Source organism: Aquarana catesbeiana, linkage group LG12, assembly GCF_042186555.1.
Source record: "Aquarana catesbeiana isolate 2022-GZ linkage group LG12, ASM4218655v1, whole genome shotgun sequence".
NCBI lineage: Eukaryota > Metazoa > Chordata > Amphibia > Anura > Ranidae > Aquarana > Aquarana catesbeiana.
Window position 1 is genome coordinate 140,268,215 of NC_133335.1, and position 72,089 is coordinate 140,340,303.

The following is a 72,089-nucleotide window of genomic DNA, read 5'->3' on the forward strand; positions in this document are numbered from 1 at the left end:
TTATGAGAATATGTGGATATAAAGTATCTCCCCTCACATTTTTGTAAATATTTTATTATATCTTTTCATGTGACAACACTGAAGAAATGACACTTTGCTACAATGTAAATTAGTGAGGGTACAGCTTGTATAATAGGGCGTACACACGGTCGGACTTTGTTCGGACATTCCGACAACAAAATCCTAGGATTTTTTCCGACGGATGTTGGCTCAAACTTGTTTTGCCTACACACGGTCGCACAAAGTTGTCGAAATTTCCGATCGAAAACCACGCGGTCACGTACATCACGTACGACGAGACTAGAAAAGGCCGGTTCAGAACCAAGCGCGGCACCCTTTGGGCTCCTTTTGCTAATCTCGTGTTAGTAAAAGTTTGGTGAAAGACGATTCGCGCTTTTTCAGACTCGTGGCTTTCAGATCGTTTTCTGCCGTTCAGTTTGTGCTTGTGGGTTTGTATCTGCTCTTCAGTGCGTGCAGTCAGTTCGTATCGGAGTTTTCTGTGTGATCTTGCCTGCTCGTTGCTGCTTTTCAGGTCGCTCTTCACAGGCCTTGCTGTTCTTCAGTGCGTTCTGTTACTTCGTTCTGAGCAGCCGACCGTTTTCTAGCCATGTTTCGTATGCGTACTCCTCGTAGAGTTCGTGCTGTGCGGGGGGCTTGGTGTTGGGGTCCTGACCTTGACACAAGTCCAGTCCATGAACAGGGTGGGGAGGAGTTCATGGACCAAGAATTGGTTGCTTCAGCGTGACCAGTTCTGTCATATGCCTTTGCTCTGTGAGATCCGTGAGAATAATCCTGAAGATTTCAGGAACTTTCTCAGGATGACGGACCCCGTGTTTCACAGTTTGTTGGCTTCGCTGACCCCCTATATCAGCAGGCAGGATACCTGCATGAGGCAAGCCATCACTCCGGAGCAGAGGTTGGTCGCTACCTTGCGGTATTTGGCCACAGGGAGAAGCCTGCAGGACCTCAAGTTCTCGACAGGCATCTCCCCCCTGGCTCTTCTTTGTGGACATTTACTGCTTGTGTTTGTTTGAGCTGACCCTGACAGAAATGTGTGGAGTGCAGAAAATGTTGTGATTGTGTAACCTTATACAAAGCACCGTTGGCTGTTATTTACTAAATGCAAAGACACTTTTCACTACAAGTGCACTTGCAACTGCACTGAAACTGCACTTGTAGTGCAAAGTGGATTTGCCCTTAGGAAATTACCCCCATTTTCTCATAAAACAACAATTACATCACCACAAAAGTGTTGTAGCGTTGAGACAATAATCCACACATTCTTGATGAACAATCTTTTTAATACCTGCACAATCACATGTGCATTTACCAAAGGTTTTTCTGACAAACCAACATGTTTGTTGTATAACAATTTTTGTGGTGTCATTATCCAAAATCAAAATGTGCATTTTATAGAAAACAGGCCTGTGTAAAACCAACAAGAAAGACACAAATCTTGATCTTACAAAGTTCACATTTGGTAGAACTGGAAGGCTATATCAGACATGAGTATTTAGGAACTGTGTTTGATATTGCGTTCAGATGGGGGGAAATCACCCCAGGAAAAGCCAAATTTGGAAGATGCACACCAATTTCCCAATGTCAACATGTGCTATTTGCCATCAGGGGGGATCAAGGGATGTGTTTTGGGGGAGAAAGCCCTTCCTCACCGCTACTTTATTATTGAGAAAGGGGTTGCACCCCAAAAACGCGTCCATTGATCTCCCGTGATGGCAGATAGCACATGTTGACACACTGTGTGCATCCTCCAAATTTGGCTTTGGGAAAAATCACAAAAACATTTAGCACAATGTAGCACACAAAAGAAGAAAGTGATTTGGAGGGCTTTAAACTCGCCCCAAAACATCAATGATGTTTTTATATTTTGGAATAACATCATTGATGTTTTGCTTGATGTTTTCCAATTGTAAATTACACCCCATGATCTCCCCGATCAGGATCTGGGCACTTTCGGATGTGAAAGGATCTTCATCCACAACCTCACGATCACCTACAAAGAGAGGAAACCCAAAATAAATTAGGTTTAAAAAAAATGCCGCCATCCATCTCTTATCTGAGCCTGTGGTTGCAGACACTCACCTGTTGTGGTGACTATTTCCACCACGTCTTCTTCCTCCTGCTCATCTTGTGTTGGGGGGATTTCCCCTTCTTCCAGAGGGGGGGGGGGGGGCTCTGGTCTCCTCGGATGAGGGGTGTCCTCCGAGTCTTTTCTCCCCTATGTAAAACAAAAATGGTATAATTAGCACACAGATATTTAATGTCAGAACTATAAAGATGAAACATTGCTTGGAAGTGGGGTACAATGATCTATTTTAGCAGAGTTCCAACATGTAGCTTTTTTAGTGTCCTTTGTCAAGCTGCAATACTTTACCTGTTTTGTACAAGCTTCACAGATGTATCCCCCCCTATAGTATACACTGGAGCACCTGTGTGACCCCCCTAATAAAAATGGTGTTCTTGGGTCCCACACTAGTGCTCCAGTGTCCAGATGTGAAAACAGCTGCTGAGTGTCCTCTCCTTACACAGAATCTAGTTTGCATTTCATTCTATTAACAAAGCCATCTACACAACCCAATTCTTTGAAGACAAGTGTAGGGCGTCAAAATGGTGGCCAAATGCATATGGCCTAAACAATGGTATTTTATCGTCCGAAATAAAAATGTGTGATCCGAACGAATAATTTGCCCATGAACATGAAAGTTGCCATTTTAAACTGTACAACAGTTCCTAAAAGCACATGGAGCAGCACGAACGTAATAAACACAAAAAGAATAGGAACACAGCACAAATACTTACTTTTTTGCAGCACTCTCCGGATCTTTCTGTACTGCTCATGTTCTCGTAATTTCAGGTCCGACCCGCTTCCTGAGCTGATCTTTCGATCGTCGTACCCCGAATTTCCGGTGCAGACTCCTGACCACTTTCGCCATGATCTTGGCCTTTCGTATATTGGGGTTGGGGTAAGGCCCATACTTTCCATCATAGTCGGCCTTCTTCAAGATGTCCACCATCTCCAACATCTCCCCAAAGGACATATTTGAGTCCTTTAATCTCCTTCTGGATCGGGACGTTTCAGGCTCCGGCCTTTTCTCCTCCTCCTCCTCCTCGTTGCTGTAATTAGCACGATCCTGCTGTCTATCCGCCATGTGCTCTTCCTCCACTGCGCCGAACGAAAAGGGGCGGGGAATAGAATAGAAAGAACGTCAGGGGCGGGCGGAGTTATACGCATGCGCAGTGTGTATAAATCGTAACGCGCGCGTCTTACGTACGATCTGTGAGCGGAGGAAGGAGCATCGGAGACGCCGATCGTGCTAACGAAGGTAGGATCTAAACTTGGGCCTATACTGCTTCGAAATGGAAGCCTATATTGTAACAAGATTAGGGGAGTTTGGCCTGACATTAGGGTTTGTCTTGTGTTGTGTCTTGCATAGAAAATGGATGGGTTCAACGACCACAATTTCCTGCCCCTGTTCATTGACAAGTACAGGGAGCTGCCCTGTCTGTGGCAGGTGAGACACCCCCACTATAACCATAAACAGAAGAGGCAGGCAGCGCTGGAGAAACTGCTGTAGTTGGTGAAGCTGGTGGTCCCCACAGCAACCATCCCCTATTTAAAAGCAAAAATTGGTGGCCTGAGGAGCACATATCTGAGGGAGCGCAAGAAGGTCACAGATTCCCAGAGGTCCGGAGCTGCAGCAGATGACGTTTATGTCCCCAGGCTGTGGTACTACGAGAGACTGCGATTTCTGTCAGACCACACTGAAGTCAGGGAATCCCTCTCTACTCTTCCTTCCACACTTCCTTCCATACCAGCTGAGGCTTCCGATGTCCAACCTGGGCCTTCCAGCCAGGAAGAAGTGGAGGAGCCCAGCTGGAGTCAGGTATAGAATTCTTCTACAGATTTCTGGGCAATAAAGAAATGATGTTTACTAGATGTTAGTATTGATCACTAATTGCTGATTAAAAAAAGTGTTTTACATATCAATAGACAGTAGTGGGCACCCAAAATTGGGACTAGAATGCAAAATGCTGAGCTCAGAATGATAGTCAGTTATATTTGTTAACATTCAATTTGCAGCAGTCAGGAGGTGAAAATTGTGTGTGATTGATGAAAACAATACTAAAACTATGTCCCTTTTTCATACACAGGAAGACCTCAGCCAGGAGGAGGCTGTGGAATGTGGCAGTCAGGAGGAGGCGGGGATTAGTGTCAGCTAGGAGGAGGCGGGGATTAGTGGCAGCCAGGAGGAGGTGGGGCTAAGTGGCAGCCAAGAGAAGCCTGGGACAAGTCGCAGCCTGACTGAGTCTCAGGTTCCTCCCCTCCGCCTGCCACATAAACGAGCCAGGAAGATGACTCCCAGTCCTGTGCAGGATTCAGCATACAGGCTGATCCAGGAGGCTTCGGCGTCCCTCACAGCCTTCCCCAGTCCTGAAGAGGCCTTTGCCTGCATGGCTGCCACCAAATTGCAGGGCATGCAGGAGGGCCAACGCAAGATCTCTGAGGACCTGATTTATAAAGTCCTACGTAAGGGGGAGAGTGGGGAACTGACACACAAGACAGATGTCATTGAGATCGACGATCCTCCTCCTCCTCCTGCTGCCACAACTCCACCACCACAGCCAAAGGCTGGAAGGAAGCGTGGAAGGAAGACCAAAGAGTGATGACCCTGGGTTCAGTCTGGTCTGACAGAAGATGCAGTCTCTCGTATGACCACAGCCTGGGGACATAGATGTCACCTGCTGCTTTCCGGATCTCTGGGACTTCTGGACCAGACTGCCCTCCCTTAGATAAGGACTCCTCAGGCCACCAATTTTGCTTTTAAATAATTGATGTCTGCCCTGGGGGTCCAAGGCTTCGCCCACTTCTGCAGTTTCTCCAGCGTTGCCTCCCTCTTTGTTTATAGTTGTGACCCCTTAATAAAATTTTTTTAGGTAAATTCTACTCTCCTGTGTGTGTTTTCATCCAAAAAGGACAGTTTGTTGGTGAGGATTCAGGTACATTTCTAAAGTACAATGTGAAATTAACAAGGGACAACAACACCAAACAATCTCCTACAGATTAAATAGAACAACATATCAATGGTGTTGTGGGAACTTGTCACAAAAAACACACAAACATTTTCGGGAGTACTAATCAAAATCACCAAAAAACAAAATTAAAAAAGAGAAACATGAAAAAAGAATCTACATTAAAGTCAAAAAAAAAAAATATGTTGTCAGATGTGAGAAATCAAAATATATTGAGGGAATCCCGATAAATAGTAACGAAAGAAGTTTGTGAGAAGTGTGTGTGAATATGAGCATCAAAACTACTTAATTCTTGTCACATTATAAAGAAGAAGAGAGTGCGCTGTATTAAACCATTTTGAACATTGCAGCGTGACGAAAGTGCTGTATCCATTGCGAACGCTAAGTTTACCAAAATGAGCTGTCCCGTGTCGGAATTTCTTCTGAGCATGCGTGGCACTTTGTGCGTCTGAACAGGCCACACACACGGTCGGAATTGACGCGATCGGATTTTGTTGTCGGAAAATTTTATCTCCTGCTGTCCAACTTTGTGTGTCGGAAAATCCGATGGAAAATGTCCGATGGAGCCCACACACGGTCGGAATTTCAGACAACACGCTCCGATCGGACATTGTCCATCGGAAAATCCGACCGTGTGTACGGGGCATAACAGTGTAAATTTGCTGTCCCCTCAAAATAACTCAACACACAGCGAATAATGTCTAAACCGCTGGCTACAAAAGTGAGTACACCCCTAAGTGAAAATGTCAGAATTGGGCCCAAAGTGTCAATATTTTGTGTGGCCACCATTATTTTCCAGCACTGCCTTAGGCATGGAGTTCACCAGAGCTTCACAGGTTGCCACTGAAGTCCTCTTCCACTCCTCCATGATGACATCACAGAGCTGGTGGATGTTAGAGACCTTGCACTCCTCCACCTTCTGTTTGAGAATGCCCCACAGATGCTTAGTGGAGACATACTTGGCCAGTCCACACACACTTGACACCATCTGAAACAAATACGTTTATCTTGGTCTCATCAGACCACAGGACATGGTTCCTGTAATCCATGTCCCTAGTCTGCTTGTCTTCAGCAAACTGCAGGTTTACTTGTGCATCATCTTTAGATTCATGATGCCCTGGAGCGGAGGGCGGCTGGATGAAGTATTGGGTGTATACCATTGTCACAGGAGCACTGTGGAGTTTGCATATTCTATCCAGCTGACCACTTTATGTGAACGCAATCATATCCATCTGCTGGAGACCAGAGCATCGCCATCCATCCATTGTTGCTTCGGATGAGGCCATTGAAGTGCATCTCCATACCATCAGTGTCTCATATCAAACACCCATAGGATTGATTGATCCAAATGCCTGATTGACACACCGCCGTATGGTGAGTGTGTCAACCTCTTCTGGTAAGCATACCCATTTCTTCTACTATTACAGCTGTATGTTGGCCTAGACAGCATGAAGAAAATTGTTTCGCTGCACCCATTGGTTGAAAAGGCATCATTTACACACATCTCTTTCTCCCATGGAATTTTTCTCCATTTATTGAGGAACATTTTTTCACTATGGACACTACCTTTTTTACAAATAGTGTAGATTGACTTTTCACATATATTCAACAGGTTATTTTTGGTACACACCTGCTTGTGTTTTATCATCAAGCCATTACTAGTTGTACACCACGTTTGGGTGATATGCTGTCACTTTGTTTCATATATCACTTATCAGCGCTGCATTTATACATTTATTTGTTTTGAATACTATTTTGGAGGCGGGGGTCTGATAAAAGAATAGTCCAATGTTTATGAACAATGGATTCCATTTTGTGATGTTTGTTGTGAAATTGTGTTATAAACCTAGTAGATGTATCATTTTCTCAATTAGCCTTGCCTGGTAGTTTTTTATTTAGGTATGATTATAGGCTGATTCTACCAAGTCTTCTGGCTATCCTTTTGTCTTTAAATTTTGTCTTAAGACAATTGCAATTGTATTTTACTCAGTATATTTGATCATTTTATTTTGACTGCTTTTATATCCTAGATCATATCAAGACTTCACATGTATATCTTTTAGCTGATCTTTTTTTTTTTTTTTGCCCTGTATATTCCACAACTGTGAAATCTTCTCCAGGTACAGTTTATTACCTTTTTTGCATACGAATTATCTTTGATCACACCAGATTTACTATGATGGAATTACTCCATGCTATAGAATCCCATAAATAAGAGACGTTAGAAGATATTTATACCATGCTACGAGGCAACTTATTTTCCTCCACATGCACAATAAATGACCCAATAGATATTTTTTTTGTCGTAAATTCAAAAAATTTTAAAGACTTACACACTCTGCCAACCAGCAATGGTGGGATGAATTCTTTCTAAATTACCTAGACACTAAAATTACCCCTAGGGGCCTTAGCATATTAAATAATTGTCCTTTTTTAGACACAGACCAATTTAAAGTTTGGTTCAACATATCTGAATTTTGTACTAACAAATGTATGGAAGTCAGTATCACCCACAGGAAAATAACATTTCAAAAATGTATACACCAGATACAAATGTTAACATAAGAAATGATTGACTTTATGAAATGTATCCCCAGTACATGGTTAAGCACCCTAAAAATGAATACCAAATATAAGGAAGACCTCTTCATCAGCACTAAACTAGGCAAATTCCACAGAGACCTGGATGACTATAACCATAATAGAGTCTTCTCCTGGAATAAACCAATTATATGTCCACCGCAGGCAATAACACCACTTATGAGCTTTAAATCACCACAGCCCACTACCACATATCCTAATTCATCATCTTTACCTATCCATAAAAAAAAAACAACCCCCAAGACACTACAGCCTCAAAGGTCCTAAACAGATGGATCACCCGATTAGAGAAACAAGATCCACCATCTCCTCAGGACCCAGTAACAACTTGCTTCCCCCTACAGCATCTAGTCTACCTCAAGGAGGCCATCAATTAAGTAAGCTCATCTGTTTCCCATTGGCCCCAGACAGCCTCTAGTCCATTTCTGACACAAAACAATACTACAGCTAAAACTAGTCCCAGAGGCATAACTAGAAACTTCAGGGCCCCAGTGCAAGAAATCATGAAGAGCCCCCCTGAATAAGCATGACTTTGATAGTTTTTTTTTTTTACTGTACAGCAAAGTAAAACATTTCTGTGGGGGGGTGGCAGCGGTGGTGTTGAGGGGGGTGGTAGCGGTGGTGCCATCCTCTCTCACCACCACCTCTGCCTCTTACTGATCCCATCCCCCACCACCACCCATCTCATCCCACCTCTGTTGTAAAGGTGATGGGGGGAAGGGATGAGATCTGTGGTGGTGGTGGGGGGTTGGGATCAGTAAGAGGCAGAGGTGGTGGAGGTTGGGATCGATTGCACTGGCAATTTGTCACTTACTTCCAGGGATGCCTTTGCCTCATGGGGACTCCTCACAGTCACAGAGGGGAAAACTCCTCCCCTTCACTTAATTGTTGTCAGCTGACTTTTTCAGTGTCCGTCCCTGCCTTCCTACATTCTCTCTGGATAGGCGGGCGGTCCAGAGTCTCAGTTCTGCCTTCTCTCCCATCAGTGAGCAAGCCCCTTACATTGGTGGGGGGGCGTGGCCCCCTCACACTGGCAGACGGGCGGGGGGGCCCGCAAGCCACCCTGAAGTGGCAGAACTCCAGGGCCCAGTCGCAAGTGCAACCCTGATAAATCCACCACTGCCTACTCCTAGACCTATCACTTTTGGTACCACAATCACCATGGATTTACCCGACTCTTCGATCGGCACCACCCATTTTTTTAGTTTAGCCCCCCCCCCGCGCCCGCACAACCTAAAAAGAAAATACATCGCAGAGGTTTCGGGGGGTGGGGGGGAATCATGCAGCAATGACAAACAAATTACGGAGACTCTTAGACACATTTCACACTAAGAGCATTTTATAGGCATTTTAGTGCTAAAAATAGCACCTGAAAAGCGCTTTAAGCAAGCAACATTTTTGGAGCATTTTTGGGGTGCTGAAAAAAGCGCCTAAAAAACGCCCTAGTCCATTGAAACTAATTGGAAGCACTTTAAAAGCGTCTGAAAACTGCCCTGAAGCTGTAGGAAGGTCACATGACTGCAGTGAAGTGTAGGATGCTGGGATATCAGGAAATTCGGTTTGTTGACAGGTGGAGAGGAACAGAGAGAAGATGGAGGTTGAAAATAAGCAACCACTGCAGGCCAGAGCTGAAGAGGTCAGCAGAGCAACAAAAGCCACAGCCCGTGAACCGGAATAGTTCATCCACACAATGCAGGCCCACCCTGAATTACATAGTTACATAGTAGGCGAGCTTGAAAAAAGACACAAGTCCATCAAATCCTACCTATGTGTGATTATGTGTCAGTATTACATTGTATATCCCTGTATGTTGCATTCATTTAGGTGCTTATCTAATAGTTTCTTGAAACTATCGATGCTCCCCGCTGAGACCACCGCCTGTGGAAGGGAATTCCACATCCTTGCTGCTCTTACAGTAAAGAACCCTCTACGTAGTTTAAGGTTAAACCTCTTTTCTTCTAATTTTAATGAGTGGCCACGAGTCTTGTTAAACTCTCTTCTGCAAAAAAGTTTTATTTCTATTGTAGGGTCACCAGTAGGGATGAGCCGAACACCCCCCTGTTCGGTTCGCACCAGAACATGCGAACAGGAAAAAAGTTCGTTCGAACACGCGAACACCGTTAAAGTCTATGGGACACGAACATGAATAAACAAAAGTGATAATTTTAAAGGCTTATATGCAAGTTATTGTCATAAAAAGTGTTTGGGGACCTGGGTCCTGCCCCAGGGGACATGGATCAATGCAAAAAAAAGTTTTAAAAACGTCCGTTTTTTCAGGAGCAGTGATTTTAATAATGCTTAAAGTCAAACAATAAAAGTGTAATATCCCTTTAAATTTCGTACCTGGGGGGTGTCTATAGTATGCCTGTAAAGGGGCGCATGTTTCCTGTGTTTAGAACAGTCTGACAGCAAAATGACATTTTGAAGGAAAAAACTCATTTAAAACTACCCGCGGCTATTGCATTGCCGACAATACACATAGAAGTTCATTGATAAAAATGGCATGGGAATTCCCCACAGGGGAACCCCGAACCAAAATTTAAAAAAAAAAATGACGTGGGAGTCCTCCTAAATTCCATACCAGGCCCTTCAGGTCTGGTATGGATATTAAGGGGAACCCCGGCCAAAATTAAAAAAAAAAAATGACGTGGGGTTCCCCCTAAATTCCATACCAGACCCTTCAGGTCTGGTATGGATTTTAAGGGGATTCCCGCGCCAAAAAAAAAAAAAAAAAACGGCGTGGGGTCCCCCCAAAAATCCATACCAGACCCTTATCCGAGCACGCAACCTGGCAGGCCGCAGGAAAAGAGGGGGGGACGAGAGTGCGGCCCCCCCTCCCTCCTGAACCGTACCAGGCCACATGCCCTCAACATTGGGAGGGTGCTTTGGGGTCCCTTGACGGGACTTCCCTGTGACGTCACGGGGAATGCCACAGGGACGTCCCGTCATGTCCCGTGCATCAGAGGGGGCGGGGTCACCGGGTGGCCCCGCCCCCCGTTATTTAAGAACTGTCAGACGAGGAGCGCCGTCACACAGCGGGAGCCTCCCTCCATGCCAGCATGGATTGCGGAGCGGCCCGGAGAAGAAAATGAAGAAGAGAAGAAGAGAAGAAAAGAAGAAGAGAAGAGCGGGAGCCTCCCCCCCATGCCATGGGTGCGGAGCGGCCCGAGGAGAAGAAGATAGAAAACGCCGCGGAGGAGATGCTGGACGAGAACGCCGGAGGAAGAACCAGAAGAGCCAGAAGAACCAGAAGAACCAGAAGATGAAGGAAGATAGAAGAAAGAAGAAGCATTTAAATAAAGGAATTGTCAAAAACTGTCTCTTGTCATTTTTAACATTTTTGACACTTTTTTCGTGAAATGGTAGGGGTACTTATGTACCCCCTTACCATTTCACACAGGGGGGGGGCCGGGATCTGGGGGTCACCTTGTTAAAGGGGGCTTCCAGATTCCGATAAGCCCCCCGCCCGCAGACCCCCACAACCACCGGCCAGGGTTGTGGGGATGAGGCCCTTGTCCTCATCAACATGGGGACAAGGTGTTTTGGGGGGCTACCCCAAAGCACCCTCCCAATGTTGAGGGCATGTGGCCTGGTACGGTTCAGGAGGGAGGGGGGGCCGCACTCTCGTCCCCCCCTCTTTTCCTGCGGCCTGCCAGGTTGCGTGCTCGGATAAGGGTCTGGTATGGATTTTTGGGGGGACCCCACGCCGTTTTTTTTTTTTTTTTTTGGCGCGGGGTTCCCCTTAAAATCCATACCAGACCTGAAGGGTCTGGTATGGAATTTAGGGGGAACCCCACGTCATTTTTTTTTAAATTTTGGCCGGGGTTCCCCTTAATATCCATATCAGACCTGAAGGGCCTGGTATGGAATTTAGGGGGACTCCCACGTCATTTTTTTTTTTTAATTTTGGTTCGGGGTTCCCCTTTGGGGAATTCCCATGCCGTTTTTATCAATGAACTTCTATGTGTATTGTCGGCAATGCAATAGCCGCGGGTAGTTTTAAATGAGTTTTTTCCTTCAAAATGTCATTTTGCTGTCAGACTGTTCTAAACACAGGAAACATGCGCCCCTTTACAGGCATACTATAGACACCCCCCAGGTACAAAATTTAAAGGGATATTACACTTTTATTGATTGACTTTAAGCATTATTAAAATCACTGCTCCTGAAAAAACGGCCGTTTTTAAAACTTTTTTTTGCATTGATCCATGTCCCCTGGGGCAGGACCCAGGTCCCCAAACACTTTTTATGACAATAACTTGCATATTAGCCTTTAAAATTAGCACTTTTGATTTCTCCCATAGACTTTTAAAGGGTGTTCCGCGGCATTCGAATTTGCCGCGAACACCCCAAATTGTTCGCTGTTCGGCGAACTTGCGAACAGCCAATGTTCGAGTCGAACATGAGTTCGACTCGAACTCGAAGCTCATCCCTAGTCACCAGTATGGTATTTGTATATTGAAATCATATCCCCTCTCAAGCGTCTCTTCTCCAAAGAGAATAAGTTCAGTGCTCGCAACCTTTCCTCATAACTAAGATCCTCCAGACCCTTTATTAGCTTTGTTGCCCTTCTTTGTACTCGCTCTATTTCCAGTACATCCTTACTGAGGACTGGTGCCCAGAACTGGACAGCATACTCTAAGTGCGGCCGGACCAGAGTCTTGTAGAGTGGGAGAATTATCGTTTTATCTCTGGAGTTGATCCCCTTTTTAATGCATGCCAATATTCTGTTTGCTTTGTTAGCTGCAGATTGGCATTGCATGCCATTGCTGAGCCTATCATCTACTAGGACTCCCAGGTCCTTTTCCATCCTAGATTCCCCCAGAGGTTCTCCCCCCAGTGTATAGATTGCATTCATATTTTTGAAACCCAAATGCATTATTTTACATTTTTCTACATTGTACCTCATTTTCCATGTAGTTGCCCACCCCATTAATTTGTTCAGATCTTTTTGCAAAGTTTCCACATCCTGTGGAGAAGTTATTGCCCTGCTTAGCTTAGTATCGTCTGCAAATAAAGAGATTGAACTGTTTATCCCATCCTTCAGGTCGTTTATGAACAAATTAAATAGGATTGGTCCCAGCACAGAACCCTGGGGAACCCCACTACCCACCCCTGACCATTCCGAGTACTCCCCATTTATCACCACCCTCTGAACTCGCCTTTGTAGCCAGTTTTCAATCCATGTACTCACCCTATGGTCCATGCCAACGGACCTTATTTTGTACAGTAAATGTTTATGGGGAACTGTGTCAAATGCTTTTGCAAAATCCAGATACACCACGTCTAGGGGCCTTCCTTTATCTAGATGGCAAGAGTAGGTTAGTAGATTGGTTTGGCAAGAACGATTCTTCATGAATCCATGCTGATTACTGCTAAATGATACCGTTCTCATTACTAAAATCTTGTATATAGTCCCTTATCATCCCCTCCAAGAGTTTACATACGATTGATGTTAGCCTAACTGGTCTGTAATTCCCAGGGATGTATTTTGGGCCCTTTTTAAATATTGGTGCTACATTGGCTTTTTTCCAATCAGCTGGTACCATTCCAGTCAGTAGACTGTCCGTAAAAATTAGGAACAACGGTCTGGCAATCACTTGACTGGGTTCCCTAAGTACCCTCGGATGCAAGCCATCTGGTCCCGGTGATTTATAAATGTTACGTTTCTCAAGTCTAATTTTAATTCTGTCCTCTGTTAACCATGTAGGTGCTTCCTGTGTTGTGTCATGAGGATAAACACTGCAGTTTTGGTTACTGAAGCCTACCGATTCACTTGTGAAGACTGAGGAGAAGAATAAATTCAATACCTTCGCCATCTCCCCATCCTTTGTAACCAGATGTCTTTCCTCATTCTTTATGGGGCCAATATGGTCAGTCCTCCCTTTTTTACTGTTTACATACTTAAAGAATTTCTTGGGATTTTTTTTTGCTCTCCTCCGCTATGTGTCTTTCATGTTCTATCTTAGCCGTCCTAATTGCACCCTTACATTTCTTGTTGCATTCTTTATAAAGTCTGAATGCTGAGGATGATCCCTCAACCTTGTATTTTTTGAAGGCCTTCTCCTTTGCTTTTATATGCATTTTTACATTGGAGTTAAGCCATCCAGGACTTTTGTTCGCCCTTTAAATTTATTACCCAATGGGATACATTGGCTAATGCCCTTATTTAATGTACTCTTAAAGCAAACCCATCTCTCCTCTGTATTTTTTGTTCCTAATATTTTATCCCAATTTATGCCTTTTAGCAAGGTTTGTAGTTTAGGGAAGTTGGCTCTTTTGAAATTCAGTGTCTTTGTATTCCTTTTATGTTTCTTATTTGTGTGATTTATACTGAAACTAATTGACCTGTGATCGCTGTTACCTAAATTGCCCCGTATTTCCACATCCGTGATCAGGTCTGTATTGTTGGTAATCAGTAGATCCAGTAATGTTTTATTTCTAGTTGGTGCGTCTACCATCTGTAGAAAATAATAGAAACCTTCGCGCCAGTGGTGTTGATAGCAGATAATATATATGAATTACATATACTGGTGGTACATCTAGTAAGAAAACATTCCCAACAATAAAAAAATTGTGGAAATATATAAACAATCAGTGTAAGCTGCTCCCCAATTTTTGAATAATCAAAAAAATAGATAATCAAAAAAAAGGAATGTAAGAAAGATAGGAGCGGTATGTGGTCACATGTCCTATCATCCAACAACATCCGGATCCTTTGGCTGCCCCCCTGTGTAAGCTGGAACGCACGCCAGCGTGGAGGAGACATGAAAGGCTTTTTCTGACTGCGAAGTCACCCTGACATGCAAGCAGCCCCAGTGCCGGGTAGGCACCCACCAATGTAAGCGGCCATTTGGCTTTTTAATTTGTTTACTTTTTTAATAAATGGTTTTACGCTATGGAGACTGTTTTTGTTTCCTATGTATCTTTATCCTATCTTGAATGAGCCTGACGGGAACGATCCATGCCTATAATACCAACCACAGTCCGGTCATCCATGTGAGCAGGCACAACCCTGCACAAGCGCTAGTGACTCTCTTTTTAACTAAAGGAGTCATTGGTATCTGGTAAGCAGATATCTACTACTTTGAGGTGTTTTCCTTTTCTTTTGTTTCTTTGGTGATGAAAAACCTTTTGTTTACAGCAACAAGATTGGGATAATATTGAAAGATATCACTTCAACTACTTCAATCACTTTTTTATGTGGACAATCAATCACTATACATGTTTTCACTAATGTGGGCACTTCAATGTGTAATCTAACTATGATTTGTCAATATTATGATTTTCATTTTTTTTGGTAACACAGGAGTTATATTTATTTAGAGCACTTGAATAGTATGGTATCTAGCGCCCCCTAGCTTTCGTACATTTCCATTTTTTTGGTAATGCAGGAGATATATATATATTTTTTGGAGCACTTGAATATTATGGTATCTAGCGTCTACCATCTGACCCATAAAATTGTCCTGCAAGACATTAAGGAACTGGCGAGCCTTAAATGAATGCGCAGTTCCCTCCGCCCAGTCTATGTCTGGATAATTAAAATCCCCCATTATGATAACACTTCCCATCCTTGCTGCTAATCCAAATTGTGATAGGAGATCTGTCTCCACTTCCTCCCTCAGGTTAGGGGGCCTATAGCATACTCCCAGTATTATTTTCCCCTTAGCTTCATCCCTTTGGAGCACTACCCATAAGGATTCCACCTCCTCCCTAGCTCCCTCAGTGATGTCATCTCTCACATTCGCTTGTACATTATTCTTGATATATAGGCATACCCCTCCCCCTTTTTTACCCTCTCTATCCTTGCGGTAAAGGGTATACCCTTGAATGTTTGCCAGCCAGTCATGAGAGCTGTTGAACCAGGTCTCTGAAATTCCCACAAAATCCAAATCCTCCTCGTACAACAGTATCTCTAGTTCACCCATCTTGTCCGCCATGCTCCTGGCATTGGTGAACATGCCACATAGTTTAGACCGGTTGCATATTGTCCTCATATTGGGTGTTTCGAGATTGCAACTAGGACTTGCTACTATACTTAACTTGTGTTTTTGTGCTTTGGTCAACCTACCACTAATGCCCCCAATACTACTCTTTGGAATATCTTCCGCGCTGACTATCTCTACCTCTGGACCCCCCCCCCATAGCCTAGTTAAATTGCGGGATCTAAAGAATGCATATTATGCCAACTGGAGCAGGAAGGGAGTCCAAATCCCCTAATTCCATTCCCCTAACCCTAATCCCACTTCCACTAGTCCCAATTCCCTAACCCTAATCCCACTCCCACTAGTCCCAAATCCCCAACTCTAACCCTAATATCACTCCCACTAGTACCAAATCCCCTAACCTTAATCCCATTCCCACTAGTCCAAAATCCCCTAACCCTAATCCCACTAGTTCCAAATCCCTAACCCTAATTCCACTCCCACTAGTACAAAATCCCTAACCCTAATCCCACTCCCACTAGTCCCAAATACCTAACCTAAATTCCACTCCCACTGGTCCCAAATCCCTAACCCTAATCCCAGTCCCACTACTCCCAAATACCCTAACCTTAATCCCACTCCCACTAGACCCAAATCCCCTAAGCCCAATCCCACTCCCACTAGTCCCAAATCCCTAACCCCAATCCCACTCCCACTAGTCCCAAATCCCCTAAACTTAATCCTACTCCCACTAATCCCAAATCCCCTAACCCTAAACCTAATCCCACTCCCACTAGTCCCAAATTCCTACCCTAACCCCACTCCCACTAGTTCCAAATCCCTAACCCTAACACCACTCCCACTAGTCCCAAATCCCCTAACCCCAATCCCACTAGTCCCAAATCCCCTAACCCTAATTCCACTCCCACTAGTCACAATACCCTACTCCCACTCCCACTAGTCCCAAATCTACTAACCCTAACCCTAATCCCACTAGTCCCAAATCTACTAACCCTAATCCCAGTCCCACTAGTCCCAATTCTCTAACCCTTATCCTATAGCCCTAATCCCATAATCCCTAACCAATAGTCACATTGTGTGTTTATATTATAATCATTGTTATAGTGATAAAAGACAAATAGCACCCATATTAAACATTTGTATTTTTATTACATGACAGATAACAATCACCAAATATCTAGATATGGTATTGTTCAAAGTATATTCTAGAACACATTAAACAGATTATGGTCCTCCTTCCTCACAAAGATAACCAAACATGTAGTTTACTAAATAGGTACAATGTTGGGTACAAACCAGGTTTAAGATAGCAAAAGAATGTTATCTCGGTAGAATAATACAAAACAGGTTATGAAAGTTTAACAAACATGGGTTCTTTACAGTAACATCTCTGTAGCTCATAACGGTAATGTGGCTGCAGAGCATGGTCTTTAAAAAACTCTAATTTTATTTGAGAATAATAACTGTTAAACACAAACAACTGCTTTCAATTATCTTCATAAACAGAGCGCCCCTCTCAGTGAAGTCCAGGGTTGCTGTGATAACACAGGTGAACAGCTAAAGGCAAAGTTCAATGACAAAGGGGACTACCCTGATGGAACTGGAATGCTGTGTTAGGGGAAATCCCCACAGTAGCTTAGTCTTTGAGAAATTATTTGTGTTAATTTGGATTTGGGAAAGGGTTAAATCATATCTCCTTGCCAGCTAAGTGCACCAGCAGGGCTCAGAAAATAGTCGGCCAACTGATCCCTTATTGCGAAACCCACTGTCGGACCATGAACATGAGCGAAATCAACGGGTTCTAAATTGTGTGGCAATGTGTCCTCAAAATTCATACCATTTCTCTCCCGTACCAGATTATGTAGCACACATGTTGCCTTAATTACTTGCTTGCATTTTCGATCTGCAGGTTTATTGGTTTGTGGAAAATTTGCCATTTGTTGGCAAGTATTCCAAAAGCACATTCAACTAGCCTGCGTGCCCGACAGAGAGTAATTGAATATTCTCTTCCGGGAGTCAAGATTCCTCTGAGTATGGCTTCATTAGGTGTTCATTAATAGCGAATGCACAAAAACAAACGGCATATCTGGATTTTCAACCCCAGGTAATGGTGGGTTCTCATGCAAATCGAGTTGATTTTCAGCAAGCCGTTTTCCGAATTTAGAATTCTGGAAGACAGTTGAGTCTGCACAGCTCCCAAATGCTCCTATGTCAACAAAGAGGACTTTGTAGTCTGCATCTACAACAGCCATCAGTACAATCAAAAAATATCTTTTGTAGTTATAATATCTGCTTCCACTGTGACAGGGTTTTATAACCTTAATGTGTTTGCCATCAATAGCTCCTAGGCAGTTAGGAAAGTTGCTTTTACTCAAGAAAAGCTGGGCAACATCATCCCATTTCTCTTCATATGGAATAGGCATGAATTCTTTCTTTAGATTCCAGATAGCATCACACGTTAGTTTCACAATCTCACTAATGGTAGATATTCCTGTGCGAAATTTATATTGTAGTGATGTGTAGCTATTTCCTGTGGCAAAATATCTGTAAATAAAAAGAACAATTAATTTGATATCTTCCAGTAAAACAACTTAAAACATGTTGGAAAATGTTAAGACAACTTCAGGAGGGAATATAAGAGGCAGAAGACATCCAAAAGTGGCTCTGGAAGGAAGACAGTACGAATGTACTGCCATTATCTGTAGTTCGTTTTTAAAGCCTGTGATGGAGCTGAGGGAGTAAGTATAACAACTTGTGTAGATAAATTAGTAATTAAGAATTATATAATTAGTTCTTTTTTTAAATTTGTTTTTGTAGGACTGAGAGGGATATGGACTCTGCGACTGAGGAGGAGCAGGATGCCACACAAAATGAGAATCCTGATACAGGGGGTCCCCTAGTTACAAACATCCGACTTACAAACGACTCCTACTTACAAACGGAGGGAGACAACAGGAAGTGAGAGGAAATCTACCCCTAGGAAGGGAAATTCATTCCTGTAAGAGCTATTATGGGGAAAAGTACCTCCACTGATGCTTTACCACCAAGGCTTGTTTCCACAACAACCCAAAATTTTCAAAATCCAATTGTCATTGGGACAGAAAGTGAGGTGAAATCTTCTGAACAGGGGCACACACAGCAAAACAAACATTACAGGGGTGTTAACCCTTCCCTATGCTATCCAAAAAGCTTAAAAATATTTTTTTTGGCTGGAGCTACACTTAAGTACATGTTCCGACTTACAAACAGATTCAACTTAAGAACAAACCTACAGTCCCTATCTTGTTTGTAACCCGGGGACCCCCTGTATTGCTCCAGAGTCACAATTATTATTTGAGGACACAGAACCGGGAAGCCCTGTTGATACACGCCCCGAGCCTCAATTATTAGAAAACACTCATAAAAAGAGAACAAAACAACAGCAATCCGATGATTTTATTGATGTTGTTAAACAGATGTTGGCAGCCTAGAAACAAGATCAGGGTGAAAATGCAGCATTTTCTAGACGTATAATACAACAAATGGAAATGGTAGATAAAGCATATCAATGTGCAATGGAGATGTTGCTCGTGATAGAATTGTTTCAAGAAAAATCATGCTCATCTTCTAGACAACAAATGATTGATGTCCAAAATATCAGTATCGCAATATCAGACCAGATATGAGCCAACGAATGCACCGTTCACTGCGCATGAGCCAAGACCTATGCATTATCCTGCTGCATCTGGGTCTGGTTATTTTCACCCATTCACCACTGCATGGGTTCAGGGAGGGGCATATGAAATGCCTATGTATAGGCAACAGCAACATCACCCTCCTCCCCCTGGAGAGGAGTCCCATCCTACGCCTCCTTCCTATCATGACCTCTAATGTTTTTATATTTTTTTCTGAAATTGTAAAGTAATGTATGGACATTAATGTTAGTTATGTTATGTGTTTGTTGATTCGTGCTATTTGGCACTAAAGTTTACTTGACATCTGGATTTAGCAAAAAATATCTGTTATTCTATAAAATGTTTTTATATTTTTCCTGAAAAGTAAAGTAATGTATGCACATTACATGCTAGTTATATGTTATGTGTTTGTTGATTCGTGCTATTTGGCACTAAATAAAGTTTACTTGAAATTTGGATTTTGCAAAAAGAATCTGTTATGCAATAAAAAAAATATTTTTTGGAACTATGCTGTGTTTTGATTTTTATTACTTGTTAACTTGGGGACATATTTATTCATTCTGCTTTGTAAACTTACCTGAGTATTATAAGTAAACGTTCACATGGAGGTATTGCATTCCTGAAATTCATATTCTGTCTCACGTCAATTTATCAAGGAGGAAGTCAAATCTTGGAAAGGAAATGGGTCAGTTCTTAACACTACATAACACTACATAGTGTTATGGGTTAGGGATTAAGGAATTGGGACTAGTGGGAGTGGGATTAGGGATTTAGGACTAGTGGGAGTGGGATTAGGGTTAGGGATTTGGGGTGAGAGTGGGATTAGGGTTAGGGATTTGGGACTAGTGGGAGTGGGGTTAGGGAATTGGGACTAGTGGGAGTGGGGTTAGGGATTTGGGACTAGAAGGAGTGCGATTAGGGTTAGGGAATTGGGATGAATGGGATTAGGGTTAGGGATTTGGGACAAGTGGGGTTAGGGTTAGGGATTTTGGAGTGGGATTAGAGTTAGGGTTAGGGATTTGGGACTAGTGGGAGTGGGATTAGGGTTAGGAAATTTGCACTAGTGGGAGAGGGGTTAGGGAATTGGGACGAGTGGGATTAGGTTTAGGGAATTGGGACGGGTGGGGTTAGGGGACTTGGGACGAGTGGGATTAGGGTTAGGGATTTGGGACTAGTGGGGTTAGGGATTTAGGACTAGTGGGAATCGGGTTAGGGAATTGGGACAAGGGGGATTAGGGTTAGGGTATTTGGAACTAGTGGGAGTGGGATTAGGGATTTGGGACTAGTTGGAGTGGGGTTAGGGTTAGGGATTTGGGACTAGTGGGAGTTGGATTAGGGTTAGGGAATTGGGACTAGTGGGATTAAGGTTAGGGATTTGGGAATAGTGGCAGTGGGGTTAGGGAATTGGGACTAGTGGGAGTGGGATTAGGGTTAGGGTTTGGGGATTGGGAATAGGATTAGGGTTAGGGGATTGGGATAAGGGACTGAAATATTATCACTTACGTTGCAATGCTCATCCGAGTGTCATTTCTGAACTTGTCAGGGTGCACTCTCAAGTCCTGATATAGCAATGCAAATTGTCCTCTTGAGGTGTGCACTTGGAGGATGGGATGAACCCAATAGCAACATTGCTGCATCTGTTGGTGGATATTCTCCCAATAGAGTAGCACAAACAGCAACATCAACTCCATCTTCTCTCTTTTCCCTCTCTCCTCCCTCATGACACAACACAGGAAGCACCTACATGGTTAACAGAGGACGGAATTAAAATTAGACTTGAGAAACTTAACATTAATAAATCACCGGGACCAGATGGCTTGCATCCGAGGGTACTTAGGGAACTCAGTCAGGTGATTGCCAGACCGTTGTTCCTAATTTTTACAGACAGTCTATTGACTGGAATGGTACCAGCTGATTGGAGAAAAGCCAATGTAGCACCAATATTTAAAAAGGGCCCAAAAAACATCCCTGGGAATTACAGACCAGTTAGCCTAACATCAATAGTATGTAAACTCTTGGAGGGGATGATAAGGGACTATATACAAGATTTTAGTAATAAGAATGATATCATTAGCAGTAATCAGCATGGATTCATGAAGAATCGTTCTTGCCAAATCAATCTATTAACCTTCTATGAGGAGGTGAGTTGCCATCTAGATAAAGGAGGGCCCGTAGACGTGGTGTATCTGGATTTTGCGAAAGCATTTGACACAGTTCCCCATAAACGTTTACTGTACAAAATAAGGTGCGTTGGCATGGACCATAGGGTGAGTACATGGATTGAAAACTGGCTACAAGGGCGTGTTCAGAGGGTGGTGATAAATGGGGAGTACTCAGAATGGTCAGGGGTGGGTAGTGGGGTTCCCCAGGGTTCTGTGCTGGGACCAATCCTATTTAATTTGTTCAAACGACCTGGAGGATGGGATAAACAGTTCAATCTCTGTATTTGCAGACGATACTAAGCTAAGCAGGGCAATAACTTCTCCGCAGGATGTGGAAATCTTGCAAAAAGACCCGAACAAATTAATGGGGTGGGCGACTACATGGCAAATGAGGTTCAATGTAGAAAAATGTAAAATAATGCATTTGGGTGGCAAAAATATGAATGCAATCTATACACTGGGGGGAGAACCTCTGGGGGAATCTAGGATGGAAAAGGACCTGGGGGTCCTAGTGGATGATAGGCTCAGCAATGGCATGCAATGCCAAGCTGCTGCTAATAAAGCAAACAGAATATTGGCATGCATTAAAAGGGGGATCAACTGCAGAGATAAAACGATAATTCTCCCGCTCTACAAGACTCTGGTCCGGCCGCACCTGGAGTATGCTGTCCAGTTCTGGGCACCAGTCCTCAGGAGGGACGTACTGGAAATGGAGAGAGTACAAATAAGGGCAACAAAGCTAATAAAGGGTCTGGAGGATCTTAGTTATGAGGAAAGGTTGCGAGCACTGAACTTATTCTCTCTGGAGAAGAGACGCTTGAGAGGGGATATGATTTCAATTTACAAATACTGTACTGGTGACCCCACAATAGGGATAAAACTTTTTCGCAGAAGAGAGTTTAATAAGACTCGTGGCCACTCATTACAATTAGAAGAAAAGAGGTTTAACCTTAAACTACGTAGAGGGTTCTTTACTGTAAGAGCGGCAAGGATGTGGAATTCCCTTCCACAGGTGGTGGTCTCAGCGGGGAGCATTGATAGCTTCAAGAAACTATTAGATAATCACCTGAATGACCGCAATATACAAGGATATGTAATGTAATACTGACACATAATCACACACATAGGTTGGACTTGATGGACTTGTGTCTTTTTTCAACCTCACCTACTATGTAAGATACAAGGAAGTGCACAGGAAGTGATGTAGGGAGGTGGGGTTGTTAGCTAATGCCCATGCTTCATTAACGCTTGAAAAACGCCTTTAAAACGCCAGCGCTCTGCGCAAATTGTAGTGCTAGTGCGGTAAAAACATGGGTAATATGCGGCAATAGCGTTAAGGTGTTTTAAGGCTTTTTTCAAGCGCCGCAGTGTGAAAAGGGTCTTAACCTTTCTTCCCACAACCTGTCCCTACATGAAACTGCTCTACTTAGCTGAGGATTAAGTTTTTCTCCCAGTTGTCCGCCTAATCTCTTTCTACTCTTCAAAGACCTAAATAAATGTGTTAAGAACCTCACGTTGAAAAGATTTGATCACATCCAATCTACTAAGGCAAATAATACGATCCTGGATGCAACCACTACAATAGAGTCTTCACCAGAAGTAAATGAAGAGATATTGGAGACATTAGAACAACTCTATTCTGGACCAGAAGATGACATCTTCTTAAATTTGGGTGATGTAGACTTTTCCCTACTCACCCAACACATAGATCCATCTCCAGCTATCTCCAATACTACCCTAAAACCACAATCAGTCTTTTACCTGTCACACGTTAAAGGTCCCTTTTTAGAAGCTTTTTATAGATTAGTCTTTGCAGAAGTTTTGAAATTATGCCCACAATCTCAACAGGATAAAAAATACATGCTTTGTAACCTTACTCCAAAAGAAACTCAGGCTTTAAAAATTCTCATGGACGACTCCAACATTATAATCAAACCAGCTGATAAAGAGGGAGGCATTTTTATACAGGATAAAAGAGACTATCTAGCCGAAGCGAACAGACTACTTTCTGACACTAACACCCATGTTTCCTTAAGTGAGAATCCGCTATCTGAATACAAATTAGAGGCTGAATGCCTAATCACACAAGCTCATCAAGAAGGAGTCATCAACAAGGCTGCGGCCTTCTTTCTATGCAACACATTTCCCAATACTCCATATTTTTATCACCTACCTAAGTTACATAAAAGACAGCTACACCCCCTGGCAGGCCCATAGTAGCTGCCATGGACAGTATTACAAGTGGCCTCTCACAATACATTGACACTTTTCTCCAACCAGTAGCACAAAATCAGCAGTCTTATATTAGAGATGGTACGGACCTTTTGGACCAACTGCAGCATTAAAACTGGCAGCCCAGCTACCATTGGGTATCGCTAGATGTCTGCTCTCTGTACACCTCCATTCCACACGAGGGCCATTCAACATTTCTTATCACAAAGACCCATCCCTTTATTCCAAACAACCAGCTTTCATTCTTGAAGCCACAGGTTTCTGTTTATCGCATGACTATTTCCTGTTTTAATGTGTTTGAGAATTTTGTAATAAAGGTACATAAGATAACAATACAGATATTAGCTCAGATTTAGGGCCAACATGGCCAACCAGAAAGAACATATGCATACGGAATATACAGTCAACACTATATGCTTAAAATGAACAGAGTGTTATCTGTTATATTTGTCAAAATAGATGCACCTGGAGCATCCCCATAGAGAAAATGCGAGAAAATCTCAATGATCCAGGGATTGAAGTATAGAGGGGTGGTTCTAGGGAGGGCAGTGAAGACGTTCCCAAAGCTAAGCAGTCCCAGAGGACCTCGCAGGTCACCTCAAAGGGATCAAGCTCTGACCCGCACAGCTCGCCCTGGGCCGGATGGACGTCTCAGTACCCCCCATCTTCCTATAAACAGGGGTGTGATGTATTACGCTACCCTGGTTCCCTGAGGAGCTTTTATTCCTTGTGTTGGAATAATGATGTGTCCCATGGGCCTCTTTAGTAATATGTCAAAGTATAACTATATGTACTGCTAGTAAAATCTGATAACCCCTTAATGTCCAAACTTGACAGGATCATGTGGGGTAGGAAGAGTAGATGAGAGAGTTATAGGAGCAGAGTGAGTATATAGAAGGGAGAGTAGAGAGGGAAGTAGAAGGAGACATTCAATAAAGTTTCTTTTTAGGGCGGAATATGGCCTGGGTAGAGAGGTACCTTTATATACAATGCCCACAGTCGGAAAATGTTCGATGGGAGCTTGTTTCGGAAATTCCGACCGCGTGTAGGCTCCATCGGACATTATTTTCCATCGGAATTTCCATCACACAAAATTTGAGATCTGGATCTCAAATTTTCCGACAACAAAATCCGTTTTCGTAAATTCCCATTGAGTGTACACAATTCCGACGCACAAAGTTCCATGCATGCTCAGAATCAAGTACGAGAAGGAAGCGATCGGTCTGGTAAAACTGGCATTCGTAATGGAGATAGCACATTTGTCACACTGCAATTTTTAAAATCTTTTAATGCAGAGCATTCTCTTCTTCTTTAGAATGCTAGAATAATGAAGTTGTTTTGCTGCTGATATTTACACAGAGTTCTGAAAAAATGATTTTTTTAATTATTTCTCGTGATCTCCTGAATATTTTATTTTTTGGTTTTTGTTAGATCTCCATAATAATGTTTTTAACTTTTGTTTATTGTTTTTATTTTTTTTATCAAGATCTCCTTGTTTTTTTTTTTTTTCTAGTGCCCTCCATAATATTGTTTTTCGTTTTGTGTGTCAACAGCATTATTATCTTGGAGGTTGGTTTGTGTTGGTGTGCCTTGTTAATTTGACATTGTATTTTGGAAATGTACCTGCCTACTCACAAACAAACTGTCCTTTTTGAAGTAAAACACATAGGCACACATCAACTATTTTACACACCAAATTGGTAGCCTGAGGAGTCCATATAATAGTGAGCATAATCCGGTCCCAGACTACAAGTGATCAGGAACAGCAGCAGATGACATATATGTCCCCAGGCTGTGGTCATACCACAGCCTGCGTCTTTTGTCAGACCAGACTGAACCCAGGCCATCACTTTCTTGTCTTACTTCCATTCTTCCTTCCCCACTTGCTTCCAGGCTGTGGCTGTGGTGTTGGAGGTGTGGCAGGAGGTTAGAGGAGGACAAGTAGGATGGTCCAACTCACACAGGTGTGTTTTGGTTGTGATTTGGCCCCTCAACCCCTTATTTAGGGTCATATACATAATTTCCTCACACAAGAGGCATTGTCCCTCCTCTATTTCCTGCATTTTGCAGTCATGCAGGCAAAGGCCTCTTGAAGAGTGGGGGTGGCTCTGAGGGCTGCCTTAGCCTCCTGAATCAGCCCAAGTGCTGCCTCCTGCACATTACTCTTCTTTCTGGGCTTTTTGGAGGGAAGGGACCTGGGATTCCTCCTGGCTTTCCTGTGTATGAAAACAGAACATAGTTTTATTTTTTTGTTCATCAATCACACACAATTTTCAGCTCACGACTGTTGCAAATTGAATGTTAACAAATAGAAAAGACTATCATTCTGACCCCTGCATTTTTCCTTCTTGTCCCAAACATTTTTGGCCACTACTGTCTATTGATATGTAAAACACTTTATTAAATCAGCAATTAGTGATCAATAATAACATCTAGTTAACATCATTCATTTTACTATCAGTAATATGTTGAACAATGCTATACCTGACTCAAGTCGGGCTCCTCCACTTCTTCTTCCTGGCTGGAAGGCCCAGGTTGGACGTTGGAAGCCTCAGCTGGGGTGGATGGAAGCGTGGAAGGAAGAGTGGAAGGAAGGGTTGAGAGGGATTGCCTGACTTCAGACTGGTCTGACAGAAAACGCAGTCTGTCACAGTACCACAGCCTGAGGACATAAATGGCATCTGCTGCTACTCCTGATCTCATGGAATCCTGGACCTTATTGCGCTCTGACTCGGTTAAATTGATGATAGGCAACTCCTATCCTCATATTGATTAGTATTTCCAAATTAATAATAACTACTGCAGTAGGGAACAGACACAAAAGATACGCTCAGATAGATAAAAGGGGATTTTGCGAGCCACAATGGTATATTGCCTCAAATGTGGAAATCACCTAGCTGCCCGCGCAGAACACGTTTCATATGCTGTGCAATACAATGTATACAAAAGATACGCTGCGCTAAGGTGAAAATATCGATCTGGAGATTATTAATGCATATGAGGTATACTGAAAATACCGCATAAGCGGCTTATCCAGCCACAGCAAGGCACAAAGGATATATATATAGAACAAGTGATTTTAAAGTGCAATGTGTAAATAATATACTAGATGTATACCATTAGAATGAGAGTAGCGATTACTGAACTACTACCTGTATATATAATGGATGAAAAAATCATTTATATAGTCTGAAAGTTACCGTGAAAATAAATAAATAAATTATAAATAAATATATCAGAGTGATAAGTGCAAAATACAACAAAGTGCCAAGTGCTACACAATGAGTGTGAATATCAAATCCAAGATGTGGTACGTGATTATTAAAGTCCAATATATGAAAGAAATGCACATAAAGTCCATAAAAACAGTTCATAAAAAAATCCAACGTGCGTGCATTAATCTTAGTGCTTAGTGCTCAGAATTCCATGCTCAAGTGCCATCCAGTGACCCCCTGAGGACAGCCGCTCACCTCAAAGCGTGCGACTCAGCTGTGAGACTGGGTCTAAACACGCTTATGAGCCATCTCACGGCTCAGTGATGCAATCCAGATACACAGTTTTCAGCAGCAACTCCACAGTTAGGAATAAAGGAAAAGAAAAACTGGATAGTGTGATATCGTTTATAAATATTTATTAGGATAAAAGCTCCCTACATTAGGGTACTCACATTTGCAAGGTGCGTAAGTGCACCAATCTGATAACAGTCTCCAAAATTTGCCTCAAAGTTTGCCTGTCAGGAGGGATAAGCTGTGCATCGCATCCCAGTGGAGTGAAAGGCTCCGTGCTCCGTCCTGGCCCTTCCCCTACGCGTGTTCGACACAGGGTGACGTGGTGAAGACACGTGACCCTTTGTCGAACATGCGTAGGGGAAGGGCTGAGACAAAATATAAGCAAGTGAGTAACACACTCCCAAACCAAATTCCATAGGGAGAGAGTCTAACATCCCCCTTAGAGGCTTGATAAAATATAAGAAAACATTCAGGCAAAAGTTTTCTAGTTTCTTACTCTACTTTTTCCGCTACATTGTAGACAGTAGGGGGTGTAAAAATAAAACCTCAAAACTTCTAGTAAGGACTCTCCTATAAAAATGATTTCCTCTGTTACTCTGTACTTTCTGCACTCTATATTTACAAACTACTTCTGATAACACTTTTTACTGTGGCCTTTTCAGTAGCATTTGCCACTGGACATCCAAAAAACATGTCCATACAGACAAAATACATACTCGTAAGATCCTGACTTGGGCATCTGGATATATCTTTTTGTAATCTCTGGAAGGGATGTTCAGCTTTTGGTAACACCTTTGGTAACAGGTAAAACAAGAAGTGGTATGTTATAAAAACAACTGTAGTGAACCCTGGCTCTATCCCACGCTCATTTACTAAGGCAGCCATAACTGCTTGTGACTGATGACACGGTCCATGTGTCAAGCTGGAGGGAAAAGAGTGGCTGGCAGACATAAATGATCACCTTTTCCAAAGTCCTGTTTCATAAGAAGTTGCCCCCTGTGGACCATTTGTTCTTCTCGTTCTGGGGTCCTTAAAGGTGAATTATTAATCCCAGCTATACTGGGCCAGAACTAGGGTGGAATCTGTGAGTTGCACAGACCCATCAAGTGTCCGAGGCTGTAAATGCAGCATCCTTAGTCACCTGGTCTGCTTCCATGTGTGAAAGTTTAAAGTTAATATGGCTACCTCAGCAAGAACCTGGAAGGCTTAAAACAGCCAATCAAATTAACATGGTATGCTTTATTGGTTTACCTGCCGAAGTAAAAACAAACTTCTGGCCCTTCAAATGGAACCAAAAGCTCTCAATATCTCGACTATCTATATAAATATACATTATTTTTATAGCTCACAGGCTTTGCTAAAACATGGAGCGCTGCTTCTTGAGCTGGGGAAAAAGGATCCAATGACTATGAATACAGAGTATCCTTCTGGGTGATAAACTGCATACTCAAATCTACAAAAAAATTAATATCTGGGTCTTCAGGGAGTGTGTCCTGCACTGGGCTCACAGCAGCTGATTTCTACACCATCAATTTAACACATGTGTCTTCCTTTGTCTCCAGCCTCCTCCAATAGAGGCAATAAGGTGGCTGGATACAAATGTACGCATTTTTCATTGTTAGATTTATACATAAACAAACTCATATTTTAAACCTTTCATTAGACAAACATTTAGTTAGCTGTATATTTGCTGCGCAGAATGTCGGACCATTCAAAATTAAATGTTTGACCAAAACAATATCTAACTTTGTCTAATAGCACCTTTGCATAAAACCTGCAGCTCTGATATCGGGGTGAACCCTTCATTACTGGGTCCAGCTTGCATAAATATATTACAATGGCTTGTTTTCTATCATACTGTTTGTGTGAGAACTCCAGTTTCATGTTTCAAAAGACAACTTTTTCCTGGCAATATTATAACAATACCCTGTGGTCATGAAGAGATGTCCATGAATCCAAAATATTCTTCTGCTTATACCACTGTACTTACAAGGAAAAGGGGCACACCATTTCACAATCCACACATTCTGCTTTGGATTTCAAAAATAAAAATAAATAAAACAAAAGGATCAACAATCTGTATGATGGACCAGAAAGCATCAAAAACTATAAAACAACTGGCTGCAGGTGGCATCTATCCTAACAGGGTGTGTGGACTTGATGTGATGGGTCTGTTATATTTAAATTGTATTTATTATTACTCTCACATCATGGACCGCACATCAAGTTATTATCAAAAACCTTAAAATTTCATTTTTGTAGAACTTCTTATGTATCCCATCCATCTTGGCTTTGTTAAATATTATGGCAGCTGTATTCCAAATAACAACCTCATCTTAATCTAAACTAATCCCATTCATTACAAATTTCCCCATTAACCTGGATTTCATTTCCAACCAAAGGTTGTCTAAACCAGTTTCAATATATCTTTATTATTAATAAAATTGTTAAACTCATATTACAAATGAATACTCATTATTACTTAATTTTACTTAATTTACCTTTTTTAAATCCACTGTTTTCACCATCAAAGGATATTCAATTTGTGTAATACACGGTTAAATGTAACCTTCATTTTACCATGTCTGGAAAACAGATTAAGAAAATAATTGTGATCACATTATTTACCATTAGATTCGTTAACCAGGCACATTTTGTTATAAATGTTCTGTCTAAAAAACTGGAATTGGCATGGTGTCCTTCCAGCTTATCACTGACCTCTCATCCGAGCCATATTCTTTCATGAGAGCACAAAGGAGGGGGTCACATCTGCGTACATGACACACACACAAGCAATAGAACTAAAGGTCCCAGCATTCACACACACATACACCAATATCTCTCTAAAATCGCTTACATTTTTCCCATTTGTACACAACACATGCATATCATTCTCTCACTTTCTTTTAACTCTCATTAATATTAACCTGCCTAAATTCTGCTTTCCTTATTTTGTTCAGATATCTTATATATCTAGCTTCTATGATCAGACGGGCAGCCAGAGTGCTCATCCCATCTTCCCTCTCTGACAACATATAAAGTATTCTGTTTTACCTCTCATTTCTCAGTTTTGACTTTACTAGTTGTAGTGCCTGACCCCAAATTCATCCCATAACTTAACATGAAAATGTCCCTTTCTGTCTGGTGTTAATGTCACCCTTGATCCATCCTGCTCACATAGATAGCTGTTTATCTAGCTGTTTACTCTGCATGATTCCTAGTCCCTGTGGACCTTGGTAACTCAGTTACCCATTGTGGATCCCTGTCCACTTTGACCATTAATCTAGAGGCTCAGTATAGGCGGAACCACACCTTCTGTTCATATATAGTGCTCCTCTTGCTCTGGGCATTTTTGAGGGTCTCTTACCCTTCATTCCCTTACTTAATTTAATGCCCATAATGACTGGCCAGTCTTCTCTACATGTGCCTATACCCTTTTGCCTCTAAACTACTTTATCTAGCAGATGTACTACATATACCTGTGAACAGCACTATTCTTCCCTTTCTTATCTATAACACTCCGATGGACAATAAACAGGGACAACATAACATATAACCACCAATCAATACAGTTCGATTAAGGGGAGTAAAATAGGTACCCTTTGTCCCGAAAATGCCTTACAGATCAAGGAAGTCTGATAACTCAAATGTAAGCAAAAGGCTTACCTCAGGCGGCTGATTATCAGAAATTACTGGATCGTCTCAAGCTCCTCGTTTCGGATACTCAGGGTCAACTGGAAACCCCTCCTAGGCAAAGCTTGCCATGCTGAATCAGTTAAATTGATCATAGGCAACTCCTATCCTCATATTGATTAGTGGTTCCAAATTAATAATAACTACTGCAGTAGGGAACAGACACAAAAGATACGCTCAGCATCTTTCCAAATAACTGTTCTGCTTTATTATGACGCAATTTAAGGTTTTTATACACATGATTACGTAGGTATCACATTAATATTACAATTGTACGTTTATGGTAACAAGGGGTGTTACATAGGCAGGCTAATTCTAATCAGGACTCGAAAGAATGTAAACATGTACTGAAAACATTATTAGTGCTGTGTGCACAGTGAGGGCAGTGTGCAATACATACAAAATAGAATACAATTATATACAGAACAAACAAATTTCCATTACAGCTCCCTATTATAAGTGCTCCTCAGCCAATTTTTGCCTTCAGATAGGGGATGGTTGTCGTAGGGATCTGCGGTTTCACCAACTCCAGCAGTTTCTCCAGCGCCACATGCCTCTTTTGTTTATGATTATAATGCGGATATTTCACCTGCCACAGATAGGGCAGCTCCCTGTACTTGTCTATGAATATGGGGAGGAAGTTGTGGTTATTGAAGCCATCCATTTTCTCTGCAAGACACAACACAAGACAAACTCTCCTAATCTTGTCCCAATATAGGCCTCAATCTATAAGCAGTATAGACCAATGATGCCCCAAGTTCAAATTGTACCTTCGTTCTAACGATCGGCGCTTCCGATACGCCTTCCTCCGCTCACAGAGTGTACGTACGACGCACACGTGTTACGCTTTATATACACTGTACACCGTGAAACTCCGCCCGCCCGACCTTCTTTCTAGTCTATTCCCTGCCCCTTCTCTTTCTGCGCAGTGGGGAGAGCACATGGCGGAGAAAGAGCTAGTGCATGCAGACAGCAGCAGCAAAGAAAAAAGTCCAGATCCTGGAGGAGATTTAAGGCCTCAAATATGTCCTTTGTGGAGATGGTGGAGATGTTGGACATCTTGAAGAGGGCTGACTATGATGGGAAGCATGGAGCTTACCACCAAACCCAAATGTCAGAAAGGCCAAAATCATGGCTAAAGTTGTGAAGAGTTTGCAAAGAATTTTGGGGTACAGCGATCCAAGGATCAACTGAGGAAACGTTGGTTTAGACCTGAAATTGAGGGAGCACGATCAGTACAGAAGGATCAAGAGAGTTCTTCAAAAAAGTAAGTAGTTGTGTGTTCCTATTATTATTATTACTTGCATGCTGCTCTATGTGCTTTTCTTTACTGTTGTACATTTTAAAATGGAAACTTTCAGGTTCCTGGGCACAGTAATCGTTCGTAGTAAACATCGTTCGTTCGCCCACTAATACGATGTTTTTGGAAGATACAGGTTAACTACATTTGTTCAGGCCTATTTGTATTAAAAGAAGTTTATGACATTGTTGTCTAGATGGGTTTGTACTAGAATGAAATGCAAACTTTATTAAGTGTAAGGAGAGGACACTCAGCAGCTGTTTACACATCTGGACGCAGGAGCACTAGTGTGGGACACCAGAACAAACTTTTTAGGGTGTCCCACACAGGTGCTCCAGTGGATACTAGGGGTGTCTCCATGTGTGAAAATTGTACAAAAAAGGTAAGTATTCCAACTTTAGAAAGGGAAAAAAATAATGTCTTCAACTTGGAACTCTGCCAAAAAAGACAATTGTTTGACACTTCCAAGCAATGTTTTATATTACTATTTCTGGCCTCAAATATTTGTGTGCTAAGTATACCTTTTTTTTATTCACATAGGGGAAAAAAGACTCAGGACATCTGAGGACACCAGGGACCCCCCACCTGCAAAAGAAAAGCAAATCCCCACACCACAACCAGAAGATGTGGAGGAAGGAGAGGTTTATGAAGTGGGCGAAATAGTGACCACAACAGGTGAGTGTCTGAGACCACAGCTTCAGGTAATAGATGGATGCCTGCATATTTATAATACATGGTGTGTTTTTGTTATTTTAGGTGATGTGGATGTTGTGGAAGAAGATTCGCATTTCACAAGTGCAAGTGCACACGTCATCATCGGGGAGATCATGGTGTGCAATCGTGAGTTACAAAAGATCAAGGAAGACATCAATGATATTGAAAAAAGACTCAAATGTTTTAGGCCAAATCTAAAAAACACCTAAAGTCTTCATTTTTTTGTTATTTTTCACAATGTGACAATGGGGGTTATTTCCTAAAGGCAAATTCACTTTGCACTACAAGTGCACTTTCAAGTGTACTTTTGCAGTGCACTTGGAGTGCAAAGTGGATTTTCCTTTAGTAAATAACTCCCACAGTGCTTTATAATTTGCCACAATCATGCGATTTTCGTGACTCCCCAAAATTCATTCATGGTGCTGAAAATGATGAATCTTTTTATCATTAATGCATTACATACATTAACAACAAAAACAAGGTGTGTGTGTAGCAGACCCACAACATAATATTTCGCTGAAGAAGAGATTGTCACCTCATGTATCAAATAAATTATGTTTGCACTATTGAAGAAAATGGCCATAAAAAAGGCCATTGGAGAACCTAGGAGACAGCTAAAAGAAACACAAGCAGTAAATCAAATGAAATATGAGTTCAGTTTATACCAAAAATATTTATTTGAGAAAAGTTTCACACATTGTCTGGCATATCAATGGCCCCCCTACCCGCAAAGTACTCAAGATACTTCTGTCTAACTTTGCGTGCTCTTTGGAGGGGCAAGCTAGGACAGCCAGGTTCAAGTGTGGTCAAGGTAGTTGGATTTGGAACACCGGCCTCAGTCCTCAGTTACAGCATTTTTCCCGTAGGAAATTGTGGAAAATGCAACAGGCAAGGACAATATGATTCAGTTTATATTCCGCCATATGGATCACTGTCAGAAATAGGCGGAACTGGCTGGCCATTATTCCAAAGGCATTTTCAACCACTCTCCTGGCTCTGGCCAGCCGGTAATTAAAAACCCTCTGGTCTGGGGGGAGGGTTCTCATCGGGAATGGCCACCAGCACAAAAGCTTCATCCGCGACGAAGACAAATGGGAGTCCCAACACATTGTCTTCCTGTCTGTCTGGGAGATGACTCCACCATCCGACAGCCGGCCATTTTTCCCCACGTTCACATACAGAAACTCGTAAGTCGCCAACACCACCGCCAACAACACTATAGTATTAAACTTGTAATTATAATAGTATGACCCCGAGTTGGGGGGTCGTACAATGTGGACGTGTTTCCCATCTATTGATCCTCCGCAGTTGGGAAAGTCCCGCCGCTGGGCAAACTAGGATGCCACAGTCTGCCATTCCTGTGTCGTTGAAGGAAACTGTGGAGTCAAACAAGGAAAAAAAAATTTGTAATTTTGCACATAAACTTTGCAAGCAGATTAAAAACAAACATTTTCGACCAACATCAGTATAACATTTATTTGAAGGAGTATTTAAAGACAAATATATAAAGTACACTTATCAGATTCCTCACCCTCTCTGATGGCCCATTGTAAAAATTATAGGGGGGGAGATGTTTTGGACAGGTAACCCTCTCCACTTCCATGACAGCTGAATGCATAAATAATGTGTGTTACTTTGGCCAGCCCCTCCTTACTTACACTATTGGAAGCCCACTGGTCAGGTAAGAAGTGTCATAATAAAAAAATATAAATACACACTGTACAAATTGAAGCACATTTTTTCATTCTGCAATTACCTATCAAGATAATAAGAGAACAAAACTTTAAACAGTACCATATGAAAGTATTCAGGCAGGCCCTTTCACTACATGCTTTGGTGAATTCATCCATAAATATGACCACAAAAGAGGTAGGCATAGTGTGTATGGGTTGGGCAAAGTCAGCAGATAGAGGATTGGTATCGGTTGACTTAGCGGTTGGGGGGAGGGAGGGTTCCAAATGAGTTTGGGACCCCCCAAAAAAGCCTCATGCACTCTGCATGAATTTAAGGACACAAGTAACATTTGTACACATTTTAGGGGGTGTTTAGGGTAAAGCACTACAACGGAGCTGACAAAATACATTGTTAAGTGACTAGGCTAGGTGTGTATGGGCCCAGGATAGCATGCCGGGGAGGTTAGTGAAGGCAAATATGCATGAAGGACAAAAAAGGAACTTTATAAAATTCCAGCATGCATGAGAACAAAGGGGACATTCACAGCATATTACAATCATGGTAATTAGGGAATGATGAAAGAAATACAATACAAAAATTAAATATATTTAATAAATACATTTAATGATGTGATGTTAAAGGAGAAATCTTACCTTAATATAGTCCTTCTGCAGGACCTGAATGATGGCAGAACAGGTCTCTGGAATAATGATCCCCAGAGCCTGGGGGCAGATGCCTGCCGAGAACTTGATGTCCTTACCTTAATATAGTCCTTCTGCAGGACCTGAATGATGGCAGAACAGGTCTCTGGAATAATGATCCCCAGAGCCTGGGGGCAGATGCCTGCCGAGAACTTGATGTCCTGCAGACTTCTCCCCATTGCCAAGTACCGCAATGTGGCGACTAGCCTCTGTTCGGGAGTGATGGCTTGCCGCATGCAGGTGTCCTACTTGGTAATATAAGGGGATAGCAAAGCCAACAGACGGTAAAAAACGGGGTCTGTCACCCGGAGATAATTCCTGAAATCATCAGGATTATTCTCCTGGATCTCCCGCAACAAAGGCATGTGCGAGAATTGGTCACGCTGGGGCAACCAATTCTTGGTCCATGAACTCCTCCCCGCCCTGTTCATGGAGCGGGCTTGGGTCAAAGTAATAAGAACCCCAACACCAAGCCCCTGCACAGCACAAACTCTACAATGAGTACGTACCCACAACATAGCTTCAAAACGGTCGGCTAGTCAGAACGAACGAACGCACTGAAAAACAGAAAGGCCTGAGAAGAGCGAGCTGAAAATCAGAAACGAGTGGACAAGAACGCACTGCAAAATCAAATTTCGTACTATAAAATACGCACTGAAAAACAAATGCGAACTGACTACACGCACTGAAAACCAGATACGCACCCACAAGCACAAACTGAAGATCAGTAACGATCGGAAAAGGACAAGGCTGAAAAGCACGAACCGTCTCTCACCAAACTTCTACTAAAACAAGAATAGCAGAAGGAGCCCAAAGGGTGGCGCACTTGCTTTTGAACTTCCCTTTTCTAGTGCCATCATACGTGTTGTACGTCACCGCGTTCTGGACATTCGGAATTTCCGACAAGATTTGTGTGACCGCGTGTATGCAAGACAAGATTGGAAAAGCAAGTGAACAAATATCTGCGCTAACTAAAAAAGAACAATAAAAGCATCCAACATAGTTTGAAGATTTCATCAAACACAAAAATATAAAGTCAAAATGCAGCGCTTAAGTGAAACAAATATACAAATAAATGTGATAGTCCATAAAAATCAATGAGAACTAAAGATGACGTGAAGCCTCCACCAAACTTCAGTGTGCAAAAGACAAGCACACCACACCCACGTGCTATCAATCTGCTTACCAGAAAGATATGAAAAGCAGGCGATGTGATCATATGATGCAAAGGGTCAACAGTAGATGGCACACTCCATCATGGGTAGGCAGATCATGGAAATAGTCAGGTCATCACATATCAGAAGAACTTCAGGACTCACATAAGAGATGGATAATAGGTGCAATCACCAGCAGGATAAAACCAGCTCAAAGAATTCCATAGAAACCACAAGTGGAATCCTGATTGAGAAAACAGCTCTACAAGCATCAATTGTTCTAATTTAGAAACGTTCCACTTTTGCTGGCTGAACCTGTAACAAAGTATGTCCTATATTGTGCAGGCAGATGGATCCTAGAGAAATCTTCACTGCAAGGATGCCTGTCCTCTTCCCGTCTCTGAACTTCCAGCTCAGATAGGGTGGATCTCAAATTATAGAGATCAAATTCGCTCATCCAGGGATCACTCAGCTTGGGAATAATCCTCCAGGGACCCCACTAATGCAGGTATCCTTTCAATGCAGCAAGCTCTTATATTGCTGTACTATTCCTCACCGGCACTTGTCCCATGTGTCCACAGCAGAGAGAGCCATGAAGGAGGGACCCAGATTCCTTCTGAGGTATGCAAGCCATGAAGGAGGGACCCAGATTCCTTCTGAGGTATGCAAGCTTGCATACCTCAGAAGGAATCTGGGTCCCTCCTTCATGGCTCTCTCTGCTGTGGACAGCAAGGAAGAGGGGATACATGACTGAGTTTATAGCACCTAACTACAAGTGCCGATGAGGAATATTACAGCAATTGCTGCATTGAAAGGATACGTGCATTAGAGGGGTCCCTGGAAGATTTTTCCCAAGCTAAGCGATCCCTGGATGAGTGAATTTGATCTCTATAATTTGAGATCCACCCTATCTGTGCTGGAAGTTCGGAGACGGGAAGAGGACAGGCATCCTTGCAGTGAAGACAAGATTGAGCCAACATCCGTTGGAAAAAATCCATGGATTTTGTTGTCGGAATGTTCGATCGTGTGTATGGGGAATTAGAGTGTTGTTGTCATTTGTTCCTGGGTCATGATCCAGGAGATTTTGCGTTTTGGTGCCTGAATCGAGACCCTGGGCTTCTTCCAGACCCCTGCCAAAGAAACTTTGGCTCCCAGGAACATGAAGAAAATCAAAGTTTGTGTGTGTTTGGGGGTGTTGTCTATTCTGTGATTCAGAAGAGCTATTGAGGGGTCCTGAGAGATTGCCATCCCTGTGACTCTCCTCACCAGATGGAGGAATTTATTCCAGAAGCTTCTGATGCGTGGACACGTCCACCAAATGTGATACATGGAGCCTATTTGATTACAGCCCCTAAAAGAGGGTAGAAGCGTCTGGATATATCTTCACTAGTCTAGTGGGGACATAATACCATCTGGTGAGTAGCTTGACATTTTTTTTCAATTAGTCCAATGTTCATTATACCCTTGTATGAGCATCGGAAGGAGAGAAACCATTTTTCAGGGTCCATGTGAAATTCCAGGTCGGACTCCCAAGCTCGAGCGTAAGAGGTGAGTTCGTATTTTGTGCCAGCAAAGCATATATGAGTGAAATGCCACCTCTCTGATCCATGAGGTTGGAGCACCAATGTTCATAGATAGTGGGATTGGAGGGGGGGGACGATTTGTCTACCGATAGGGTGTGAAGAAAATGCCTGATCTGGGAAAGTCTGAACTTTTCAGCATCAGGCATTTCCAGTTTACTGAGGCAAAACCACAGTGTGATAGGGCCTAATGAGGTGAAGAAGTGGCCTATTCTGAATAACCCCTTGTTCAACCATCATTTAAAGGCTTAAATATTCATCCCTGGCTGAAATTTCGGGTTATGGAAGAGATGAGTTAGGGGTTTTAAGGTTGAAATTAGGGTGGCCTGTTTATGGAGTGTATTACAAAGTGTCATAGAATGAGAAAGGGTGGGAGCCAAGATGGGGGGCCTCTGCTTCGTGGGGCACCATAAGAGGTAGTCTATCCCGTGGTGAGGGACAACCTGTCTCTCTAGCGCTATTCAGTCCGGTTTGGGTCCCTTGGAGTAGACTGCGGATATCTGAGCTAGTTGCGCCGCCTGATAGTACCATCAAACATTTGAGAGCCCCAGCCCACCCTGGTTCTTGAGCCTGAAGAGAGTATCTCTAGAGCAGCGGTGACCCTTCTTCCCCTAGACAAAGCCCACTATTTTAGATATTTTAGAAATTTGGCAATCACCTTTTTGGGTACAGGAATAGGGAGGGAGCGGAAAAGTTAAAGAATACGCATCAACGTCATCTTTACTGCATTTATCCTACCAAGCCAGGACAGACCACACCTCGACCAAGTCTTAAGGTCCTCCTCCAGTCTCCAGAACATCGGGGGGAAATTTAGATGCATAAAGTTTGATTGCATTATCCGGGAGAGTGATTCATAAATATGATATTGATTCCAAGGCCCAGGTAAAGGGGAGGTTGTGTTTCAATTGGCTTAGTAAAGTTTGAGGGATTGATATATTTAACGCAAGTGATTTTGAAGGATTGATTTTGAGGCCCGAGATACCAAATTCTTGGAGTGTTTTGAGCAGAATAGGACTGGAGATCAATGGGGAAGTTATGAAGAGTAACATATCGTCGGCGAATAATGCACATTTGTGTTCTTGGGTGTCACAGGTAACTCCCTTAATATATGAGTTTGATATGATAGCTATGGCCAAAGTTTCAACGGGAATTGCAAAGATGAATGGCGATGGGGGGCATCCCTGCCTAGTGCCTTTCCGGATGTTAAAGCTTTCGGAGTAGTGACCCATAAGTCTGACTTGTGAGCTGGGAGAAGAATATAGAGAGTGGATAATTCCTATGAAATTAGGACCGAAACCCCATCTTCCCAATATCTTGAATAGGTAAGACCAAGCGACAGAGTCAAAAGCCTTCTGCAGGTCAATTGAGATCAGCATGCCGTTTTGGGGAGTACCTCCATCCCAGTGGGATTTCAGTAAGGAAATAATACCTATGGCCCTTCTAACCTGATCAGGGCCCTGCCTCCCCTGTATGAAGTCCACCTTGTCCTTGTGTATATACTTCGCAAGAAGCTAGACATTCTGGTTGCTAGGATTTTCGTCATTATTTATAAGGAAGATCGGATGATAATTCCCGACCTCGCTAGTGTCTTTCCCAGTTTTCGGGATTACTGATATAAAGGCTATGTTTAGGTCTTTGTCCAGGAGGGCTCTGTCCCATAGGGAGTTAAAAAAAGAGTCATGTAGGGGGCCAAAGAGGAAGGTAAATCATCCGTGTACAGTTCGGAGAAGTCTTGGAAGGATTTCATAATGTGGATGGGGTTTTGTGTGAGGCCACCCGAGGCTGTCCGAATTTTAGGAAAAGAGAAGGTGCGTGTTTTGGGGTTCAATTTAACCGTTAGTTTGGCACCTATCTTGTTTGATTGGTAATAAAACTTAGCTCCCGTCTATCAGAGATGTTTTTCTGCTGAAGTGGTCAGGGCTAGATTGAGTTTCACCTGAGCTATCTCTAATTTGGATAGAGAATCCGACGTAGGGTTGCGTTTGTGTGATTTGCTTCTGAAAAGGAATTCCTCCGTTAATTTTTGAATGTCTGCTCTTCTTTCGTGCTTTAATTTAGAGGCTAGCTGGATAAGTTTCCCCCTCATTACCATCTTATGGGCTGCCCAAAGCGTTGAGGGGAAACTGAGCCATTGTCATTGTCGTTGAAGAATTCCTACAGGGATTTCTCAAGTATAGTGCAGTATACTGGGTTGCTCAATAGTGATATATTGAGAGGCCATTTGTAGGGTCTCTCTACCCCTAAAGGGCACCCTATTGTCAGTGACATGATACAGTGGTCTGATAGGGATGTGTCCCTAAATTGGGGTGTCATGGCAAGAGGGATTGCGGAGGCTGGTAAGAAGATGTGGTCTATCCTGGCATAGGTCTGGTGCGGGGCAGAATAGTGAGTGTAGTCTTTCGCACGTGGGTTGAGTTCCCTCCATATAGCCACCATGCCCAAAGTGTTTAGTTGATGGGCTATTTTGAAACTTTGTCTGGGGGATGTCTATTTATAGGTTTCTTTGCTCCGGATTTATCTAAGGAGAGATCAAATGGCAAGTTTGAGTCTCCACCCAGCGTGACCTTTCCCTTAAAAAATGGTTGTAGCTTTAATAGCATGGATTCAAAGCATTTTCCCTGACCCTTGTTGGGGGCAAATTATGAGATAAAGGTATAAGGCCCCTCATCTATGGTTCCCTCGGTCAGCAAGTATTGGCCCTCTGGGTCCCTAATAACCTTACACATCGAGAATTTTAGTTTTTTTGAGAAGCCTATCGCTATCCCTCTAGGTTTGTTTTCAGCGTTAGCTAGGTAGAAGTAGGGGAAATTTTGGTGGAGGAATGGTGGGTTATAGGAGGAAGGGAAGTGCGTCTCCTGGAGGAAAGTTATGTCTGCCTTCAAAGTGTGGTACTGTTGGAGCAGTTTCTTCCCTTTTATTGGGGAGTTCAGGCCCTGGGCATTGTGGGAGAGAATCAGTAGCTAACGGGATGTGGGTGTGGAATTAGACATTTATCAGAGAAGTGGACATTCTCTAAGTTAATCAGTAGATTACCCCAAGTTGAAAGACAGCCTGGGATGGCGATATGTTCGCAAGGTTCCTGGGTTCTCAAGCTTGCGAGTTGTGGCCGGAAACTCCCCTGGAAGGTCATGGTTCTGTTAAAACCTGGATGAAGAGAAAGGGAGAGAGGGAGAAGAAAGGGGAATAGAAGACATAGAGGTGATTAAGTCAATCTTTAAAAGAATATTCGATTGTATTCTTCTTCCTCTGGGTCCAGGATGGGGAGTTTCTTCCTCAACCTCCCCAGGGGCACTCCTTGGTGGAGAGCATCCCTTATAGCCAATACCTACGAATAAGGAGGAATTGTTGTCGCGACCAGAATTTTGAAAAGGAAGCGTTAGTTTTGCAGCTACGCCTGTTAGATAGGGGCTACAGTCGCTCCATCCTTAAAAAGGCATATCATAGGGCTAAAAAACAAAGTCAAGCTGAGCTAATTCATTCATTCATAAAGGATCAATTGGTCCATAGTCACCTGATACAAAGATCTGGGAGAAACACTCGGAAAGGCACTGCCCCCTGTGGTGATTTTTGTAGTTACATTTTGGACTCAGTGGAGATAACTCTTCCAAATGGAGCCCTTTACGAACCCAACTTCTCTGCCAGCTGCCAATCCATTGGGGATGTTTATTATATGAGGTGTGCTTGCAGGGCCTTTTATATAGGTAAAACCAAGAGACCTTTTTTCCATAGGATAAGGGACCATGTGTCCCTTGTCCAAAAGAAAAAAAATAGAAACACCCATTAGTCGACATATGGGCTTGTACCATTCATTTGATCTAACGAAGATGACATTTTTAGCTTTAGAATTCATACCCACTCAGGATAGGGGAGTGGGGATGTGAACAAGATTCTCCTGCAGGGGGAAACAAGATGGATCCACTCCTTGGCAGCCACCTCTTTTTCAGGGCTCAATGAATCCATCAGCTTCAGGCCTTTCCTCTTTATATCTCCGGTCATTATTTGCAGATGCTCTGTCAAGTAGTTACATTTTTGGTTTCTACTTTTAACTGTATATGTGTTGGGGCCCTTCTGGGGTTATATGTACACCCTTATCTAGACTGCCTCTGCCTTATCTGTAGTCATTAGGATTTATGATAGACTTTGAATTAATTTTCCAATAATCTAATTTATTGCTAGTTTAAAAGTATAAATTTACACATATATTTATATATTGTGTTTTTTTTCCCAAGAGTTCTAGATTTAAAATTCTTATTAATATTTTTTGCACAATAGGAGGCCCCCATCAGGATTAGTTGACCATGTGGATGCCCAGGTGCGCCAATCCTAGTGGTATTTTCTGTTTCCACTAGTTGGCGCCAATGCGTGGGCTTATTCTGATGGGAGAAATTTAGGTGAAAGGGGAAGGCCAATCTGTAGGTGATTTCTTTTTGCGTTAGGATCTGCAGCAAAGGTTTCAGAGATTGTTGTATTTGGACAGTGAAGGGGAAATGATCAGCAAATATCTGTATCTGGTGGTCTCGAGAGCTTGTTGGTCGTCCGTGCAGCATTCATTACCTCTTCTTTCACTGTGTAGAAGTGGGGCTTGACAATAATGTCCCCGGGGAGGCCATCTTTCCTAACAGGTTGTAGTGCTCTGTGTGCCCTGTCCAGTTCCAACCTGTTCTCCGGGATGTCCAGAATGAGGTATGGGAGCGGACAGCCGGTTGAACATCTTTCACAGATTCCGGGAGACCCGGATTCTAAAGTTGTATCGGCGGGATCTATTCTCAAGGTTGTCAATTTTGAATAGGGCCATTTCAAGTTGGTCCTGAATATCTTGGATTCTGGCTGTGTTTTGGTTGATTCTGGCTGCTGACTGATTAGTTTTCTTCTTAATATGTTCAATTCGCACCCCTAAATGCTGAAGATCAGTGTGTATAGCAGAGGTAATTTGTGCTGCCGTTTGTGCCAGTCCCCTGGATAGCATGGTTAAGAAAGCCGCCATCATAACCGGCAGGTCAGCAGGGGAGTGAGGGGATATGCGGTGCTCAATCTCAGAGTTATCTGGGGTGACCAGCAAGTCATTCATGGGGTTAGGTGGAAGTCTTCCATAGATCTGCCTATTAGGGATTCAGTTGAAGCTGGTGAAAACAAGGGCAATTGGGGTGTACTCACTACAGCATTCCCATGTGTAGAGACGGGTGCTGGGACCTCGTCCTGATCCACAATGGATTCGGTGTGTGCCTCGTGTAGCTGCGGCCGCCATCTTGGACTGGCCGGGCTGCTGCAGTGCTGATTCCAGCTGTCTGGTGAGATTCCTTCTGGTGGGGCACCCTCACAGCAGAATATACCTGGGTGTGTCCCCGAATGATCGACGGTGGAGCAGGCTCGATCCGAGGGCCCTGTCGGCTGTGGTGGGGTTCAAAGGGCCAGAACAGTGCGGAGCTCCGTTGCTTAGCTGCCATCTTGGGAAACTCCGCGTATGCACCTCTGCATAACTATTTCTTATTTGATGGCAACTACTACCTACAGGTTCATGGCACAGCCATGGGTGCCAATTTTGCTTTATCATATGCCAACCTCACCATGGCTTACTGGGAAGAAAACTACATCTGGCACAACAACCCTTTTGGAGCAAACATTATCTGTTATGGCCGCTTCATAGATATTGTTATCATTTGGGATTACCCCTCACCACTAGTATAGAACTTTGTAGCCTTCTGCAATAACAACTCCTTAGGCCTCTCCTTCACTTCAGTAACAGATTCATCTAGCTTGGCTTTTTTAGACTTATAATTGTATCACATAAACCAAACTATACAGTATCTCACAAAAGTGAGTACACCCTTCACATTTTTGTAAATATTTTACGATATCTTTTCATGTGACAACACTGAACAAATGACACTTTACTACAATGTAAAGTAGTAGTGTACAGCTTGTATAACAGTGTAAATTTGCTGTCCCCTCAAAATAACTCAACGCAGCCATTAATGTCTAAACCGCTGGCAACATAGGTTGGTACACCCCCTAAGAGAAAATGTCCAGATTGGGCCCAATTAGCCATTTTTCCTCCCTGGTGTCATGTGACTCGTTAGTGTTTCAAAGTCTCAGGTGTGAATGGGGAGCAGGTGTGTTACATTTGATGTTATCGCTCTCACTCTCTCATACTGGTCACTGGAAATTCATCATTGCACAGAACTCTCTGAGGATCTGAAAAAAGGATTGTTGCTCCACATAAAGATGGCCTAGGCTATAAGAACATTTCTAAGACTCTGAAACTGAGCTGCAGCATGGTGGCCAAGATCATACAGCAGTTTAACAGGACAGGTTCCACTCAGAACAGACCTCACCATGGTCAACCAAAGAAGCTGAATGCATGTGCTCAGCATCCAGAGATTGTCTTTGGGAAATAGATGTATGAGTTCTGCCAGCATTGCTGCAGAGGTTGAAGGGGTGGGGGGTCAGCCTGTCAGTGCTCAGACCATACGCAGCACACGGCATCAAATTGGTCTGCATGGCTGTCGTCCCAGAAGGAAGCCTCTTCTAAAGATGATGCACAAGAAAGCCCACAAACAGTTTGCTGAAAACAAGCAAACTAAGGACATGGATTAAGTGAAAAATAATGGACACTGCGCCAAATATAAAACGTGCACTCTCACAAACAAATGCTGCTCCTAGAATTAGTAAAATACTAATATACAATAAACAGACAGTGAAGGGCGCATCAGTAGTGCAATAATAAATAAATAAAAAATCGTGTTGACTCAATAATATAATAAGGTGCACCAGTGCATACTACAATAAATTAAATTGAATCATGTGTTGCCAATAAAGTGAATATAGTGCAGAAAAAGTTCAAATTGTGCCTCATATTATGAAACAAGAAACGCAATCTTCTTAAATACTCCAATCACCACATGACAATAAAGTGCAAATGCTATTTTATTCGTGCTTCACCCGAAGTGGTATGTCAAAGCACTCACCATTTTCCTGATAACACGCACACAGCCTGAAATATATTGAAAGGGAGGCTCGACACGCAGCGAGTCCTCTGTTCCTGTTATCAGCTGGAGCGCACACTGAGACGCACATCGAGTACCCACAGATTCGTAAGGTACCGCATTGGTCTCTGCTTTTCCTTCATAGCTGCAGCCCGTCCGTTTTTTGTCCTGTACCTTGTATCCCTGTTTGGCTGTGAAGTTTTTATTTGGATTAAAGACATTTTTACACTATTTGAGCTTCTGTGGCTTTCACGGGGAGCCACTCTTTACAGATTTGGTTGGTGAATTGAAGTACCGGGGCTCAAGAAGCCATACATATATATATATACTCCTGCTGTTCTGTTATTGGAGTCCCTCTGCACTGACATCCTCTATGCCAGGACATCCAGAAAGAAACCCTTGATGAATTATTTCACTTGATCCTTTCCATACCTGAGGGTCACTCTGTGGCCACTACTGTCTGGTGAGCGCTATGACATACCACTTCGGGTGAAGCACGAATAATATAGCATTTGCACTTTATTGTCATGTGGTGATTGGAGTATTTAAGAAGCTTGCGGTTCTTGTTTCATAATATGAGACACAATTTGAACTTTTCCTGCACTATATTCACTTTATTGGCAATACATGATTCAATTTAATTTATTGTAGTATGCACTGGTGCACCTTATTATATGATTGAGTCAACACGATTTTTTATTTATTTATTATTGCACTACTGATGCGCCCTTCACTGTCTGTTTAAGGACATGGATTACTGGAACCATGTCCTGTGGTCTGATGGGATCAAGATAAATGTATTTGGTTCAGATGGTGTTAAGCGTGTGCGGCGGCAGCCAGGTGAGGAGTACAAATATATGTGTGGAGTACTGCATAAGTGCTGCCGGCACTGGGGAGCTATAGTTTATTGAGGGAACCATGAATGCCAACATGTACTGTGACATACTGAGCAGAGCATGATCCCTTCCCTTCAAAAACTGGGCCACTGGGTAGTATTCCAACATGATAACGACCCCAAACACATTAACATTAATGGCTGTGTGTTGAGTTATTTTGAGGGGACAGCAAATTTACACTGTTATACAAGCTGTACTCTCACTACTTTACATTTTAGCAAAGTGTAATTTCTTCAGTGTTCATGAAAAGATATAATAAAATATTTACAAAAATGTGAGGGGTGTACTCACATTGCATGCCAAAAACTACACAAAACTGACAGCAGGCAACGCTTTCCTGCACTATAGCAATTGCCATCACCCTACATGGAAGAATAACATCCCCAAAGGCCAGTTTTGCCATCTCAGACAAAATTGTACAAATAATGAAGACTACAAGGTACAAAGCATGCTTCTTAAGACAAAATTTAAAGACAAAGGAAACCCAGAAGACTTGGTAGAATCAGCCTATAATCATTACCTAAATAAAAAAAAACTACCAGGCAAGGCTAATAGAGAAAATGATACATCTACTAGGTGTATCTAACATGATTTCACAACAAACATTGCAAAATGGAATCCATTGTTCATGAACATGTGACTATCTTTTTATCAGACCCACACCTCCAAAACCATATACAAAACAAACCAAAAATAACCTGTAGAAGAGTCCTCAATCTCAAACAAAAAATAGCACCCAGCAAATTAAAACAAAAACTCACCAAAGTGCCCTGCTTAATTCCTCTAAAAGGCATGTACCAATGTAAAACATGTACATTTGTACAGCAAGGCAAACAAAATGACGTCATAAAAGGAAAAACCTATACAATCAAATACTTCTTTAATTGCTGTACATATCATGTAATATGTTACCGCACCATCAGACCGCTACGCAAAAGGTTTGGTGATCATCGCCGGTTTATTGAGAAAGGGAACGATGAACACAGTGTCCCCCATCACTTTTTAGAAGTACATAATAAATCTACTAAAGGCTTACAAGTATGGATAGTGGAGGCTATGTTCAGGGATCTCCCTGAACCAGAACTTTTCCACAACTCTGCCAAAGAGAAACCTTTTGGATATTCACCTTCAATACCCTCTCTCCCGGGAGGTTAAATGAAGAATTGGACATTAGCAGCATCCTTTAATAGCTTTTTAATAACTGTACTAGTGTGGATATAATACACCTGTTCTTCCCACCCACCCCCTTTTATTGCAGGAATTTAAATTAAAATAAAATATATTTTTTGGGGGTGGTCAGGACTGCCATTACCAGTAGGTAAATATATCCTGACATTTTTAGCTTGCTCGATAGCATATAGCGATTATCTTTGATTATTATTATTGATTTTTCAATAATTTTTATGACTTTCCATCTCAACTGTATATACATACATACACATATATGCAATCTGTCTACCCATCTTATAATCTTATTTAATAAGGTACTCATTCTTTTATTTATTTATACTATTTATTTTACCCTATTAACAACTCTATTTACATTGTAAAATTTTACCATATACATGTAATATTTTAGCAACGACTTCATTGCATATCCCTTTGTATTTTGTATTTTGTACCTGATCAGCAATTGATATTGTTAGTATTGCAGACATTGTTTACATTGTATTATTTTAATTGTTCGCGGCCAGCACTTCCGGCCGGTTCACTATAAATAGCAGGCTCCCCTTACTATCTACAGCTTGAAAAAGGAGTTCACATGCTCCCATGTAGCACAGTACATGCTCCGAAATGCGTTTCACTGCATTCTGGGACTTGTGACATGTGCACCGCCCGAGCCGCTCTTGCTACGTTGCACTCCACGCTGCGTTCTACCCGGACCCCTGGATCTCTTCCGTGTCATGCCTGGGCCCCAGCAGGCTTCCTCCATGCCACTGAAGCATTTCCAAATGACAGGCCGACACAGCACCCAGCTCTACCGTACCAGGTGAGCCTATTTATGTTCTTTTATCTTTTGAGTAGCTCAATATGGGGACAAAATAAAACTGCATTTACATCTACTACACTTAGTGGCGCTTTTCTCCCTTTTCCTTTGATACCCCTAAAGAAGGAAGTAGTTTCTGAAATACATTGGGTGACACCATGTTAACATTGTCGCAAGACATAATTGAGAACTATCTCTGTTAACAGGGGATGCGGGGTGTTCATGTACCATTGTGCTGTAAAATGTTGTGCAGTTTTACAAGAAAAAACAGCAAAGATTGAGTATTGAATATTAACTTTAATGATATGTATTGTTAAAGATGGACTATATGTCTTTTAACACAGTTGTACTATATTGCCTTTAAAGTCCCATTATTCGAGGTATTCCAAACTGTTGCTCTCCATCCTAAAGCCTGTGAATGTGGTCCTAGGCCCCCAATAAGAGGTGGGGTGGGGGACATATACAGCCGCTGCATCACTTTCACTTTCAAGCTGGGAGTCAGTAGTAAAACCAGATACTGCAGCCATCAGCCTGTGCTTAACATGCATAGGGGTTTATTTACTAAAACTGGAGAGTACAAAATCTGGTGCAACGCTGCATAGAAACCAATCAGCTTCCAGGTCTTTTTGTCAAAGCCTAATTAAACAAGTGGAAGTTCGAAGCTGATTTGCTACCATGCACAGCTGCACCAGATTTGGCACTCTCTAGTTTTGGTAAATCAACTCCATAGTATGTTCAAAGAGCCAAACTAGTTTATAGATATGGGAGAGCTGATTATATGCTATTAGTGTTTAAATCGATGGGCTCTGGTCATATGTCAATAGACAAATTGCTTTCTGGTGCATTTTGTTTGCATTTGACATCAGTTTGAGATGCTTATGAGATCATTTAGATGCATTGAACAGGTATATTTGACTTGCAGTTGATCTCCTAAGCTAAATCTACCTGCTTCAAGCTGCTTTCCCATTCCCTTTGACTTGTATATGTGAAGCAGTTCTGATGCAAATAAAAGCCCATTGACACAGGAGCTTAAATTGCTCTATGACTTCCTAAGCCATAGAGCTAAAACCCTGACATAAGCAATGTCTAATGGTACCCTGCCGATTGATCACGGTGACTGACAGTAGCTCAGTGAAGCAAAACTGCTTAGAGTTGGATATGTGCTAGAGGATTTTGCAAGTTTTTTAGGCCTGAAAATCAATTGGGACAAATCCCAGATACTCCCTATAGACCCGATTCCTCCGGTAGTCCGTGACCTAACTCTCCCTCTACAATGGCTGACTCAATTCAAATATTTAGGGGTGCAAGTTACTAACATGGCTGAAGGGGTGCAAGTTACTAACATGGCTGACTTCATCACTTTGAATTTTGCTCCATTGTTAGGATTGTCGAAGGCGAAGTTTGACTTGTGTCAGTCATTGCCTCTTTTGTTGATCGGCAGAATTAACTTGATAAAGATGAAGTTGCATCCAGTATTTTTGTACACCCTTAGGAATGTGCCAGTTTGGATTCTGATATCTTTATTTCAACAATTAGATATATATATCTCCTCTTTCCTTTGGAGTAATAAATCTCCCAAATTCAGCATCTCCACTCTGAAGCATCCAATGTCCCTGGGGGGCTTAGCCCTCCCCAAATTCTTTCAATATTTTTTGGCTGGGCAATTGATGCATGCCCACAATTGGCTTGTACTTGACAAGGGCAATGCCTCGGTGGTGGCGGAGGCTGCAGTGCTGGGTTCATATGAAGCCTTGCAATCTCTCCTTTATAGGGGTTGCAGGGCTCCATACATTCTCACTTACACTATGAATGCTACGATTAAGGCATGGAACAAGACTGGGGTGTTACATCCTTCTGTCTCTTGTGTATGATCCCCACATCTTCCCCTGTGGAATAGCCTGACTCTTCTACACTTTTTCTGGGTCTCTGAGCCAGACATTTGGGTGATTAGGGGCATCAAACGATTGGAGGATATAGTCATCAATGGGCACCTTCCTCCTTTCTCCATCCTGCAAGCAAAATTTTCCCTGCCTAACTAGTATTTTTCTGGTATCTGCTGGTTGCATTATGCCCACATTTTGCAGTTTGGCTCAGCAGTCATTTCATCACAAGAAACTGATTTGTAATCCTTACTGTGTTCAGATTCCCTTCCCAAGGCACATTCTGTGTTGTACCAGGCCATACAGTACGTTCATCATTACCTCCAAGCTTATGTGGAAGTAGAGAAAAATGGGTGATAGAAGTCCCAACCTTGGACGATGATGATTGGGACGATGTTTGGGTCTATCCCTTTCAATATCCCATTTCAGTGTGGGATAGGTTGATTCAATTTAAAATAATCCATCACTCTTGCCTGATTCTCTCAAGCGAGCTCCTCAGGTTGCTGGAGCTGTACCAATCCACAGCAGACATTACTCATATTTTTTGGTCCTGTCTGGCGATTGAGGCTCTTTGGAAATCATAAAAATTGCAAACAGTGTGAAATCAATAATATATCTCATCAATTTGAATACCTGGTAAAATGTAAGCTTTTGTTTATTTTTGAATGTTGTGCATTTGGAAAATATCAGGATATAAAATGAAGGTGACTATGTCTGGACCTCTTCCAGGATACCAACTGCGAGTCTCATCAATCTTCCAGAAAAAAATACAAGTTGAGACTTTGTACCGTCTTCTCTTGTAGATGAAGATCTATCAGAATGGAGAAGCAGTTTAGCAGAATATTGATCAGTTGACCTGATTTCAAATGACAAGTAAATTAGAGAACACTGGAGGTTTGTGTAAATCTATATTCTCTGGCTATCAATGAATTGCTACAGGCATGTAGAAAGAAGGAGCTATAACATGCTACGATATTTAGCAACCATAGATGTTCATTAATATAATTAGTGCAACATAAAAGTTTGGAATTGATCATATAAATCAAATTCTGATTTCAGCTGCAGTTAAAAAAAAAATCATACAGTTAAAGCGGTTGTATACCCGCACAAATTTTTATTTTTTTTTAAACAAAAAACCTGCAAGGCAAATGCATAATGAGCTAGTATGCAGCGCATACTAGCTCATTTGGAAATTTTCACCTTAGAACGAGGCCTCGACATCTGATCCCGGTCCACGCCGGGTATCATAGCTCCGGCGCTGTGAATGGCCGAAGCCATGATTACATCACTCCTGCGAATGCATGCGGTAGTCTTCTTCCCGGCAAGGTCTGACAGCATCTGGACCTTCAGCCAGGCCTTCACATCGCATGCGCCGCTGATGTCAGCAGCTGCATGCAAAGTAAATACCTCCTAAACCGTACAGTTTTAGGAGATATTAATTTTACCTACAGGTAAGCCTTATTATAGGCTTACCTGTAGGTAAAAGTGAAAAAAAAGGGTATAAAGCCACTTTAATAAAAACAGATTGACTTGTTTATGTAGGTAAACAAATATAAAATGTTTGCCATAGAAACCAATGGACAAAGAGTGTACTTTGTAAATTAGCATTATTAGTATTAGCTGCTTATAATTTACTTTAATATCTGTAATTTGTGCTCCTTCTTTTATGTAGATTTAAGTCACTAACACTGACTATCTGAGGCTTTTGTAAGAGCAGGAGAAGCAACATTGACTTTGAATTAACCTCTACGTAACTAGCTGGTCTTGAGATGAAAAAAGGCCAGCTAAGCTAGGTCCTATTATATATTTTCTTGCTTTTCTGCTGAAGTGGAAGCATAATACAGTGTAAGAAGAACACTATTAGTCTGCCGTGGAGCTCAGCTACCCCCCCAGTTTCAGTGTCCCTGTTGGTTCCTTTATGTGACCATGATGAAGATATTTGCACACCATGGAATGACATAAATAGCATCCAAACGGATAATTTGTTGCATGATCACAACACAAGGAGAGTTCTTGTGATAAGAGATAGTACTCTCCTTGTGTTGTGATCATGCAATATATCCGTTTTATGTCGTTCCATGGTGTGCTGGCAAATATCTTCATTGTGACTTGAACCAGTATCCAGCTGGTTGTTTCTGCAGCACCCAAATTTGAGAGCTCATCCAGGAATGTGTGCGATGGGAATATGAAGTATATCCTTTATGTGACCAGTTGCATCTCAGAAGGGCTTACATTTAGGAAACCTGGAGTGGGTAATACCTACATGGTACAGTGGAGGAGAATATTAAGGCTATCTTTCCTTGAAAAGAGTTAGACTTGTTTGTGCTGGTGGGCATTTGCATTGAGCATAAACAAATGGAGCTTGGTTGTATTCCATACTATGGATTGTGGTGGCAGCTGAGCTCTTCACCCTATTATGGATCAGCAACAGTCTGTTGTATTTATATTATGGTAAAAGGTACTGAAAAGTGTTCAAAACAGTTGCAATAATATGAGACAGCATTATCCATAGAAATGTAATTTGCATTTATATAAGATACATTTAGGCAGTAAGCTGTTCTGTGTAATACCAAAAAAAAAAAAAACCTGTGGTGTAGTGACTAGTCTCAGTCCTTTGCTTATATAGAAAAAGTAATGATTTATTATTTATGATTATGTATAGCCTTTGCATGAATAAAAATAATTGCAGTGCTCTGAAGAGCAATAATGCTTTAAAGCACATGAAGTAGATCTTCGGCCTCCTATAAAAAAAAACAAAAAAAAAAACAAAAAAACATGGTGCAGCCCTTAAAGCGCATCTAAACCTGAAAGCAAAATGTACTATATATGTGTATATAATTCATAGATGTGGTGGCTGCATTCGTTTTCTCTTTTTTTCTTAGGTTTGTTCTCTTTCATTTTTCCTTCATTTTCACCTGGGGATCTGGCTAGTAAATTTGTTATTTTTCAATCACATTCAACAGACCAAGCTGTCCAGCAAAAGTGTTAGTTAAGACAAACCATTTAACACTGACAATAGTTGGCTTGTATTCAGTCATTTAAAAACCCTAGTCCTAAGAGGATAATAAAATGTTGCTGTAACTGCTTAAAAAGTGTTAGCTGAAGTTCAGCTTTAAGTTGTAAGTAACCAAGGACCCCCAAAAAAATGACATATCACATACATCAAAATCACATACAGTCTGTTGCTAGCATATAACATAACATAACATAACTTTCAGTCTTTGTTTTTCTAAGATCCCTCTGTAACATTTTAGTTTTATCACTGCCAGTAAGTCTATTGACGGTCAAGACAAACCATTTTACACTGACAGGGGTGTTTACAGTGTGCAGTGGGGAGCTACGATTCATAGAGGGGACCATGAATGCCAACATGTACTGTGACATGCAGAGCATGATCCCCTCCCTTCAGAGACTGGGCCACAGGGCAGTATTCCAACATGATAACAACCCCAAACATACCTCCAAGACGACCACTGCCTTGCTAAAGAAGCTGAGGGTAAAGGTGATGGACTGGCCAAGCATGACTCCAGGCCTAAACCCTATTGAGCATCTGTGGGGCATCGTCAAACGAAAGGTGGAGGAGCACAAGGTCTCTAACATCCACCAGCTCCGTGATGTCACCATGGAGGAGTGGAAGATTACTCCAGTGGTAACCTGTGAATCTCTGGTGAACTCCATGCCCAAGAGGGTTAAGGCAGTGCTGGAAAATAATGGTGGCTACACAAAATATTGACACTTTGGGTACAATTTGGACATTTCCACTTAGGGGTGTACTTACTTTTGTTGCCAACGGTTCAGACATTAATGGCTGTGTGTTGAGTTATTTTGAAGGGACAGCACATTTACACTGTTATAGAAGCTGTACACTCACTACTTTACATTGTAGCAAAGTGTAATTTCCTCATTGTTGTCACATGGAAAGATATAATAAAATATTTACAAAAATGTGAGGGGTGTACTCACGTTTGTGAGATACTGTATATATATATATATATATATATATATATATATATTTATGTATAAATACTATTCTGACTGGATATATATACATATATATACAGTGTATATATATATATATATATATATATATATATATATATATATATATATATATATATATATATATCAAATACACTGCCACTAACTAACAAGCCTGCCTGCCTAATCTAGCTTAATTTCTCTATCTCCATCCACTATAACACACTATACGGCGCTGTGTAAGCAGCCTTATATACAGTAGTGTGGGGCATGGACTTAGTCCCTCTGAGCCATGATTGGCCAAAGGCACCCTGCCTTTGGCCAATTATGGCTTTCGCTGAGGAGCGTGCTGTGATTGGCCAAAGCATGCAGGTCAGGTGTATGCTTTGGCCAATCATCATACAGCAGTGCACTGTGGTCTTGCAGTGCATTATGGGGAGCTCGAGTTTGCTGCCAATGCCCTATAAAATTCGCTGTTCGGTAAACGAGCAAACACCCGATGTTCAACGTACTTACCAAACATACGTTCGACTCAAGCTCTAAGCTCATCCTTATTAGCCATAATGCATACAAAAACTCTTGTTTAAAAGTTTTTGTTTGCTTTTAACATTTCATTTTTGAATGAATGGACTTTACTGAACAAAAACCACATACACTGTTAGAAATTCATACAGTACATTTGTACATTTGAGAAAAAATTACATCCTGCTTCTTCAAATTTTCTCATCACTGCAGTCTAGTCCATATAAATCTACTGGTGCATCTAGCGTTGCTCCATTGCTACTGTCTAAAGGTGTCTCCCTGTTGATCTTCCTTCCAGAATGAAGCCTAAGACAGGAGATGTGTTAATAGCCAAATCATCAAGTGAAAATAAAGGAAAAAATCCTAAAATAAAATAAAATGAATGCAGCAACCACATCTAAGGATTGGTATACTGCACTATATAAAAAAAATATTTTTGGGATTTAGGTAGGTTTGAACTATATGCATCTGTACTTGCAGCTTTCTCTGAAGTCCATCTAATTGTTACTGCTGATTTACAAGCCTGTGGCTTGTCAGCCAGCGACTGTCCGCACCCAGTCTTGCCCACTGCTTTCTGGATTGACAGCCTCTGTTGCAGGGCTAGGACGGGGGGGGGGGGGGGGGTGCAGTTTGGAGGAATGATTTGTCCTAGTAGGGGGGATTGGGGGATTTTGCTAAAGCGGGGGTTAGGGGAGAGGATTTGTTTTGGGGGAACAGGATTTGTGTTGGGAGGAAGGGGCAAACTAAGAGGTGGTGGAAGAGGATTTATACTGGGGCAACTACGTTGAATTGTATTGTATTGTATTCAGGGCAAATTACCGTATTTATCGGCGTATAACACGCACCGGCGTATAACACGCACCCCAATTTAGGAGGGAATTTTAAGGAAAAAAAACTTTTAGGAGGGAAGCTGAAGGGAAAAAAACTTACATTTAAATGCCCATCAGTGCAGCCTTCTCAGTGCAGCCTTGTCAGTGCAGCCTTGTCAGTGCAGCCATGTCAGTGCAGCCTTGTCAGTGCAGCCTTGTCAGTGCAGCCATGTCAGTGCAGCCATGTCAGTGCAGCCTCGTCAGTGCAGCCTTCCCCAGTGCAGCGTTCCCCAGTGCAGCCTTCCCCAGTGCAGCCTTCCCCAGTGCAGCCTCTCCCAGTGCAGCCTTGCCCAGTGCAGCCTTCGATCCCCTGTCTTCAAAATCCCCTGTCTTCAAAATTTAACCCTTACACAATATTCTAATTTTGTGACACACGGAATTTTGGATTTTCATTTGTTGCCACTTCAAATCATCAAAATTAAATGAAATAAACATTTGAATGCATCAGTCTGTGTGCAATGAATAAATATAATGTACAAGTTACACCTTTTGAATGCAATTACTGAAATAAATCAAGTTTTTCAAAATATTCTAATTTACTGGCTTTTACCTGTAGTGTGGGGCATGGACTTAGTCCCTCTGAGCCATGATTGGCCAAAGGCACCCTGCCTTTGGCCAATTATGGCTTTCGCTGAGGAGCGTGCTGTGATTGGCCAAAGCATGCAGGTCAGGTGTATGCTTTGGCCAATCATCATACAGCAGTGCACTGTGGTCTTGCAGTGCATTATGGGGAGCTCGAGTTTGCTGCCAATGCCCTATAAAATTCGCTGTTCGGTAAACGAGCAAACACCCGATGTTCAACGTACTTACCAAACATACGTTCGACTCAAGCTCTAAGCTCATCCTTATTAGCCATAATGCATACAAAAACTCTTGTTTAAAAGTTTTTGTTTGCTTTTAACATTTCATTTTTGAATGAATGGACTTTACTGAACAAAAACCACATACACGAGTAGGTTCGGATAGCTCCGCTCGGGACTACGAGTGGAGCCGAAAATGAACGAGAGCCGCCGGAAAGAGCCGAGGACCGGCTCTGTGTATTTCGGCGCCGGCGGCGCCATTTTCAAATCGCGGTCGGCAATTTTTGAGTTGTGCAGCTCAGGGGATCGGCGTATAACACGCACCTGCGACTTTCCCCTGATTTTAAGGGGAAAAAAGTGCGTGTTATACGCCGATAAATACGGTATATTTTATCACAGAATCCTATGCTATACGTTATATACTATATTGTACATTACAGATTCCTGCGCTATATGCACTATATTGTGCATTACAGACTCCTGCACTATTTATACATTGTATGCTATAGTAAAAATTATGAGTTCCTGGGTGGCTTTGGCCAATTATGGCTTAGGGGGTTTAGTACACGCCCCACACTATATAAGGCCGCCTGCGTGGCGGCCTTGTGTAGTGTGTTGCAGCGGCGGAGGGTGATAGACAGAGAGACAGTGTCATTTGATTAAAGTTAGATAGAGTAGGCAGGCGAGTCAGTTAGCTGCACTTACAGTGTATTATGTATATATATATATGCATCCTAGGTTGTATATATATATATATATATATATATATATATATATATATATATATATATATATATACATACACACTGTATTCAGTTTAGCTAGATCCGTTCCTGTTATTCTCTTCCTACTGACAGGCAGGCAGGCAGGTGTTTTTACAGTATTTACAGTTAGTGTACTGTGTCCTTTGTACAGTGTGCACCTAAAGCTACCTGAAGAAAATTGCTGGAGTTCTTCTGATACTATTAGTACCACAGGCAGGCAGCTACAGTTTTTACAGTTAGTGTACTGTGTCCTCTGCACAGTGTGCACCTAAAGGTACCTGAAGAAAATTGGTGGCGTTCTTCTGATCCTATTAGTACCACAGGCAGGCAACTACAGTATTTACAGTTAGTGTACTGTGTCCTTTGTACAGTGTGCACCTAAAGCTACCTGAAGAAAATTGCTGGAGTTCTTCTGATACTATTAGTACCACAGGCAGGCAGCTACAGTATTTATAGTTAGTGTACTGTGTCCTCTGCACAGTGTGCACCTAAAGCTACCTGAACACAATTGCTGTTGTTCTGATCCTATTAAAACCACAGGCAGGCAGCTGCAGTATTTACAGTTAGTGTACTGTGTCCTCTGCACAGTGTGCACCTAAAGCTACCTGAAGACAATTGTTGGTGTTCTAATCATATTAATACCACAGGCAGGCAGCTGCAGTATTTACAGTTAGGGTACTGTGTCCTCTGCACAGTGTGCACCTAAAGCTACCTGAAGAAAATTGCTGGAGTTCTTCTGATACTATTAGTACCACAGGCAGGCAGCTACAGTATTTATAGTTAGTGTACTGTGTCCTCTGCACAGTGTGCACCTAAAGCTACCTGAACACAATTGCTGTTGTTCTGATCCTATTAAAACCACAGTCAGGCAGCTGCAGTATTTACAGTTAGTGTACTGTGTCCTCTGCACAGTGTGCACCTAAAGCTACCTGAAGAAAATTGGTTGTGTTCTTCTGGTCCTATTAGTACCACAGGCAGGCAGCTACAGTATTTACAGTTAGTGTACTGTGTCCTCTGCACAGTGTGCACCTAAAGCTACCTGAAGAAAATTGGTGGTGTTTTTCTGATCCTATTAGTACCACAGACAGGCAGCTACAATATTTACAGTTAATGTACTGTGTCCTCTGCACGGTGTGCACCTAAAGCTACCTGAAGAAAATTGGTGGTGTTCTTCTGATCCTATTAGTACCACAGACAGGCAGCTACAATATTTACAGTTAATGTACTGTGTCCTCTGCACGGTGTGCACCTAAAGCTACCTGAAGACAATTGCTGTTGTTCTGATCCTATTAATACCACAGGTAGGCAGCTGCAGTATTTACAGTTAGTGTACTGTGTCCTCTGCACAGTGTGCACCTAAAGCTACCTGAAGAAAATTGCTTTTGTTTTGATCCTATTAATACCACAGGCAGGCAGCTGCAGTATTTACAGTTAGTGTACTGTGTCCTCTGCACAGTGTGCACCTAAAGCTACCTGAAGAAAATTGGCGGTGTTCTTCTGATCCTATTAGTACCTCAGGCAGGCAGTATTTACAGTTAGTGTACTGTGTCCTCTGTACAGTGTGCACCTAAAGCTACCTGAAGAAAATTGGTGGTGTTCTTCTGATCCTATTAGTACCACAGGCAGGCAGCTACAGTATTTACAGTTAGTGTACTATGTCCTCTGCACAGTGTGCACCTAAAGCTACCTGAAGAAAATTGGTGGTGTTCTTCTGATCCTATTAGTACCACAGGCGGGCAGCTACAGTATTTACAGTTAGTGTACTGTGTCCTCTGCACAGTGTGCACCTAAAGCTACCTGAGGAAAATTGCTGGTGTTCTGATCCTATTAATACCACAGGCAGGCAACTGCAGTATTTACAGTTAGTGTACTGTGTCCTCAGCACAGTGTCCACCTAAAGCTACCTGAAGAAAATTGCTGGTGTTCTTCTGATCCTATTAGTACCACAGGCGGGCAGCTACAGTATTTACAGTTAGTGTACTGTGTCCTCTGCACAGTGTGCACCTAAAGCTACCTGAAGAAAATTGGTGGTGTTCTTCTGATCCTATTAGTACCACAGGCAGGCAACTACAGTATTTACAGTTAGTATACTGTGTCCCCTGCACAGTGTCCACCTAAAGCTACCTGAAGAAAATTGGTGGTGTTCTTCTGATCCTATTAGTACCACAGGCAGCTGGCTACAGTATTTACATTTAGTGTACTGTGTCCTCTGCACAGTGTGCACCTAAAGCTACCTGAAGAAAATTGTTGGTATTCTTCTGATCCTATTAGTACCACAGGCAGGCAGCTACAGTATTTACAGTTAGTGTACTGTGTCCTCTGCACAGTGTGCACCTAAAGCTACCTGAAGACAATTGCTGTTGTTCTGATCCTATTAAAACCACAGGCAGGCAGCTGCAGTATTTACAGTTAGTGTATTGTGTCCTCTGCACAGTGTGCACCTAAAGCTACCTGAAGAAAATTGGTGGTATTCTTCTGATCCTATTAGTACCACAGGCAGGCAGCTACAGTATTTACAGTTAGTGTACTGTGTCCTCTGCACAGTGTGCACCTAAAGCTACCTGAAGAAAATTGGTGGTGTTTTTCTAATCTTATTAGTACCACAGGCAGGCAGTATTTACAGTTAGTGTACTGTGTCCTCTGCACAGTGTGCACCTAAAGCTACCTGAAGAAAATTGGTGGTGTTCTTCTGATCCTATTAGTACCACAGGCAGGCAGCTACAGTATTTACAGTTAGTGTACTGTGTCCTCTGCACAGTGTGCACCTAAAGCTACCTGAAGAAAATTGGTGGTGTTCTTCTGATCCTATTAGTACCACAGGCAGGCAGCTGCAGTATTTACAGTTAGTGTACTGTGTCCTCTGCACAGTGTGCACCTAAAGCTACCCGAAGAAAATTGCTGGTGTTCTTCTGATCCTATTAGTTCCACAGGCAGGCAGCTACAGTACTTACAGTTAGTGTACTGTGTCCTCTGCACAGTGTGCACCTAAAGCTACCTGAAGACAATTGGTGGTGTTCTTCTGATCCTATTAGTACCACAGGCAGGCAGCTGCAGTAGTTACAGTTAGTGTACTGTGTCCTCTGCACATTGTGCACCTAAAGCTACCTGAAGAAAATTGGTGGTGTTTTTCTTATCTTATTAGTACCACAGGCAGGCAGCTACAGTATTTACAGTTAGTGTACTGTGTCCTCTGCACAGTGTGCACCTAAAGCTACCTGAAGACAATTGGTGGTGTTCTTCTGATCCTATTAGTACCACAGGCAGGCAGCTACAGTATTTACAGTTAGTGTACTGTGTGCGCCACACAGTGTGCACCTAAAGCTACCTGAAGAAAATTGCTGGTGTTCTGATCCTATTAATACCACAGGCAGGCAGCTGCAGTATTTACAGTTAGTGTACTGTGTCCTCTGCACAGTGTGCACCTAAAGCTACCCGAAGAAAATTGCTGGTGTTCTTCTGATCCTATTAGTACCACAGGCAGGCAGCTGCAGTAGTTACAGTTAGTGTACTGTGTCCTCTGCACAGTGTGCACCTAAAGCTACCTGAAGAAAATTGGTGGTGTTTTTCTTATCTTATTAGTACCACAGGCAGGCAGCTACAGTATTTACAGTTAGTGTACTGTGTCTTCTGCACAGTGTGCACCTAAAGCTACCTGAAGAAAATTGGTGGTATTCTTCTGATCCTATTAGTACCACAGGCAGGCACCTGCAGTATTTACAGTTAGTGTACTATGTCCTCTGCACAGTGTGCACCTAAAGCTACCTGAAGAAAATTGGTGGTGTTCTTCTGATCCTATTAGTACCACAGGCAGGCAGCTACAGTATTTACAGTTAGTGTACTGTGTCCTCCACACAGTGTGCACCTAAAGCTACCTGAAGAAAATTGCTGGTGTTCTGATCCTATTAATACCACAGGCAGGCAGCTGCAGTATTTACAGTTAGTGTACTGTGTCCTCTGCACAGTGTGCACCTAAAGCTACCCGAAGAAAATTGCTGGTGTTCTTCTGATCCTATTAGTACCACAGGCAGGCAGCTTCAGTATTTACAGTTAGTGTACAGTGTCCTCTGCACAGTGTGTACCTAAAGCTACCTGAAGAAAATTGGTGATGTTCTTCTTATGCTATTAGTACCACAGGCAGGCAGCTACAGTATTTACAGTTAGTGTACTGTGTCCTCTGCGCAGTGTCCACCTACTAAAGCTACCTGAAGAAAATTGTTGGTGTTCTTCTGATCCTATTAGTACCACAGGCAGGTAGCTACAGTATTTACAGTTAGTGTACCGTGTCCTCTGCACAGTGTGCACTTAAAGCTACCTGAAGAAAATTGCTGGTGTTCTTCTGATCCTATTAGTACCACAGGCAGGCAGCTACATTATTTACAGTGAGTGCCCTGTACACACAATAGGATTTTCCGATGGAAAATGTGTGATAGGACCTTGTTGTCGGAAATTCAGACCGTGTGTAGGTTCCATCACACATTTTACATAGGAATTTCCGACACACAAAGTTTGAGAGCTTGCTATAAAATTAGTGCCACGTATGCTCAGAATAAATTAAGAGACGAAAGCTATTGGCTACTGCCCCGTTTATAGTCCCGATGTACGTGTTTTACGTCACCGCGTTCAGAATGATCGGATTTTCTGACAACTTTGTGTGACCGTGTGTATGCAAGACAAGTTCCCTGATCACTTCAAGACTGCCTATGCTAATGCTGAGTGACTATCCTGTTATGCTGAGTCACAATCCTCTCCCTCCTCAATTTTCATGCTGATAGCTTGTAAGAACATTTTTGGTTCTGGGCACCGCCACCAGTGGCCAAGGCCCAATTTTTCTGCCCCTGTTTAACAGGGGCGTGTAATTACAATTTGTGATGCAATACTTTGCAGCAGGGTTCATTTCTGTGCTCCAACTAGAGTATCTGTGAGGGGTTGCAGTGTTGTGGCACCAGCACCAGTGCCCAAGGCCCAATTTTTCAGCCCCTGTTTAACAGGGGCGTATAATTACAATTTTTGCTGCAATACTTTGCAGCAGGGGTCATTCCTGCGCTCCAGCTATAGCATCTGTGAGGGGTTGCAGTGTTGTGGCAGCAGTTTCTAAGGCCCAATTTTTCTGCCCCTGTTTAACAGGGGCATGTAATTACAATTTTTGATGCAATACTTTGCAGCAGGGCTCGTTCCTGCGTTCCAGCTAGAGTATCTGTGAGGGGTTGCAGTGTTGTGGCACCAGCACCAGTGCCTAAGGCCCAATTTTTCAGCCCCCGTTTAACAGGGGCATGTAATTACAATTTTTGATGCAATACTTTGCAGCAGGGCTCATTCCTGCACTCCAACTAGAGTATCTATGAGGGGTTGCAGTGTTGTGGTACCAGCACCAGTGCCCAAGGCCCAATTTTTCTGCCCCTGTTTAAGAGGGGCCTGTAATTACAATTTTTGATGCAATACTTTGCAGCAGGGCTCATTCCTGCGCTCCAACTAGAGTATCTGTGAGGGGTTGCAGTGTTGTAGCACCAGCACCAGTGCCCAAGGCCCAAATTTTCAGCCCCTGTTTAACAGGGACATGTAATTACAATTCTTGATCTAATATTTCACAGCAGGGCTCATTCCTGTGCCCACCAAGAGTAACTGTGAGGGCTTACAGTGTTGTGGCAACACCACCACCAAAGGCCCAATTTTTCTGCTCCTGTTCAACAGGTGCATGTATTTACAATTCTTGATATAATATTTCACAGCAGGGCCCATTCCAGTGCCCACCAAGAGTAACTGTGAGGACTTACAGTGTTGTGGCACCTTGCAGCAGGGCTCATTCCTGCGCTCCAACTATAGCATCTGTGAGGGGTTGCAGTGTTGTGGCAGCAGTGGCTAAGGCCCAGTTACATTCCCCCTGATGATGACAAGTATGCCTTGTGTCGAAGATGCGTAGGGGAGGGGCCAGGACGGAGTGTTAGGCAGCAGCAGCTGTCGGTGCTGGGACGGTCTCTATACCTCACTGTTACATCCATTACCTCACTGTTACATCCAGAATATATGCCTTTCAGAGTGGTACACTGACGCACCCTCAAAATGTGAGTACCCCCTTTGGGGGAAAGCTTTTTATCTGACCTTGGAATAAATATTTTAAATGTTATCACACTATATGGTTCCTTTTCTTTTCTCCTTGCTTATTGTTTGAGCCTATGCTGGAGCCCGTTTTCCTGTGATCCATATAGAGCCCTGGGTGGCTCAAAAGCGTTTCCTGACTCTGTCTAGCGACTTAGTCACATTCTCTAAGGTGAGTGCTTTACCTTGGGGGGATCACCTTTTGATTCACCATCGCATGATCTGTGGCACATGGAATTTTAGCACATTTGAATACATCACTACTGAAGATCATCTGTCATCACTTCTGTGAAGGATTTTTTGTGTTCAATATATATCTAGTTCATGATGGACTATTAAGTATATGCACTGCGTGACACTTTGCACTTTTCAGTATTTGTTTGCATGTATGAATTATTTTTGAAGCAATTATATTTATTTATTATTTATTATTATTACTATCATTATTTTATTTGTTAATTGCACTTTTTTAGCACCTGTTTTGCACTTATTTATTTTTGAGCAAATTTATTTATTAATATTACTATTATCATTTTATATGCTCATTGCAGGGTTTATTTGTGCACATTATGTTTGTTTACTTTATGGGATATAGTACATAGTGTGGTAGATACCTTTGCACTTTGATGTATATGCACTGTATCTTTTTGTGCCGTGATTAGGGATGAGCCGAACACCCCCCGGTACGGTTCGCACCAGAACCTGCGAACAGACCGAAAATTCGCACGAACTTTAGAACCCCATTGACGTCTATGGGACTCGAACGTTCAAAATCAAAAGTGCTCATTTTAAAGGCTAATTTGAATGATATTGTCCTAAAAAGGGTTTGGGGACCCGGGTCCTGTCCCAGGGGACATGTATCAATGCAAAAAAAACTTTTAAAAACTGCCGTTTTTTCGGGAGCAGTGATTTTAATGATGCTTAAAGTAAAAAAAAAAAGTGAAATATTCCTTTAAATATCGTACCTGGGGGGTGTCTATAGTATACCTGTAAAGTAGCGCGTGTTTCCCATGCTTAGAACAGTCCCTGCACAAAATGTCATTTTTAAAGGAGTAAAAGTCATTTAAAACTGCTTGCGGCTTTAATGTAATGTCGGGTCCTGGCAATATGGATAAAAATCAGTGAGACAAACGGCATGGGTACCCCCCAGTCCATTACCAGGCCCTTTGGGTCTTGTATGGATATTAAGGGGAACCCCGCACCCAAATTAAAAAAGGAAACAGCAGTATACAGACTCTGTACTTTGAACAGGCAGTGCAAACAAGACAGGCAATGTAGGTTTGTTGTTAAGTAGAATCTGTTTGTAATTTTGAACTGGTACATTTTTAACGTGTTTAGCTCCAGCCAAAAAATCTATTTTAAGCTTTTTGGAAAACATAGAGAAGGGTTATCACCCCTGTGACATTTGTTTTGCTGTCTGTGCTCACCTCCCAATGACAAATGTTTTTTGAAAATTTGGGTTTTTTTGTGAAACAAGTATTGGTTATAAAGCATCAGTGGAAAGGAGAAAAGTTTTTCCCATATTAACTCTTACAGGAGAGAATTTCCCTTCCTAGGGGTAGATTTCATCTCACTTCCTGTTGTCTCCTTCCGTTTGCAAGTAGGAGTCGTTTGTAAGTTAGATGTTTGAAAGTAGGGGCCTGCCCTATACACTCAGCAGAAATTTGGGCCTTATGTGTTGTTGAGTCCTCACTCGCTCTTGGTGGGCGCAGAAACAGGCCCTGCTGTGAAATATTAGATCAAGAATTGTAATTACATGCCCCTGTTGAACAAGGGCAGAAAAATTGGGCCTTTGGTGGTGGTGGTGGTGCTGGTGCCACAACACTGTAAGTCCTCACTCGCTCTTGGTGGGCGCAGAAATGGGCCCTGCTGTGAAATATTAGATCAAGAATTGTAATTACATGCCCCTGTTGAACAGGGGCTGAAAAATTAGGCCTTAGGCACTGGTTCTGGTGCCACAACACTGCAACCCCTCACAGATACTCTAGTTGGAACGCAGGAACGAGTCCTGCTGCAAAGTATTGCATCAAAAATTGTAATTACATGCCCCTGTTAAACAGGGGCTGAAAAATTGGGCCTTAGGCACTGGTGCTGGTGCCACAACACTGCAACCCCTCACAGATACTCTAGCTGGAACGCAGGAACGAGCCCTGCTGCAAAGTATTGCATCAAAAATTGTAATTACATGCCCCTGTTAAACAGGGGCTGAAAAATTAGGCCTTAGGCACTGGTGCTGGTGCCACAACACTGCAACCCCTCACAGATACTCTAGTTGGAAGGCAGGAACGAGCCCTGCTGCAAAGTATTGCATCAAAAATTGTAATTACACGCCCCTGTTAAACAGGGGCTGAAAAATTGGGCCTTAGGGACTGGTGGTGGCGCCCAGAACCAGCCATCAGCATGATCATTGAGGAGGAAGAGGATAATTACTCAGGATAGTCACTCAGCATCAGCATAGGCAGTCTTTGAAGGGAGCTGAGATTTCAAAAAAAATTATTCGGTTACATCAGCATCAGGTGCTTGGTAGCTGGTGGTGATCCAAGACTGATTCATTTTTATGAAGGTCAGTCGATCGACCGAGTCGGTGGACAGACGCACCCTGTGATCATGTTAAAAAGCCTCCAGCAGCACTGAATGTTCCGAAAGAACGCTGGATGCAGGACAGGCCAGTAGCTCAATTGCATACTGTGCAAGCTCTGGCCAGTGATCCATCCTCAAGACCCAGTAACCCAGAGGATTTTCGGTGGGAAAGGTGTCCAAGTCAGATCTTGCCCCTAGGTATTCCTGCACCATGTAAAACAGACGCTGGCGATGGTTGCTGGAACCGATCATACCTTGGGGCTGTGGACCAAAAAATTGTCTGAACGCATCGGTCAGATGGCCACCTTCTCCACCGCTCCTTCTTTGACTGACCAAAGCCTCAGCAACATGTTGTCCAGAAACAGGAGTTTGTAACCTCCCAGTCTCTGGGAACGCGTTGCACAGACCTTTCTACAAGGCCTCCCGAAGATGCTTCATCCTCTGCTCCCTATGCGATGGCAAGATAAGGTCCACAACCTTACCCTTGTAACGTTGATCAAGGAGGGTTGCCAGCCAGTATTGGTCCTTCTCCTTGATACCACGAATACGAGGATCCTTACGCAGGCTTTGCAGGATCAGGGAGGCCATGCAGTGTAGGTTTTCTGAGGCATTCGGTCCGGAGTCCTCTGGGTCACTAAGGACGACTTGGTCCGCAGCCACCTCTTCCCAGCCACGTACAAGTCCATGTGTTTCTTGGGACTGATCCCTTAAAGACTGCTGCTGATGCTGAGTGCCAGGCTCCACCTCCATACTGACACAATCTTCCTCCTCCTCCTCCTCGTCCTCTTCCTGTGTGATCGGCGGGCACGCAGGAACACTGTCTGGATAAAGGGGGCCTTGAGAGCTAAGGAAGTCCTCCTCTTCCTGTCTCTGTTCTGCCTCAAGTGCCCTGTCCATTATTCCACGCAGCGTGTGCTCCAACAGGTGGACAAGGGGGACAGTGTCACTGATGCATGCACTGTCACGGCTCACCATCCTGGTGGCCTCCTCAAATGGTGACAGGACAGTGTATGCATCCCTGATCATGGCCCACTGGCGTGGGGAAAAAAAAACAAGCTCCCCTGACCCTGTCCTGGTGCCATAGTCACACAGGTGCTCATTGATGGCCCTCTGCTGCGTGTGCAGCCACTGCAGCATAGCCAACGTTGAGTTCCACCTGGTGGGCATGTCACAGATTAGGCGGTTCTTGGGCAGGTTAAACTCCTTTTGGAGGTCCGTCAGCCGAGTACTGGCATTATTTGACCGGCGGAAATGCACACAGACTTTCCTGGCCTGCCTCAGGACATCCTGTAAGCCCAGGTACCTGCCCAAGAACCACTGCACCACCAAGTTAAGGACATGAGCCAAACAGGGCACATGGGTCATTTGTCCCTGTCGGAGGGCAGAGAGGAGGTTGGTGCCATTGTCGCAAACCACCATTCCTGCCTTAAGTTGGCGTGGCGTCAACCACTTCTGAACCTGCCCCTGCAGAGCTGACAGAACCTCTGCCCCAGTGTGGCTCCTGTCCCCCAAGCACACCAGCTCAAGCACCGCATGGCATCTTTTGGCCTGCGTACTTGCGTAGCCCCTTGAACGGCTACGGAGCACCGCTGGTTCTGAGGACAAAGCACAGGAGGAGACCATGGAGGAAGAAGAAGGGGAGGGGGTGGAGGAGAGAGGTGTGTCACAATCATTAGTAGTGGCATTTTGGAGGCGTGGTGGCGGAACAACCTCCAACACTACTGCACCTTGTCCTGCATCCTTCCCAGGTGCCAGCAGAGTCACCCAATGCGCCGTGAAACTTACGTAACGTCCCTGTCCATGCCTGCTGGACCATGAATCAGCGGTAATATGCACCTTACCGCTGACCGCCCTGTCCAGCGAGGCATGGACATTGCCTTCCACATGCCGGTAGAGAGCCGGAATCGCCTTCCGTGAGATAAAGTGGCGTTTGGGTACCTGCCACTGCGGAACCGCACATTCCACAAACTCACGGAAGGGGGCAGAGTCTACCAACTGAAAAGGCAGCAGTTGAAGTGCTAGCCATCCACATGCCCGCTGGGCATGTGGATGGCTGGGAGCCAACTTCTTTCGGTGGTGCAGCAGCTGGGGCAGGGAAATTTGCCTGGTACAATCTGACGTCGGTGTACCGAAAGCAGATTGCCCACAAGTACTTGGCTGTGACACACCTAATTCTACACCTTCATTCCTCTCAGTGCAGGTCTCAGAGAGGACTGAAGGTATAGTGGGGTTGGAGATCTCAGCTGATGAGGAGCAAGGAGAGGTCCTCTTTGTTCTTTGGTGTGGGTCTTTTAGATACGCTTACCAACAAACTGCATGGCAGGTCAACATATGTCTGGTCAAGCATGTGGTACCCAAGCGGGAGATGTTTTGGCCACACGAGATACGCTTGAGACATATGTTGCAAATAGCAGCGGTGCGATCTGATGCACTCATCTCAAAAAAGACCCACACCAAAGAACTTTTTGAATAACGCGCAGAGACTGCAGCGCCCTGCACATGTGGAGCTTTGGGGTGTGATGCAGTCAGTGTGCTGCCCTTAGGCTGGCCCCTGGAGGGCATCCTGCCTTGTTGGTGATGTGCTGCCTCCTCCTCCTCTCTCCTATCAGGCACCCACGTTGAGTCAGTGACCTCATCATCCCCTCCCTCCTCATCATTGGAGCAAAGCTGGCAGTATGCTGCAGCAGGGGAAGCATGACTGCCAGATTGCTGTCCTTCTTGGGCACCCCCTCTGTCCGTGCTCACGTTACTGCCTTCATTGAGCTCAGTATCATCTTCAGAGCCTTCCAAATGCTGGGCATCCTCCTGGAGCATGTACCCAACACTGTGGTCAAACAGTTCGAGGGACTCCTCAGGAGGACATGGTGGGGCTAGGGAAGGAGTCACTGATGACATTGAGCCGAGGGAAGAGGCCGCTGCTTTGCCAGACAAAGTACCCTGAGCATCGGTGAGAGAGGATGAGTAGGATGAGGATGGCTTGGTCATCCACTCGACTAAGTCTTCCGCATGTTGCGGCTCAGCTGCTGAAAAAAAGGCCAAGCGTGTCCCACGGCCACGTGCTGATGAGGTTGCACCGTCTCCACGACCAGCACTAGACACAGAGCCTGCTTGCCCTCTTTTATTGGCTTGTGACCGTCTGCCTCTCCTTCTTGGCCTTCAAGACATACTAATGGCCTGTAGCTGCACTAAGCTGGGATATATATATATATATATATATATATATATATATATATATATATATATATGTACTGATACTGCAGCTAGCAAAATCAACTGCCTGCCTGTAGTATGAGAACACCACCAACCTTCTACAGGTAGCTTTAGCTGAATACTGTGCAGAGCTCGCAAAAAAATAACTTGTAGGTTTAGCTGAACACTGTGAGGAGGACGCACCACACTAACTTGTAGTTTTAGCTGAACACTGTGAGCAGGACGCACTACACTAACTTGTAGCTTTAGATGAACACTGTGTAGAGGTCTCACTACACTAACTTGTAGTTTTAGCTGAACACTGTGAGCAGGACGCACTACACTAACTTGTAGTTTTAGATGAACACTGTGCAGAGGTCTCACTACACTAACTTGTAGTTTTAGCTGAACACTGTGAGCAGGACGCACTACACTACCTTGTAGCTTTAGATGAACACTGTGCAGAGCTCGCAAAAAATAACTTGTAGGTTTAGCTGAACACTGTGAGGAGGACGCACCACACTAACTTGTAGTTTTAGCTGAACACTGTGAGCAGGACGCACTACACTAACTTGTAGCTTTAGATGAACACTGTGCAGAGGTCTCACTACACTAACTTGTAGTTTTAGCTGAACACTGTGAGCAGGACGCACCACACTAACTTGTAGTTTTAGCTGAACACTGTGAGCAGGACGCACTACACTAACTTGTAGCTTTAGATGAACACTGTGCAGAGGTCTCACTACACTAACTTGTAGTTTTAGCTGAACACTGTGAGCAGGACGCACTACACTAACTTGTAGTTTTAGATGAACACTGTGCAGAGGTCTCACTACACTAACTTGTAGTTTTAGCTGAACACTGTGAGCAGGACGCACTACACTAACTTGTAGCTTTAGATGAACACTGTGCAGAGCTCGCAAAAAATAACTTGTAGGTTTAGCTGAACACTGTGAGGAGGACGCACCACACTATCTTGTAGTTTTAGCTGAACACTGTGAGCAGGACGCACTACACTAACTTGTAGCTTTAGATGAACACCGTGCAGAGGTCTCACTACACTAGCTTGTAGTTTTAGCTGAACACTGTGAGCAGGACGCACCACACTAACTTGTAGTTTTAGCTGAACACTGTGAGCAGGACGCACTACACTAACTTGTAGCTTTAGATGAACACTGTGCAGAGGTCTCACTACACTAACTTGTAGTTTTAGCTGAACACTGTGAGCAGGACGCACTACACTAACTTGTAGCTTTAGATGAACACTGTGCAGAGCTCGCAAAAAAATAACTTGTAGGTTTAGCTGAACACTATGAGGAGGATGCACCACACTAACTTGTAGTTTTAGCTGAACACTGTGAGCAGGATGCACTACACTAACTTGTAGCTTTAGCTGAACACTGTGCAGAGGTCTCACTACACTAACTTGTAGTTTTAGCTGAACACTGTGAGCAGGACGCACTACACTAACTGTAAATAGTTTAGCTGCCTGACTGTGGTACTAATAGGATCAAAAGAACACCAGCAATTTTCTTCAGGTAGCTGTAAATACTGTAACAAGACAAGCCTGTCAGTAGGAAGATAACAGGAACGGATCTAGCTAAACTGAATACAGTGTATATATATATATATATATATGCAACACCGGGGATGCATATATATACACAATACACTGTAAGTGCAGCTAACTCACTGATTGTCCTGCCTAATCTAGCTAACTCAAATGAAATTACACTGTCTCTCTGTCTATCTATGTATCTCAATGCCGGAACACACACTACACAGGGCCGCCGTGCAGGCGGCCTTATATAGTGTGGGGCGTGTTCTAAACCCCCTGAGCCATAATTGGCCAAAGCCACCCTGGCTTTGGCCAATTACAGCTCTCTCTACCGACGATGCTGTGATTGGCCAAACATGCGGGTCATAGTGCATGCTTGGCCAATCATCAGCCAGCAATGCACTGCGATGCCGCAGTGAATTATGGGCCGTGACGCGCACACGAATTTGGCGCGAACGACCCATAACATTCTGAAATTGACGAACGACTGAACAGCCGATGTTCAAGTCGAACATGGGTTCGACTCGAACACGAAGTTCATCCCTAGCCGTGATAGGGGCACCTTCAGCACACTCTAGCGCATCATATTTTTATTTATTTGATATTTCACACGCAGTACAAGGCATGATTCATGCATGCGGCTGTGTAGTGCTAATTTTTAGCACTAGGTTCATTATGGCTCGTAGGATTTCCTTTTTTTGTACTTATAACATACATAGAAAATGTTGCATAGCACATATTACAGGAAGCAGACCTATACGGGTGGAGCTCTGGCTACAGTGAATTAATTACAATAAATCCCAGATTAAAGTATGGTAGAGCAGACTGGAGGCACGGGAGTGCAGAGTTGTGCGAGTGCCTGACAGAGTTGCTAGCAGTGAAGCTGAACCGGAACTGGAGGCAGAGCCATGGAGGAACACTGACACAGCAGGACGACCAGGAACAGCTGACCGGCGGGAGGCTGGAGTAGGCTGGTACTTGGGTGCCACGGACTGGAGCGTGGGTACAGCTGCTAGCTGAACTGGTGTTGGTGAGAACTGGAGCACAGGCAGGTGCATGCAGGCTGAATCAAACACTGGAGAACAAGTCCAGAACAGGTGCTGATACAGAAGTGTAGTCAGATGCAGGCAGGGTTGGCAACAAGCTGGCAACGAGGTAGCAAAAGGAACAGGCAGGAGCGTAATCAAGGACAAGCCAAGGTCAGATGCAGGCAGATAGCAGGAGTAGTTAGGAGCAAGCCGGGTAGTTCAACAGGAACTGATACAGGCAATGGATAGCAGGAGACAAAGGAAAATCTACAGACCAGACAGCATTGATCTTGGGGCATGAGCAGGTTTAAATAGCCCCTTTGGCACCAAGGACTGTCATAGGGCACGTGTGCGTGCTTTTGCGCGCACTTGTGGTGGCATCCCATTCTGTATTGGCACACGCGTGCGCCTGTGCTGCTCTTCTCAACAGGACATAAAGCACAGGGGATCTTCTCTGGCCACCATCTTGGTTGCTGGCGTGCCCTTCCTGACATTGCCCTCTCCCAATAGGCAGCCTCAGGATGCCCAACCGGGCCAACTTGACAGAATGATAGCTCTTGAACACCTGGATAAGTCTTTTGGCGTGAATATTTTTCCACTTTATCAGGAACTGAATTTGGTTATTCCTCTTCCTGCAATCCAAATTGGCCTCCATTTCAAATTCTTCCTCCCCATTGATTAGTACTGGCTCGGGTGGAACAATATTTTGTCCAGGGAAGGAATTAGGGATAGCAGGTTTCAGCAAGGTCATGTGAAAAATGGGGTGAATCCTGAAAGATTCCGGTAGCTTTAATTCGTAGGCTACATCGTTGATCTTTTTCTTTACTGGGAAAGGCCCCACCAACTTAGGACCCAATTTCTTTGATGGACAGGCTAGTCTTAGATTAGTTGTGAACAACCATACTTGATCCCCTGGTTTCAGAATCAATTCTCCTCTTCTCCTCTTGTCAAAGACCTTCTTGTTGTATGC